This window comes from Oryzias latipes, chromosome 13 (assembly GCF_002234675.1).
Source record: "Oryzias latipes chromosome 13, ASM223467v1".
Taxonomy (NCBI): Eukaryota; Metazoa; Chordata; class Actinopteri; order Beloniformes; family Adrianichthyidae; genus Oryzias; species Oryzias latipes.
In genome coordinates, this window is record NC_019871.2 from 31,530,210 (window position 1) to 31,601,409 (window position 71,200).

At 44.8% G+C, this 71,200-nt stretch overlaps 3 protein-coding genes across 4 annotated transcripts; 1 reads left to right on the top strand and 2 right to left on the bottom strand.

Annotated features, from left to right (window-relative positions):
• Nucleotides 1-17,086: 17,086 nt before the first annotated feature.
• Nucleotides 17,087-29,096, bottom strand: arcn1 (archain 1). Its single transcript, XM_011483043.2, has 10 exons — nt 28,824-29,096; nt 24,402-24,665; nt 23,052-23,231; nt 22,761-22,966; nt 22,526-22,684; nt 20,451-20,616; nt 20,097-20,244; nt 18,679-18,787; nt 18,300-18,504; nt 17,087-17,751 (listed from the first exon to the last, which is right to left on the bottom strand). Exons 1-10 carry the CDS (start codon nt 28,824-28,826, stop codon nt 17,662-17,664), a joined length of 1,530 nt encoding a protein of 509 aa, XP_011481345.1. The 5' UTR covers nt 28,827-29,096; the 3' UTR covers nt 17,087-17,661.
• Nucleotides 29,097-33,883: 4,787 nt separating this feature from the next.
• On the top strand, nt 33,884-41,389 carry hmbs (hydroxymethylbilane synthase). 2 transcript variants are annotated; one of them, XM_023961910.1, is made up of 14 exons: nt 33,884-34,041; nt 36,227-36,280; nt 36,361-36,433; nt 37,442-37,491; nt 37,574-37,629; nt 38,746-38,823; nt 39,471-39,548; nt 39,620-39,695; nt 39,779-39,892; nt 39,970-40,008; nt 40,091-40,210; nt 40,282-40,335; nt 40,830-40,916; nt 40,991-41,389. In XM_023961910.1, the coding sequence occupies exons 1-14, from the start codon at nt 34,018-34,020 to the stop codon at nt 41,162-41,164; spliced, it is 1,077 nt and encodes a 358-aa protein (XP_023817678.1). In that variant the 5' UTR covers nt 33,884-34,017; the 3' UTR covers nt 41,165-41,389. The 2 variants fall into 2 exon arrangements, with proteins under 2 accessions (XP_023817678.1, XP_023817677.1); XM_023961909.1 differs by lacking the exon at nt 33,884-34,041 and adding an exon at nt 36,029-36,093.
• A 4,154-nt stretch (nt 41,390-45,543) lies between these two features.
• Nucleotides 45,544-60,757, bottom strand: LOC101164423 (ATP-binding cassette sub-family G member 4). The gene is made up of 15 exons (XM_023962004.1): nt 60,687-60,757; nt 57,165-57,410; nt 55,925-56,042; nt 55,716-55,848; nt 55,548-55,598; nt 54,450-54,595; nt 51,366-51,489; nt 50,364-50,478; nt 50,132-50,274; nt 49,037-49,135; nt 48,791-48,959; nt 48,575-48,675; nt 46,797-46,955; nt 46,601-46,719; nt 45,544-46,452 (listed from the first exon to the last, which is right to left on the bottom strand). The coding sequence occupies exons 2-15, from the start codon at nt 57,406-57,408 to the stop codon at nt 46,227-46,229; spliced, it is 1,947 nt and encodes a 648-aa protein (XP_023817772.1). The 5' UTR covers nt 57,409-57,410; nt 60,687-60,757; the 3' UTR covers nt 45,544-46,226.
• Between the last annotated feature and the right edge of the window lie 10,443 nt (nt 60,758-71,200).

The window sequence follows — 71,200 nt, forward strand, 5'->3', positions numbered from 1 at the left end:
CACAGATGTTCAATGGGATTCAGATCTGGGCTCATAGAAGGCCACTTCAGAATAGTCCAACGCTTTTCTCTGAGCCATTCTTGGGGGTTTTTGGCTGTGTGTTTTGGATGGTTGTCCTGTTGGAAGACCCATGACCTGTGACTGAGACCAAGCTTTCTGACACTAGGCAGCACATTTTATATCCAGAATGCCTTGATATTCTTGAGATTTCATTTTACCTTTAACTTCAAGACACCCTGTGCCAGATGCAGCAAAGCAGCCCCAAAACAGAACTGAGCCTCCTCCAAGTTTCACAGTAGGGACAGTGTTCTTTTGGTTGTATGCTTCATTTTTGTGTCTACCAACATAGAGCTGATGTGTCTTACCAAAATGCTCCAGTTTGGTCTCATCTGTCCAAAGGACATTTTCCCAGAAGCTTTGTGGCTTGTCAACATGCATTTTAGCAAATTCCTTTGTGATTTCCTTTCAACAGTGGTGTCCTCCTTGGTCGTCTCCCATGAAGTCCACTCTGGCTCAAACAACCATGAATGGTGTGATCTGACACTGATGTACCTTGATCTAGGAGTTCACCTTTAATGTCTTTGGAGGTTGTTCTGGGTTCTTTGGATACAGTTCCAACTGTCCGTCTCCTCAATTTGTCATTAATTTTCCTCTTCCTGCCACGTCCAGGGAGTTGGCTACTGTCCCGTGGATCGTAACCCTTGTGCTATCCTAGGCACTTTAACATTGGGAGTGGGGTCATCTAGACCCACTAGACAGTGCTCTGAACCTTTTTTCTTCAATGATTTGTGATCTTCACTGGTGTCCATGGATTACATGAAATCTTTCCACCTTTATCCACCTTTGTCATGGTAAGGAGAACACGTCAATGTGAGGGGGGGTCATCTAAGATAGCACAAGGGTTAAACTTCTGAATAATATGTGCAACTGTCGTTACAGGAACTTCAAGCTGCTTAGAGATGGTTTTATAGCCTTTACCTTTACCATGTTTGTCTATAATTGTGTTTCTAATGTCCTGGGACAATTCTCTCCTTGGCTTTCTGTTGTCCATGTTCAGTCTGGTTCACACCTTTTCACCAAACAGCAACGTGACTATTTGTCTCCCTTTAAATAGTCAGACTGACTGATTATGGGTTTGAAAACAGCTGTGATGTCAATTAAAGGACATACCTGAGTTCATCATGACCCCCTGGACAATTGGTTCTCAGTCTTTTATGGAGGTACCATCATTTTTGTCCAGTCCTATTTCCTTAGTTTGCTTATTTAAATAATTCTGTTAATCAACAACTCTAAAGTAATGGCTGATTTTGATTATTTCATTTTCAATAAATTTTAATTTATAGTTACTTTTGAACATTTCAAGTCATTTTAGTGAACATTGTGGACTTTCTTTCTTTAACTGAGGGGTACCAACAGTTTTGTCCACCACTGTATAGTGGGACCCTTTCACTCTGCTTCGACTGACTGTTGTTACGCCATCACACTGATAGATTACTACAGTAAGTGGCCTGGAGTAGCATTTCTCTCAATTGTGACTACTACAACTGTCACTTCGTTTTTGTCAGCTGTGTTCAGTCGTGAAGGAAACCCCGTCGAATTAGTGATCGATAACGGTTCTTGTTTTGTTTCTGCTGAGTCTGAGGACTTCTTAGCTGCTCACGACATTACGCACCGCCGCAGCTCCAACTACTACCCTCAGAGAAATAGTGAAATAGAGAGGTGGAACTTACAAACAGCTGACGTTCAAGGTCAGCCGTGGCTGCCCAATGTCACTGACTTTCTCCTTGCTTATCGGGCTACTCCTCATGCTATAACTTCTGTCTCCCCAGCCGAACTGCTGCATGGACGCCCTTTTCGCACCAAACTCAACATAAAAAACCTGGCTCCTCCACGTGCATCTTCTCAGATGAAATGTGGGACGTTCAGCAATATGGTTGCGCGACGCCAAGCTAAGATTAAGCAATACACAGATAAGCGCCATACTACACAAACCGCCAAGTTTCCGTGTGGTTCCTATGTTCGGATTAGGAAACCTGGTTTTGTGAAGAAAGGACGTTCCAAGTTCACACAGCCGCTTCAGGTTTTGGCACAAAAAGGACCTTCAACCTTCAAACTCTCAGATGGCAAGGTATGGAATGCCATTCATTTGTTCTCAGCATCACCTGCCATTGCTGAAGATGCTCATGGCAGTCCTGTACTGTGCCGGTGTGGTCGCAGGCACGTTCTGCCTCCTACCTGGTTCAGTGATTACGTCACTTAAGTTGTTTGTGTGATTTTCAGGGGGATGACAGGTTATTATAAACAGTTACAAATGTTAATGTTGTTCCTGACTGAGATTGTTAGTTGATAAAATTTGATGTTACCAAGGTCATACATTTAAGTTAAACAGTCTGGCCACAAGTTATCATTTAAAGTTACGTTTAATGGAGATTGAATATTATTGAATTTAATAATCAGAAGTTAACTCAAATTAACAATTCTATTTCTATTTCTACTTTTTGTTATTCATACTATTTGATAAATTGTGGAGTCAAATGTTTCCTTTTATTGATAATTCTGTACTGGTTTAAAAAAGGGGGGGGGGGGTATATGTGGTGTTGTTATGGAGTGTCATTACACCTTTTCCCCAGTAGGTGGACATAACCAATGATGTATTGGTAGTGTTTGAACAAACTGCAGAAGAACAATAAAGATGGATCTCGTTACAGTTTTTCTCAGACACTTTAGTACAATTCTCAGATCAGAATGAAATTCCCAAAACTATTTGTTCAATCTTCACATCATGATGTCACTTGTGCACATCATGTAAGCAGTTTCTCACTTCTTTGAACAAGTTCCAATTGCTTTGGTTCATCCATGCAAATGATTATGTACAATTCTCTGCTCTTTGCTACATTATCAATTGTTTATGTCATGTTGATCAAAATGTATTATATAGTTCACTGTGCAATAGTCTTACTCCTCAAAACACCTAGTCATTAGTTCATCGTATAAGTCATTAACTGCAAAATGGTTGACCAAGTTGTCATAATGTGACAAACATATTTCACTGCATTGAAAAAGAGGATATTCGCTGTGATGTGGATGAGAATTTGTGGCCTAACATACAGAAACGACAAGAGGTGTAGGAAAACCACACCAATTCCTACTGCACTGCCTGTACTGTTGTACAGGATATTGTCCTATCTTTTTTTCCCTTTGTGTTACTGTTTGCAGTGGTTTTTTCTATGTTGGTATGACATGGTCTGTCAACAAATTACAATATTAACAATAAAAGTGTAAATGTGAATCTTGTCCAGTCTCTTGCAATTAAACAAAAAAGGTGTAAGTTACATTTTACAATAATTGTCATCCAAACTTTAGCCATAGTTTCCATCAGAACCTCCCTCTAAAGTACACAGCTATATTGACAACATGACTAAGTCATTTGACTGTCTTGTTCGTAGACAATGACACAAGGACTTGACATTCTGATGGCACTGACATGTTCAATGACATAAAGACTTAGTTTTGAGAGATGAACTAAAGATTTTGAGCAAGTTACAGGCTTTTGCAAGAAATCCATAGTGTTTTGCTGTTTGTACAAATTGTTTTGAGAAATGCACAATGCACACACGTATTTGCAAACTTCAATTCTGATCTGAGAATTGTACTAAAGCGACTGAGAAAAACTGTAACTGAGCGGGTGTCTACGTCTCTTTTTTACAACTCGACCGACACAACACATGTGCTTAATATGACTTTGTAAAATAAATTTGGATTTGTTCAGAACAAAAAGGCTCTTGGCTACTTTATCTTTTCCATTAAATATATGAGATTTACATGTTAATTTGTCAATAACCCCTAAAAATTTAAATTCAGACACCTGGGGCCTGTTTCAGAAAGGAGGTTAAGTGTAAACTCTGAGTGCGTTAACCCTGAAATCAGGGAAACCCTGGGTTTTCCGTTTCAGAATGGGAGGTTTGTTAAACCAGAGAAAGCAGAGTAAGTCAAACCCATTTCTGAAAGAGAGGTAACTTATACTCGGAGTCAATGTCCATGGTTACTTATGCTGTGAACCTAACCTGGTCGGGAGCAGGTTTTATTCTCTAAACTCAAGGTTTCTGCCGGTCCCCTCCCCTTTTTAAAGACGAAGTGGTATTTTTCGCTTTAACCTTCATTGCCCAAATGTCCGTCACACAGAGACGGTCTAAGTGACAAGAATGGCTTGTTCTTTTTTGGAGGACCCAATAGACGAGGAGGCTGCATTAATTCATAGAGAATTATATTTACCTCGTACGAGGATTTTGAGACCTAGACTCGATTTTTTGTCATTTCCCCATACGTTTTTGTTTGAGCGTTACCGTTTTTCGTTGCAGTCAATTACATATATACAATGAAAACAACATTAGATATGTATTGCTATGTAGATGTTTCATATGTCAAATATTGTCAACAAAGCCTACATCCATGACATGCTCAAATTTGACCGGATTGAATTATGTTTTTATACTTCATTTTTAGCTGCTGCCATGTTCTTTTAATTCCTGCAGGATTGCATCTACATGAAAATGAAATCAGGGACATTGAATTAGATTAATGTAACAATTACTTTTTGGAAACACAATTTGCTAGCACTGCTTACTTTCTTAATCCCATATAAACCTATACCCCTTGATCAATACAAGGGTAGTGTTGCAGCGTGTGTGTGCTGAGCGGGGTGCGATCCACGAGAGAGAAGGGGGGGGGGGGAGTGCAGGTGCAGATGGGGGGGTGTGAGCACGGAGCGGAGGTGTGTGCGTGGTATATATTGTGTGTTCGGAGGACGGAGCACTTAGTTAAATAAAGAGAAGGTGTCATTCCCAGAATAACTGTTTTGGAGTCATTCTTAATCCGCTCTGGAGGTTGAGGGTTTCCAACGGGAAGTGAACCCCGAAGGAGAATTCCCTTCGGCCCTGAAGGAAATCTCCCCTGCGCTTCTGACCACGGTCGGTCGGAAAGACGAGAGAAAAGAAAGGAGAAGTCTACGCGCAGCGAAAGGTTCAACAGTAGACAAAAGTTCACTTTTAAAAACACAATTGCATGTATTAATATTAAACTGATCAACGTTTGCAAGAGGGGAAGGTTAACAAAAAAGTCCTCTAAACATTACCGACGTTAAATGCATTTTCCCCCCCAGATTGGTTCTGTACACTATGCAGCATTTCATGCATTTACACCAGGAATAACACTTCAAAAGTACACCTAAATATCGCCATTTTTTATTTCACTCCTTACGCTATTTAAAAAGTTATTACAGTCAATATTTTATAACAATGATTTAAATGCAAACTTAAGGCCCGTACACACCGGGACGAATATTCGTCAGGCGTTATTCGCCAGCGTTTTTCGCCACCTTTTTTGTGTTCACACCCAGGCGATTTTCGCTGACGATGAGCCGAGCGAACATGCAATTTCATTCCCTGACATTAGATGGCGCTTAATGTAAACAGAAATACTCCTGTACACAAGGTGGCGCTGCGCAACTTTAAGCTTCTTAAAGTCACTTTTCACTCAGAAGAAGAGAGCAAGTATTTACGCGCTTGTCAGAATCATACAAAGAAAACATGAATATTTCAAGCACCAGTAGCTCCAACTGGTGCTTGGTTCGGGGATATTTTAGAATGTCCGTCATTATTTCTTTGTGGCAGTGTAGACGCTACTTGGCGTCTATCTTCTTCGCTGGTATGTGTGCTCAGCAAGGCAGTTTTGTGTTTGAGCGCCCCCAAGTTGTGTTTTACTGTAATTTCAGAAGCTCCAGACACGTGTGCAAAAGCGGCATTCTCATTGGTCGAATAGATTTCGACGCGACGCGTCAAAAAAAAAAAACGAACACGAGGCGTTTTTTTTTTTTGACGCTTTGACGCGTGGCGTTTTTTCGCGTCGGTGTGCACACTCTCATTGGTGCCCTTTGTTTAGTCACGAGGCGTTAAACGTCGGCGAAAATCGCCGGCGAAATTCGTCCCGGTGTGAACGGGCCTTAACTGTCTCTGTTTTGCAGATGCAGCGGTGTTGCTTTTCTTCTGGAATATGTGCTCATATTCACTGTAACTCTGCAGCAGCACGTCAAGTTCAGCTGGCGAAAAATATGTAGACCTCTTTTTTTCACGGTTGCCATGGTGACTCGTGATATCTGCGCTCCATTGATAATGGCTTCTTATAGTCGTGGTGCGCACGCTTACCTCCGAATCAGTCCACTCAGAGTTGATTGACCTAATTCGGATCAGCTTCTCTGAAACAGAAAACTCAGAGTTGTTAATCTCCCGATTGACCAACTAGGAGTTCAACTTTAACCTCAGAGTTGGTTGAACCTCCTTTCTGAAACAGGCCCCTGTTCTATATTTCTGTTGTCAATGGACAAAGTCACTTGTTTTTCTTTATTACCAAACACCATAAACTTTGTTTTTGTTTGATTCAAAGATAATTTATTGTAATCGAACCACACTTTGAGTTCGATCATTTCCTTTTCAATACTTTCACCTAAGGTTTTCATTTTATCCCCAGAACAAAAAACGTTATTGTCATCGGCAAATAAAACAAACTGTAACAACTTGTAATATTCAGGAGATCAGACTTCTTACCTCCAAACTGTACATATTGTTGTCTGTTTTTTAAATAACTGGGGCCTGTTTCAGAAAGGAGGTTCGACCAACTCTGAGGTTGAACTTGAACTCTGAGTTGGTCAATCGGGAGATTAACAACTTTGAGTTTTCTGTTTCAGAGAAGCGGATCCGAGTTAGGTCAATCAACTCTGAGTGGACTGATTCAGAGTTAAGCGTGAGCACCGCGACTATAAGAAGCCATTATCAATGGAGCGCAGATATTACGAGTCACCATGGCAACCGTGAAAAAAGAGGTCTGCATATTTTTCGCCAGCTGAACTTGACATGCTGCTGCAGAGTTACAGTGAATATGAGCACATATTCCAGAAGAAAAGCAACACCGCTGCATCTGCAAAACAGAGACAGTTAGCGTGGGAAAACATAGCTGCTCAAGTTAATATGCAAGTTTGCATATAAATCATTGTTATAAAATATTGACTGTAATAATTTTTTAAATAAGCGACTCGTCGCATTTCGGGCAGACACTCGGCAGAATTGCAGGTTACTCCCCTAGGGCGGGTCTGTTAATTAACCCACCTGCTTAGCGTCCTATTTAAGTCAGGTGTACAATTGTTCATTCTCTCTTACCTTCAGCGCTCATTCTTTGCCGGTCTCCGAGCCCGCGGGTCTCCTTCTCTTTCGGCGTCTTGCCGTGTTCCCCCGTCCTTGGGAAGGATGATCCCCATCTTTCTGATGTGGGGTTTTGGTTTCGCCGCATCTGCTCTCCTTAATTTCTCCTCCGATCCGCGGGCGGCTGACGATCCGCGGGCGGCTGACGGCGCACAGCGCGTTCGTTTCGCCGCGGTAGCGTGCATCTGCAGGGGGTGTGCTTTCCGCAGTGTTCGGGATGTCCGTGCCCCCCGATCAGGTGTTGTCGGGTCTTCTCGTCTGCCGTGGTCGCCCCAATTATCCACGGTGAGCTTCATGCGGTACTTTTCCCGTGTAGTTTTCTATGGCTGCGTCTCACTTCCTGTTTACTTCGGTGACGTCACGCCCCTAAGGACCCTGGGAATTGTAGTTTTTCTCCGGGTCCTTTATGATGCGCTTCTGATTCTTTTTCTGCTGCGTTGTTCTGCGTCGTCCGGTTGTTTTATTTTTTTGCTGGGGTTGTGGGGTCCTTTCTGTGGTTGTGAAGGCTCGCAGACCTCGTTTGGACAGGTTTCTCATGCTGGCTGAATTTATCGTGGCTTTTAGCATTTGTTTTCTATTGCTGTTTTGTTCTTTGGGAGCTGTGTGTAAATCTTGATTGTCTTTGATTTGATGCTGGCTTTATTATTGTGGCGGTTCTTCTGTTTGTTTTCTTCGTTGTTGTAGCTGCTGGTTAGTTGGAATGTGAATCAGTGTCTCTTGGACCCGTCTCTGCTCTATGGACATTTTCCCTTATGATTGGTCTCTCTTATGCAGCGTCTTTGGCTCATTTTATTCACTCAGCGATCCTCATTCATTGCCCCCGCACATTCTGCATCTGGTTCTGCTCCGCCTGTTTTTTCCCTGCTCTGTGTACCCCAGTGGGTCCTGCCCTGTCCTCAGGGACTTGCGTCGGCCGCATTAGTGAGTGTGTCGGTCTCGTCGCGGCCTTGTTTTCTCGGCGGGGGGTAGTTCGATCCTGGGCCGCGTGTTCCTGTTCTGGATTTTCGTGTTTTGCGTTTGATCTTTCCCTCTCTATGCCTGGAGTGGTTTTGTGATGACTGTTGTGTCTTCAGGCTTCCTCCACTTTTTCTCCTGTGTCTGCGCCTTCTGGTTTGGGGGAAAAGGATTTAAGAAGAGTGGTTTGTGTTTGACCGGCCGCCAGAATCTACAGCTCTGATGGTTCTTAAGGGGTCGTCCGGTTATTTCATCCTTGGAGATTATATTAAGGCTGTTTCAATATTGAATGATAGTATTGTGTCATCGGTTGACTTGGTTAATTAACACTTTGAGCAACTTCTACCCTGACCATAGGAAATATATCACTTGCGCTCTCAAGCTTAGTTCAAGAGTTAAATCTTGTGTCCACAAGTCAGTCTTCGGTCTGCCTTTTCTAAGCAGATGGCACTCTGCTAGATGCATCCCCATTTGGAGGCTTGTTATACTCCGCCTCTGAATGCTTAAGGTTCAGTCTAGCAAAAATAATATCAAAACCTATGATCCCTCATGGCTCTCAAGTTCTCTCTTGCAGTATCCAGTCGCCCTTGGCTAAATAAAAAAATTTGAGAACCATTAATATCATATACAAGGCATCAAATCCAGCCGAGCTGTAATCCTCTGCTACGTGGGATGTTGACCTTCCTCATCTACAAATCTCCTTGGCTACTCTTCCCATCTACTACTCCTACTCCTCGATGGCCTCCTGAAGGTGCGTCCCTCTGAAACTGTCAAAGATTACTTTTATCATTGGAATATATAAAAAAAAAAAAAAAAAAAAAAATTGGTGTTAAGATTTCGTGCAGGTCATATATTTCACTATTGTTTCACTGTTGGAATTTGTAATTATGGTGGTTTCTAGGGTGCGATAAATCCACAATGGGTCTTTACCTTAACTATCTACTAATTTCACTTTCTCAGATTTGTTTTTTAAAAGCACTGTTATTTAATTTATCTCAATCATTCTGAAACTGATCAGTTTCTGGGTTATTTATGTATTCTTGTCAAGACTAATACTGCTTTGTTTTCTATCTCTGCATCGCATCCTGAGCCTGCGAACCCTCACGCCCCGATCAGCTTCTCCGTTTCCAGGAAATGATGTCACCCGTGCATTCCCTGATCTGGTGCTGCAACGATGCCTGCTCAACGTACCTATTGCTGCACTGAAAGTGAAGGGGTGGTGGACCTCCTCTGCGTTCCAAGGACACTTCTGGCTTGCATCAATCTATGTCAGCTGCAGAATGAGTGTGAACTTCTTGGATTATAAATGTTGAAAGAAAATTATTTGTCAGGTGGAAGCCTCAAAATTTAGGTTGCTCTAAGTTGTATCAATTCAATCATTTTAGTTGGTATGCCAAATGGGAGAAAACTTTGTGGCCGTTAAGCTCGTTGTGGTATTGTCGTTGGGGTTCGTAATAATGGAAGTTATTAAGCCTGCGTGAGTAGCATGCATAATGTGTATATAATGGCGTCGAGCCCGTCATAGTGTGATGGCAGCTTAGAATAATGGATTTTTCTAAGCTTGTGTGAATATTATGCCAGATGAAATGTTTATGGCCGTTAACCCGTCATAGTATGTGATGGAAGCTTCAAATATGGGGTTATTTCATTCATGGCATAGGATGTCATCGGGAGCATTGTATTGGATGTAAGTTTGTGTCATCCTAGGGTCGTCCATGGCGGCTAGAATTATAGTTCCGCACAGCGTTTTGCGGACGTGGGCTTTGCGTTCTAAGATCAGGTAGGAGTACTTCTTATGTCGGCTCCCATTTCATTTCTTTCCCTCTCTCTTTGAGGTAGTATGCTCCCCTGGTGAATGGGAGCGGCCCAACGGTCAATAGTGCCGGGGTAAACACATAGCAGATACACTAGATAGCATGTTCCCTTCGTAGAGTGGTTCTCGAACGGGAGCGGCCCAACGGTCAATGGTGCCGGGGTAAACACATAGCAGATACACTAGATAGCATGTTCCCTTCGTAGAGTGGTTCTCGAAGGGAGCGGCCAAAACGGTCAATGGTGCCGGGTAAACACATAGCAGGTACACTAGATAGCATGTTCCCTTCGTAGAGTGGTTCTCGAAGGGAGCGACCCAAACGGTCAATGGTGCCGGGTAAACACATAGCAGATACACTAGATAGCATGTTCCCTTCGTTGAGTGGTTCTCGAAGGGATCGGCCAAACGGTCAATGGTGCCGGGTAAACACATAGCAGATACACTAGATAGCATGTTCCCTTCGTAGAGTGGTTCTCGGAGGGAGCGGCCCAACGGTCAATGGTACCGGGTAAACACATAGCAGTCATACTGGAAAATGAAATGAAATGAAGTGAAAATGGAATGCAGCCAAAAAACACACCTCATCTTATTTACACACTGATTATACATTCACATTTTCTTCTTCTGGATGATCTTGGCGTTGGGGGTTTTTGTTACCCTAAAGCGTAAGGAAAATAATTATCTTAAGAGAAGTCCTCCCTCAAGTAGAAGCCGCGAATGATGAGTATAAAATGCATGGTGTTTAAATTGAATCAGGTTGTGTAATCTTGTTGGCTCCCCTCCAGTCTTCTTTTTCTCTCTCTCTCTTCAGATAGTATGCTCCCCTGGTGAACGGGAGCGGCCCAACGGTCAATGGTGCCGGGTAAACACATAGCAGATACACTAGATAGCATGTTCCCTTCGTAGAGTGGTTCTCGAAGGGAGCGGCCAAACGGTCAATGGTGCCGGGTAAACACATAGCAGATACACTAGATAGAATGTTCCCTTCGTAGAGTGGTTCTCGAAGGGAGCGGCCAAACGGTCAATGGTGCCGGGTAAACACATAGCAGATACACTAGATAGCATGTTCCCGTCGTAGAGTGGTTCTCGAACGGGAGCGGCCAAACGGTCAATGGTGCCGGGTAAACACATAGCAGATACACTAGATAGCATGTTCCCTTCGTAGAGTGGTTCTCGAAGGGAGCGGCCAAACGGTCAATGGTGCCGGGTAAACACATAGCAGATACACTAGATAGCATGTTCCCTTCGTAGAGTGGTTCTCGAAGGGAGCGGCCAAACGGTCAATGGTGCCGGGTAAACACATAGCAGTCATACTGGAAAATGAAATGAAATGAAATGGAATGCTGCCGAAAACACACCTCATCTTATTTACACACTGATTATACATTATACATTCACATTTTCTTCTTCTTCTGGATGATCTTGGTGTTGGGGGTTGTTACCCGAAAGTGTATGGAAAAATAATTGTCTCAAGGAATTGAACGGAGCCTTATGCCAAAACGAAGTTGTGAATCAAATTGTGAATGTCATCCTAAAGATGTTGTGAAAACCTAAAGATGTCGTGAAATAAATGTTCTTCTGCAAGCGTTGTCTGACTGAAATAAGCGACTCGTCGCATTTTGGGCAGACACTCGGCAGAATTGCAGGTTACTCCCCTAGGGCGGGTCTGTTAATTAACCCACCTGCTTAGCGTCCTATTTAAGTCAGGTGTACAATTGTTCATTCTCTCTTACCTTCAGCGCTCATTCTTTGCCCCTCCCTCCTCCCCGGCTTCCACCTGTGGGCTCCGTTACGGGGGTTGTTACCCGAAAGTGTATGGAAAAATAATTGTCTCAAGGAATTGAACGGAGCCTTATGCCAAAACGAAGTTGTGAATCAAATTGTGAATGTCATCCTAAAGATGTTGTGAAAACCTAAAGATGTCGTGAAATAAATGTTCTTCTGCAAGAGTTGTCTGACTGAAATAGCGTAAGGACTGAAATAAAAATGGGGATATCTAGGTGTACTTTTGAAGTGTTATTCCTGGTGTAAATGCATGAAATGCTGCATAGTGTACAGAACCAATCTGGGGGGGAAAATGCATTTAACGTCGGTAATGTTTAGAGGACTTTTTTGTTAACCTTCCCCTCTTGCAAACGTTGATCAGTTTAATATTAATACATGCAATTGTGTTTTTAAAAGTGAACTTTTGTCTACTGTTGAACCTTTCGCTGCGCGTAGACTTCTCCTTTCTTTTCTCTCGTCTTTCCGACCGACCGTGGTCAGAAGCGCAGGGGAGATTTCCTTCAGGGCCGAAGGGAATTCTCCTTCGGGGTTCACTTCCCGTTGGAAACCCTCAACCTCCAGAGCGGATTAAGAATGACTCCAAAACAGTTATTCTGGGAATGACACCTTCTCTTTATTTAACTAAGTGCTCCGTCCTCCGAACACACAATATATACCACGCACACACCTCCGCTCCGTGCTCACACCCCCCCATCTGCACCTGCACTCCCCCCCCCCTTCTCTCTCGTGGATCGCACCCCGCTCAGCACACACACGCTGCAACACTACCCTTGTATTGATCAAGGGGTATAGGTTTATATGGGATTAAGAAAGTAAGCAGTGCTAGCAAATTGTGTTTCCAAAAAGTAATTGTTACATTAATCTAATTCAATGTCCCTGATTTCATTTTCATGTAGATGCAATCCTGCAGGAATTAAAAGAACATGGCAGCAGCTAAAAATGAAGTATAAAAACATAATTCAATCAGGTCAAATGTGAGCATGTCATGGATGTAGGCTTTGTTGACAATATTTGACATATGAAACATCTACATAGCAATACATATCTAATGTTGTTTTCATTGTATATATGTAATTGACTGCAACGAAAAACGGTAACGCTCAAACAAAAACGTATGGGGAAATGACAAAAAATCGAGTCTAGGTCTCAAAATCCTCGTACGAGGTAAATATAATTCTCTATGAATTAATGCAGCCTCCTCGTCTATTGGGTCCTCCAAAAAAGAACAAGCCATTCTTGTCACTTAGACCGTCTCTGTGTGACGGACATTTGGGCAATGAAGGTTAAAGCGAAAAATACCACTTCGTCTTTAAAAAGGGGAGGGGACCGGCAGAAACCTTGAGTTTAGAGAATAAAACCTGCTCCCGACCAGGTTAGGTTCACAGCATAAGTAACCATGGACACTGACTCCGAGTATAAGTTACCTCTCTTTCAGAAATGGGTTTGACTTACTCTGCTTTCTCTGGTTTAACAAACCTCCCATTCTGAAACGGAAAACCCAGGGTTTCCCTGATTTCAGGGTTAACGCACTCAGAGTTTACACTTAACCTCCTTTCTGAAACAGGCCCCTGGTGAGCCAGTTCAGGGCCATTCCTTTAACCCCAGATGCAAATGATTTAGAAATCAGGATAGAATGATTTACGGTGTCAAAGCCTTCGTTAAGTCAATGAAAACTCCTATTGTGTATTTCTTTTTGTCAATTGCTGTCGAAATTTCTTCAACTATTTTTTCTTTAACCCTTGTGCTGTCTTAGATGACCCCCCCTTCCATTGACGTGTTCTCCCTACCCAACTCCCAATGATAAAGTGCCAAGGATAGCACAAGGGTTACATCATCAATGGCAGAAGTCATGCATTTCATTTTACCAATTTCCATTTTAAACCATTATCAATCCAAAGGGCAACTCGCCTTCCAATCCTATTTGTTCTGCTATTGAAAAACAAATCATAACCTTCAACTTTCAAACTATTTTCCTTTCCTTCATTTATCCATGTCTCTGATAGTGCAATTACTTTCAATTTTCATTTAACCCTTGTGCTATCCTAGGCACTTTAACGTTGGGAGTTGGGTCATCTAGACCAGTGTTTTTCAACCAGTGTGCCGCGGCACACAAGTGTGCCGTGGGAAATTGCCCTCATTAACTGCTCTAACAACATTTTCCATCTCCAGGAGATCAGCTCTTTGTTCATCCAAACAGGCATTGCGAAAACACTGAGTAATTAGGAATATAAAAGATCTTAAAATTACTTTTTCTTTGTGTTTATTTAATTCTATTAAAGACATTTTGATAAGAATGACGGTATCGCGATTACCCTCCAGCTATAGCAGTTTGCGGAAAAGTCCCGTCCCTTTAACTGTCTCCGCCAATCATTCTTGAAGGCTTAATCACATGTCATCAGTCTGACCAATCAGAAGTGGTTAAAGTCTTCACTTCCTTGTTCTTAATTCTGCTGAAAAGTCGCTCAGTTCTAACAAAAATACCAGCTAAAGCTCGTCTTTAGCGGTGTAGCTTTCCACAGAGTCCGTTGTCAGACCGTGGAACAAGTGAACAAAACAATGAAGCTCAGAGACGCGAGTCCTTCTGCCCTTTTTCGGCCGTTTTCACACTACATCTCCCATGATGCATTGGCTTAAAGGGACAGCGCCTAATGAGTCGACCTTGTGAAACGTCTTGAAACCACAACAAACAGTTTCTAAATTTTCTAATTTAACTTTTATTTCATCTCTTAGGAAAAACAGCAGCAACTTCCTGCTTTTTCTACCACAATTATCACAAAAATCCACGTGAGATTATGGCGGCGGGGGGGGGGGGGGGGGGGGGGGGCTGTCGATCAATACAGACCATGAATTTCTGCTTTTTTATTTTTTTTTTGGATGCTGGTGTGCCGCGGGATTTTTGTCAAGGTTAAAGTGTGCCGTGGCTCAAAAAAGGTTGAAAAACATGATCTAGACCCACTAGACAGTGCTCTGAACCTTTTTTCTTCAATAATTTGTGATCTTCACTGGTGTCCATGGATTACATGAAATCTTTCCACCTGTATCCACCTTTGTCATGGTAGGGAGAACACGTCAATGGAAGGGGGGGGGTCATCTAAGATATAACAAGGGATAAATAAATTCCAGTGCCTTTAAGTTTCTTTGCCTCCTTTAGGATTTCCACCTTGTGCTTCTGTTCACAAATCTTGATTGCAGACCTCTTCTTTTTTTATTCTTTCTTGGCAGAGTGTGGCATGCTGAGATGTGTCGACTATCCAGATATCCAAGATATCCAGTCTTTACTTCTCATACATTGGATCACTGGTTGCTCCAGGGTGTGCTGCTCCTCAGATGGTGCATCTTCACCTTCTTGATCACTTCTTGGGCCAGCAGCCCGGGCATAACTTAGATGTCCGATTTGATTTTTGATGGATGTCACCATATTTTAGTGATTTTTGATGGGTTTTATTAGGCCTTTCGGCTGAGAAATGCAGTGGCAGCCATCTGGAGACCAGTTGACCCTCATGACAAAGGTTCATCTAGCGCAATCTGGCGTTGCTGGGATGCTGCCCTCTTTTTAGAGCATTGCTCAGGTCGCTCTGATGGATGCAGCTTCTGAGCTTGTCTTCGTGACTACTACCATTGAGCTCATCCGGCCGGTTGGTTGGTCAACTTTGTGATTATAGCCATTTTGCTCCATTTCATGCAACTTTCTCACCATCTTAGCTCTGCGTGCAACAGGCTGTCGCTGCACAGGATGTACCACAGGTTTGGCAACTGGATCAATCTTTGTGTATTTACCTGGCAACGTTCCTGTAGTGTGGGTCAGTTCTCGAGTCTGACGGGTGAGTCTGGTGTTGTAGCTCCATTTTCAGCTGCACCTGCTTTGTTTGAAGCAGCGTCTTGTTGAGAGTGATGAAGCCTCATGATAAGGCCCAGTGCCTCTGCTTTTGTTCAACACATTTCCAATGTCCACTATTGTAAACTCCACTTTGGTTTGGTGCGCTTTGTATTTTAGTGAGAAGTCATCTGAAGCAACTGGCTTTGTTTTGGGGACTTTTAGACGTTTTCAGCTCACCTTTGCGGTTTAGGGATTGGTAAAACTTCAGATGACCCCCACTCCCAACGTTAGGGTGCCTCCTGCGTCCTCACCTGTGTTTGTGGTACTTCAGACTGTTGAGGGATTTCTATAGCTTTAACTACTGTCAGCTCCTCAGCCTTTACAGATACTTTCACTTGATCGGTTTTACTTTGTCAAACCTAATTTTTAGCAGTTGAAAATTGTGTCTGCATTTGGTTTAAACGGACTTTTGTGGCCTGCAGACGCCCGTTGTGTTCAGGATATGGAGCTTGGCGTTGGGCGCGCACGTTTTGTGCACTTTTACACACAAACTGAGAAATTTAATGTAGCTTTGCGCCAACAGCTCTATGGACTTGGTCTTTAGAATTGACCAGTTTCTCTCTGCTTACAGACTTTCTCTACAAAACTCTCATGTTCCCACCATGAACAGACCTTCACCCCTCACCCTGTGTGCACAGAGAACCGCACAACAGTGCAATCCAGTAATGTGAAACTTTCCACAATGTCCTGCAACGTCTGATTAAACAAATGTGAAACACATCCATGGTCTTTTTCATGAACAAACATGTGATTAATTACATGTTCCAAACTAATCAACCCCCCCATAATGTAAGAATTTTAGTTTAATTTTCTCAAATAGTTTTCAAAGGTTGAAATAACATTTTATGTTTTTAACCCTTGTGCAATCCTATGGGGTCCAGATGACCCTTCCACCATTACATTGAGGTGTTCTCCCTACCATGACAAAAGTGGATAAAGGTGGAAAGATTTCATGTAATCCATGGACACCAGTGAAGATCACAAATCATTGAAGAAAAAAGGTTCAGAGCACTGTCTAGTGGGTCTAGATGACCCAACTCCCAACGTTATAGTACCTAGGATAGCACAAGGGTTAAAATAGTTGAAACTGCTGGTTATTTGCACTTCAACAGCAGCTTTATACAACTTTGCCATAAAACAGGAAGTACTGAGCGCCACAAACGCCTAAGCGAACAAATCCCGTTTTTAGTCTTTACATTTGTGGTCAACAATGGATAATTGAAATATAACAATGACATGAATACGACCTCAACAATGTGAAAAGCTAGGCATTAAACTTGCACACCATCACACACTCATTTCCTGTATGCCTTCCCTGGAGGTCTGCATACGCCCCCCCACACACACACCATGACCTCCGACCTTCCTGTGCTGGAGGCTCACACAGCTCTGCAGCAGACAGCACCACTCTTTCCGATAACATTTTATTGATGAACGTTTTTACACTGGAATGTCAGAATTGCCCTTCAGCCGTCCATCCAGAACGAACTGAACAAAGAAAAGGAGGCGGAGCCTGGAGGCACAAACAGCCCACTCCCACAGGACCTACAGTCCAATTCTGCTTCAAACTCTTGTGTTCTGGGAAGAGGGGGGGGAATGCAGCGCTTTATCCCCCCCAACAAGCGTCAGAGTACAAAATCCAAGTTTGATTGGGAGAATACAAAATCATGGGTGAGAAAACTGCAGGAACAGAAACTCAACTCTACAGGATGAGGGTGCGGTCCTCTTCTGCCACCTGCTGGCCGGTCCAGGTCACTTCTGTTACAGTCCTGATCCATGATAAAGGGCTGGGGAGGGGGGTTCAATGGCTAATATATGTTTAAAGAAGATGATCCTGTCACACAGACATAAATACAGCGACTGTCACCTCAAGTGTCCCGCTCCCCCCTGAGAAGCAGGAGGGAACTTCCATCTCTCTATGAGCAGTTTTTATTTTTTGTTAATACATTTATTTCTTTAAGTCCCCCCCCCCCCTCAAACATTTATTCTATTATGTATTTATCAACAACGAAGGAGGTTTCTGTAGAGAACCGAACCGCACCGTCGCCATCCACCTGGCTGACTTTGGTAACCTGAGGAGACACAAAACCACAGCGTTAACGGCCGGCATTAAGGGCAAAGAAGCTCCGCCCCCTGAGCCTGACAGCTGCTATGGGTTTGGTAGCTCATCCTTCTTAGACCTCATCTATAACAGAAGGCTCTTCCACACAGACTACGACCAACTCCTGAATGCAGCCCAGCAGCATGGCAGAGGAAGTGTCATGATGTGGGATAATGGCGTCCGTGAGGGCGTGTGTGTGCATCCGTGAGGGCGTGTGTGTGCGTCCGTGAGGGCGTGTGTGTGCGTCCGTGAGGGCGTGTGTGTGCGTCCGTGAGGGCGTATGTGTGTGTCCGTGAGGATGTGTGTGTGTGTGTGTGTGTGTGTGTCTGTGAGGATGTGTGTGTGTGTGAGGATGTGTGTGTGTCTGTGAGGTTGTGTGAGACTGAAAATGCTTTTTTAATCTGCATCCATCCTGCTGGTGGGCGGGGCTTCAGGTCCACTGTCGGTCCTGAAGAGCAGCAGAATGCGCTCTGGGTTGGATAAAGCCGTCTGCGGCCTGCAGGCGGCGCCCTCACCCACCTGAATGTCACAGTAGCTGCGCTTGGACACAAAGGTGACGCTGATGGGGAAGAAGTCGTTGGGCTGTCCCGCCATGCTGAACTCCAGGCTGCCCGTCTTGTTGTTGGCGTCGATGACGGGGAGGCACCACTCCAGAACGTTCCTTCTGCTGTCGTGCTTGTATTCTCCGTCCAGGTCTCCAATCACTGGAGCGCCCACGCCAGAGCTGAGGGAGGGCGGACCCAAGAGAAGAGCTGACATGAACATCTCTGCAGGTGGAATTCTGATTATTGATCATGGTTTCTACAAACATCTTTTAGCCACAAAATGATCCGGTTTCCAGAAAACTAAAGCGACCAGCATGAGACTGCAGTCATGGCGCTGCTGCAGCTGGACTCACGGAACAGGGATGCTGATGACCACGTCGTTCAGCTCCAGACTCTCCTCCTGCAACTCGTACTCGATGTTCACGTCACAGCCAGAGCCGCTCTCCGAAGGCCAGCAGTTTACTGTCAAACACACACAGGACATGGAGTCTGGGTCAGAATCAGGCATTGAACGTCAGACTACCCAAAAGGCCCAGAACGCTTTACAGTCCCATTCGCACACTGATGGCAGCACCGCTGCCAAACACTGGCGCCAACCTGTGACCCCAAGGAGCAATGTGGGGGATCAGTGTCTTGCCAGAGGACACTTTGACACTAGGGCGGGCAAGGCGGGAACTGAACCTGCGGTTGTGCAATCAGAGGACAACCGCTCTACCCCTGTACCACTGCCTCCTGGGCCTCTCTTAACAGGAAACACCAACTCAGCTCTAAAACACGTCTTCGACCGCAGAGTCAGTCATGTGACCTGGAGACTAAACAGTAGGGATGGGAGAAGAAGCCCCATGAAGCTGTGCCGGAAAATAAAACAACCATTTGGGGCTTTGAAACCACACGAAGAACAGTGCAAGCAGACACGTTAGCCCAAGCGTCAACAATTCATCCGCCGATTGTGGCGTAACTCGCTCGGCGCTGCCTTCCATTCTTAGTAAAAGTGTGTCCGTCATCAAGCACTCCCACGCCATTCAAAACCATACCTAGAACGCCCTGTTCACACCAATGTCCAGTGGTTGGAGTTCCTTCGTCAAGCCTCCCAGAATGACAGCAAGCTCCGAGGTCATTTGCTTCACTTCTTGTTTCACAGCGGCTGTGAGATGGGTTGCTTGAGTCGGTCTTATAAACTCGGGCGTCATCTTGACTGTGGGAGTTTGTTTTCCAGCTTCCTCCACTTGTGAACCATGGATTCATTCATCTTGACTTCTCTGCAGCTGCTCCATCCCATGTTCCTCCATGTAGCTGATAGCTTCATCAGCATTTTCAGGGTTTCCAAAACGATGTGGTTCAGCATTATTCACACACTTTTGTACTATCCAGGGGGGGTCTTCCTTCACGTCCTCACTTCCCTCCTCACCGTTCTCATGCCGTCTTTTCCAACTACCTCTTTACCAAAGTCACACAACACATTAGGCGCACCGCACAGGAGGGCGCTACGTACATTCTGGAGAAAATTTCAGACTTTCAGGTGCGCCCTATGGTCGTGAAAATACGGTACTCAGAAACGCGTGAAAGGATCAAAATACCGGGTTTGGGATTTCTTTTCACGAAAGACTCAAAAAGTTCATTGGGTATAGGCCCTTTAAAACAAACATAAGAAATGTCAAGTTCCCCGTCAGAAGACAGACCCTGGATGTCCAGAGCAGACTGTCCTGAACAGGGACAGATGTGTTTAGGACAATCTGGCAGGTTCTGAAACAGAGGATGTCCCGTGACGTACTGGTCAGAGGGATGAGGGCCTCGTCTGTGGTCTGCAGCCTCCACTTCAGAACTCCCACGTCGTTGTTGAGAGGAAACGACTTCTCTGGGTTCTTCAGGCCGATCACAGAGTCAGAGGTGAAGAGCTTCTTGTCTACGTTGGGATGTGTCTGAGGACAAAAGACAAAAGTAACGTCACATGAGGTCTGCTCCTGTCAGGACTTCCGCTGCCGTTTTTGTAGACTCGGCTGTTTTTCTTTTGAACCCCCATCATTCAAAAGCAAAGGATGCGTGTCATAAATTCAGATGAGAGGGAGAAAGTGGGCAAAAGCTCCAGTCTGTCAGACCCAGGATTTGTAGGCATGGGGAGCTGTACCTGCAGCTGCAGTCCTTTGGTGTCGTTGTTGCTGACCAGCAGGCGGATGCGTCCGTTCTTGTCGTCAGAGACCCGCAGCGTGACCATGCCGATCACTTCCATGTTCTGGAGGCCGCCGTCACGCCCACAGCTCAGGGAGATCTTCTCCTCCACGCGCAGATGCACACTGAGCAGAAACAAACAGCAGCTGCCCCATCAGAGGGCGGGCCGGGCAGCACCCCTGAAATGACCACTAAAGGGTCAAAGTTCAGCAGCTGAACTGTGCGCCCATTTCCATAGATTCAGCCTTCTTCATGACAGATTTGGGTTTCACATGTGTCTAAACTGTCCGTGGAACGTGTGCGGAACCGTGGATAGTGATCCGCTGTACTCCTAACTTGAATGAAACGTAAAAATTAAATTGAATTCCATCTGTGATATTTTTAGAGCATGTCTAGCAGGCACTCTAAGTGGTCCTCACGGGCGACTGTGCGCCGAAGAGCAAACCTTTACAAAATGATCTATTTTCTGCCAGATATTTGAGCTCTTCAAGTTTTTAATTCACAAGAAAAAAAAAAGAAAAAAAACGACAGATTTTTAGAAATGCAGGGTGTAAGAAAAGTTCCTGAACCAAAAAACGTCCATAAATCATTTTAAATATCTAAAGGGGTAAAGCGTTACCAGTCAAAGAAGGGCTACATCCCAGAAACAATTCAGTTCGTTTCTCAGACAGGCATGAACATAATCACACTTTTCTCTCACGCTTTAACTCTCCAGGTTTAAACCTTTGTAGAAAAATAAGTGTTTTATAGAATGAAAGCAAAGATCTGCTCAGGATCCAAGATTCATGTAAATGTGGCAAACTGAACGCATTCAGGAGACACGGCAGAGAGGTGACTGGTCGACAAGGTCAACAGCAGAACACCGTTAAATAAGAAAACAAAGTATGCAAAACCGCACTTACAAACCCGTGAAACAGTGAATGATGAATTGTAATATAGCGAGGAATCTCTGTGCTTTCATTTTTATGGAAGAAAACATGAAGGCAGCTTTGCAGAAAACTGAAAGATCACTAAAGGATTAATTAAGTATTACTGGGATTACTTTCTACCTCCAGGTATTCCATCCTGTAAGGCGTATTGGGCAAAGACGTGTGAATTATCAGAAATTAACGCACGACATGGAAGCCTGTCGCTTCCTCGAAGTGCATTAATGTTGATGATGGACACTTCAAAGGCCATTAACTCGCTTATAACAAGATCACTTACAAAAGAAATACATATTCAACCAGTTTCAGTACTTTCATCTTGTTATTTTTTTGGTTTGGATAACTTTTTCACAAAAAACGGACTATTTGCTTCGTGGTCGACCTCTATGGAGAAATAAACTGCTGTTAGTCATTCTATTGGTCAGAAGAACCGTTCTGGATCTGAAACCTTTCTTAACATCTGATAATCTTATTTCTATTATTCAATATCTGTTCTGTAGTCAAATTATTCTATGTAGAAACTTGCCTGTCAGTTGGCTCAATAAAATAATGTGGTCTCACGTCTCACGTTTGAAACGTTTGACCGATTCTCCAGAGCGCACTTTCAACCGGCTGATTGGTGAGTGGTTGCCACAGACCGACTTGAACCAATCACGGTCTGGTTCCAACATGGCAGTGTTAGTAACGTTCAAAATGGCCACTGACTTCGTTTAGTTATTCGTTATTCTATGGATGACGTCACAGTCGGTCCAGTTCATGTGTAAATCAGCGCACCATGACTGTAGTGAAGTCCAGCGGTTCTCAGGAAATAAATGTTTGAACGAGCAGAAGAGCAAACACGAGAGCATAAGAATGCTGAAGCATGTCTTGAAGGAGTTGGAGAGCAGAGTGGGAGCTTTAGCATTCACCAAGTACACACCTCACCACCCCCACCCTGTTGTCAGTGGGACAATGCTGCAGAAGGTTAGGGTCACAGAAACGTGGATCTTTAGATTTAGGTCTTTTTACAAAGGTGTCAATAGTTTGAGTTTTTGTGGGAGGTATTCATCTGGGTGTTTCCAGGAACTAACATCAGAAACAAACTACCTAAAAAGAGCAGGTCATGTACCTCTCCACGTTGATAGGTGGGGGTAGAGCTTTGGACACGTCTGAGCCCCTCTTCCCCGTCGGCATGATGGTCTCGCCTTCAGATTTGAGCTGGTCCACAAAGTTGTCCACCTCCTTGCCTTTGGCGCCCAGCTTTAGAGCTCTGCTGGGTCCACTCGACCTGCACAGACAAAGGAAAAGCAATTGGCCACTGCCACGACAAGGAGCGCCAGGTGAACCCCGTGTTCTCTCATTACCGGAGTGGAGCCGGCGTCATCTTGGGCTTCTCGGGCTCCACGATGTTGTCTGTGATGATGGACCCTGAGGAAACGCTGCTCATGCCACCGCTGCCAAAGCCGCCAAAGCCAGGCGCTTTCTTCCCAGAGCGCTCAGCGTCCCTCCTGGCCTGCTGAAGTTCCTTGGCCTTCCTCCGCATTTCTGCCTTAGCCTCGCGCTCCTGTGTCTGTTATCAGCAAATCTGCATGTCAAGCACTGAACAGCATCAGCTCTTCATTCTTCAGTTGGCTGTCATCTGAGGAGCAGCTTACCTCTCTGACAGCACGGAAAACCTTCTCTTCATGAGAGTCCATCTCTGTGAAGGTGCGGATCTGGGCCAGGTTGACGTTCTCCCTGTAGCCGAGAGCCACAATCTCGTCGAAGGCGAAGATCAGGTCAAAGCAGTGCTCGGAGATCTCGCTCTCCTCCAACACGCGACAGTACTCTGGGATCTGCATGGACGACAGCGTTGTGAGCTTTTTCTGCACACGTGCAGAACCTCCTGCTGAAAGTTGCACCGACAACACTGCAGTGGACTGAAAACCCAAGCAAACTAGGAAAAAAGTACCAGCTATTTCTCATCTGATCCTGCCATGGACACTTACACAGTTGATAAATATTACAAAACATTGACTAAAGAGGGACCAATAATTTGACCAGAGTTCATTCATTTCGACTCCGTAACCCAGAAGAATCCAGACCCATTTTTCCTGAAAAATTCAATGATGTAGAATACAGCACAGACCAAGCGGACAAGCCACTCGACACATTTCTGATTTTTTTGTTTAGGTCTCCTCTTTGGCGAGTAAAAGTTGGAGTGTTAGTCACCAGATGTTGGTGTCAAATTAGTCATATTTATTAGCTCTCTCCTTTTGGTGATTTTGTTTTCTGTATTTTCCTCCTCTACTCCTTTACTATGTGCCAAATGGGAAATTGGGCTCATTGGCCATAAAAAACAAACACAACCTTTGCAATGCTAAAATTCGAGTTACATTTAAAAATAAATAATTGAAACAAAATATAAATAAATAAAACCCACTCCCAAAATTTGTCAAGTTAAAAAAAATGTAACATATCAAATACTGACAGGAAGTTGTGTTTGTACATAACTGGACTTCCTAACACGGTATTTGAATTAAATAATTTCTGTCAAAAACCACTGATCTGGGACTTTATTTTTGGTACTGGTTAAATTTAGGACAAGATAACTGGATCTTTTGTGTAGACTGAGAGAAAGCAGATGCAGAAGGAACTTCTTTGTGTCCAGATTATGGATGAGATGAGTGACCAGCTAACCCAGAAACAGCTGGTAAGCCTTTTCTCAAAACTGGTTGAACAGAAAGGAAACTAGTAGAAAAATGTCTGTGAAGACTCTCATTCATCCAGGTAGATTCCATCATAGAAGTAGGTTTAAAGGCTGTCATCTGGATAATATAATACAAAGAGGCTTTTCAAGAAAAAAAAAAGAGATTGTTACACTAAAGCAAATTTGATCCGTCCTTAGTTTGCAGAAATTGCAATTGTAGTAAAGATGATCAGTTTGTAAGGCTACTGCTGGAAAACCTATAATCATGATAGAATGATGCAGGCATCAGGAATTCAGCAGCATGTCAGCTTCTTACCACACGGGAGAAGAGCCTCAGGGTCTCCAGGTCCTCTAGAATGTTGCTGTTTTTGGTGGTGATCAGAACCATGTAGAGCTTCTCCAGAGGCTGGTAGACGTAGCGGACGCTGTCCGTCTCCACAAAGGTGTGCTGCTTGCCTGTGTTCATGAGCTTTGGGAAGGCAGCCAGGAGTCCCTCGATCCTGGTCCGAGTCATCTCCACAAACTGCCGCGATACGATGGCCTTTCCAGCCTTGGTGCACACCGCCGCTGCCAACAGCACCTGTGCAGGAAAGTAGGGATCATCAGGGTTTACTGTCTAACATTAGAAAGTTCTTGAGTGAGGCAGACTCTTTCACCTTCATCTGCTTTAAATGTCGACATCAATACTTTGAGTGCAGACACAGAGGCATGTCAGGCTTTTTTAAGAACACGAACCTGTTTGTGTATGACCACTCCCATCTGTACCTACCCTTAGAATCTTCTCTACCCAACTTGCTTGATCAAATCTCCTGAGTCTTGAAGTCGCAGTCCTTCTGCTTCCCACTTTAGCTTCACTTAATATCCACAGATGGTCCTCCCCAATTGTTTAAAAGGGAGGACTCAGTCACCAACAAAGACAGGAACTAGCATGATTTTTTTCTTCTTCATTTTGGCTGCTTCCTTTAGTGGTTGTCACAGTGCATCATCCACCTCCATCCTATCCTCTGCTCACACCAACCATCTTCATCACGTCGTCCTCTTCCTCTACTTCCAAAAACCTCCTTCTTTGTCTTCCTAAAGGCCTCCGTCCTAGTTGCTCAAACCTCAGTTTTCCTACCAACACAACAACTGTCACCCTTGTCAACGTCTCAATCTGCTTCCTTAAATTCATCTCCAAAACATCCCACATCAGCCGTTTCCTCTGATGGATTCACTCCTGATCCATCGTGGTCATTCCCAAAGGGAACTTCAACATCTCTACCTTCACCTCCAGCTCTGCGTCAGAGCAATGGTCTCTAAAACAACAACATGGTTGCTCTCACCTTTCATTTTTACAGACTCAACACAAGTCACATCTGACACTAGATTATTAGATTAATAGATGCATCAATTAGGACCCATAAATGATTTGGAATCATTCTGTGAATTTTAAATAATTAGGAATCGACAAATTTTTGTGATTTCTTGTAAAAGTACTTAAAGGCCCATATGATGCTATTCTTAATCCTTTTATAGTAAACTATGTCCATGCATATGATATCATATTACATTTGCCACACAAAAGAGCTATTTTTTTAAAGAAATATTAGTTATTTTTGCAGCTCATTTTCCAACCATGAAGTAAGACGGCTCGATCTCTGAGGCTCCGCCTTTCTCTCCTTTTGGGTGCCGCCCATTTCATGATATCAACCTAGAGCCGGCCTCTGCAGTGTGTCTGCGTTTTTCCCACGAAAACAGACAACATCCAAACTTTTGCAAAGAAGGATGGGTATATTGTGCATATAAATAAATTGACTGACTTTCTTTGGACACTTTACAGTAGTGAAGTATTTACACAATCAGTGGATTCTGTCACAGACAAAGTGGTCTCATTCAGCCGCCAGTACAAAGCAGATATGAAAAGACGCTTTCCTCTGCTTTGGTATCAGCTGATTCCCATTTATCCCATGAAAAGTCGAGTCGTTATAGATGTATAGATGTCGTCGGCGGGTTGTGGATCATACCTTCTTTGTTCTGCTTTCTGCACACACCATTAGAAATAAGCTTCAACTCTGCTCCCAGTTAATAAAACGTCCTGCATTTTCATCTGGTCTGTCAAACACACAGTACATCCATGTTTTTTCTAACGTATTGGCCAACTGTATTTTCCCTGTTAAAGTCTCTATAATCAAAGGTTCTTCTCCTAAACTGCCACACTTCATTTGCTCTTTTTGCCAAAGAGAGAAAAAGCAAGGTACCAGTTTTGCCACACCTCCTTCCTCTCCTCCTTTGACCAGCATTAGTGCACATGAACCCTCTAGGTCACATGTGTCAAACTCAAGGCCCGGGGGCCAAATGTGGCCCGCCATATTTTATGTGGCCTGCCACAGCATAAACGTTTTTAATCTCTTATAATATTTTTTTTAGTTGATTACATATTATTAATGTGTAGCTGCAGTTGTCATTATTCAATGTTTGCAGGTCTTATGTGTGTATGCAGACAAATTGTTGTCATCAAACCATCAGTTGGATGCACGGCTGTGTGCAGCCTTTTATTGTAAAATGTTACACGTGTCATACGTGTTCTTTCTAGCTCAGTTTGATGTTATTTATTCACGTGGACAGTTTGATCGTGGGTTTTAATAAGAGGACAACATTTCAAAGGATTTATGCTAGAGTAACAAGCAAACATGTTTTCTATGCAACTGTAATGGTCACTTCAAAAAGTTAAAACAAATAAATAAATGAGTTATTTAACATCAAGGAGCAGTTACGTTTATTTTTAGTTACATGTATAAGTTTTATCTGGCCCTTTGAGGACAGCCTCTATACTGATGAGGCCCTCGGTGAAAATGAGTTTGACACCCCCGCTTTAGGTCAACAGTACCAGTAACAAGTCATTAACACCAGAGATGTCTCCAGTGACGTCTAAACAATTCTCTCTTTTTGATGGTAAATCTTTGATGTTTGGCGATCAGTTAATCAGCTGATTCTGAAGCAGAGAAGACCAGCTTTGCATCAATCTGGGTGCAAAGCTGCTTTACTGCATGACAGAAGTGTTGATTGGGTGACTTGTTGATTGGGCAAGCATATCACTACTGTAAGTGTTGGATGTCAAGATAAAGATGCTTTTCTCCGCTGCAGAATCCACTGGAATTACGTTAATTGCATCAACTGTTGAAGAGTTACCGTAGTCGAAAGAATGTCAACACTAAAGCTAAAGCTCCAGTGTTAAAGAGTTAATTAAACCACACAAAAGGAAAATTTGATTGAGATTCTCATATTTGATTTTGCTTTGGTTTTATGCCAGATGCCCTTCCTGACACACCTTTGACAGGCACATGAAAGCACTGGACTGTGCCTTCTTGTGGTTGCATTTGTTTGGTAGAGAAAAAAAGAAAATGTTTTTAATTCGACGGCATCCAGCCCTTCAGTTTGGATCCAGATCCCAGGTGGATGCATCAGACTGGACTGGAGCAGGGAGCCTGTGGCCTAATGATTGTAGTTTGTATGTAACACATCATCACACCCCCCCCCCCCCCCCCATTCTGATTCACAACGATTTGAATAAAGAATTACTCAGAAATGAAATTTTCAGCTTAGTTTTCTTGATACATGTCCTTCATTATAAGTGCTACAAGAACAAGTTAATGACACCACAAATACAATTTCCATTGGAGTGGGTCTTTGAAAATAATGGGGTTGGAATGAATGAACATGTAGTTTCATTCATTTGTGAATGACTCCCTTCCATCGGAGAGACATTTAGTTTGGCAACATCCTCATTTTTAGTCTGTCATATTTTCACTTCAGCTTAGGCAGACAAGGGACATTCGGGGAAACAAGTTAACAGGCCTAATGGTCACCACGGCGACCACAAGGTGATCACCAGGTGCCAGTTGACAGAACCTCTAGGTGAAACCGAGCTGTACACTTCTGATAGACAGAGTGCATGTTGTTTTTCTCATGCTCATTATGAAGTATTTAGTCTTGTTTACTGCTGTGTTCTGAGTCGTTTATATTTACAAATAAATTCAACTTAAATTGTTTATGCGGTATTATTGACGTTTATGAAAAAAATATTGACGTTTTACCTCAAATAAATAAATGAACGTACCCAGAGTGCACTCCAGTTCATGCGATTCATTTACCCACAAACCTTAGCGTCTGGAATGCTTCCCAGATGAATTGGGGCATATTTTGGGTGAATCACAGAAAACTCCAGATCTTCAAACCTCAGAACTCTGACCTGATGACAGGAGCCATTAGTTCCCCACTGGACCCTTCGGAACCTCGAACATGGACGGTGTGCCAAATCATGACACTGTTGTGTGTCTTTGGCAGCTGCCACACAGAGCAGGACCGAACTGTTCTTGTTCTTCTAAAATCTTATACGAACTCTGGTACTGACAAACAGCAGCTAGGGTCACACTAACAGAACTTTAATGACATTCACAGCCAACACAGAACAGAATTACTCCCGGGCCGAACACGACCCGTCATCAACCAAGTTCGGTCGGTCCAGTCCGGCTTGACAACACTAGCCTCGCTATCTGTACTAGCTAATTAAATGGACAACGTGTCCAACTGCACTATTAGTCTGTGCTGGACCCAAACTTAACCAAACCAGAGGACAGTTGCGTCTCCTGACTTTAGTTCCGTTCCGAAGCGCAGCAGCTAGCTGCTAGCCAATGTTATGCTAGTTGCAGGCCCGACGCGTACTGGAGCAGGGGGGGTCCGGTTCTGGACAGACACCTACCATTGTGGTCTGTCTTCGGGATTCCGCTGGAGTCCGTTTCTCGTGGTTCCGGTTCTGAGTTTGGTCCAGGGACTGTAGTCTCTGACAACGCGCGCGGCTTCCACGGACTGCTAGCGTCAATATGGCCGCCGCAGAGCCACGTCTCCACCGGAAGGAGCGCGCGGCCCTGATCAGCTTGCGTGGAAAACAGTGACGTGTCACGCGGACACCAAAACCTGGAGCTGTCGAGTGGAAACGCTCGAGCGCCCAGTTTCTCCATAGATTGATCCGGTTTTAGACGCGTGCCGCGAGCGTTTTGCGTCGCACCCACTACTCACTAAGAAGTGAGAGGGAACAACGGCACGAGCCCCATCAGGAACCTCCGACCAGTGCTGTGAATTTACATCCAAACTGTTCTACTTTACAAATTACATACACATGACAATTTTCAGAATTGAAATGTGTAACATGAGCCCCGTTTCATCATTAAGGTACTTTCTTTATGATACCTGCAGAAGTAGACCACAATAATAATATTTTCTCATTACAAAAGAGGTGATTTGGTTCAATCATTGGCTCTTTTTGTTACTATTCTTCTTTCTCTTTCGGCTTTTCCCATCAGGGGTCGCCACAGCGAATCATCCTTTTCCACCTCACTCTATCATGAACATCTTCTACCCTAACGTTAGCCAACTTCATGTCCTCTGTTAAGACATCCATATATCTCCTCTTTGGCCGTCCTCTTGCCCTCCGGCCAGGCAGCTCCATCTCCAACATCCTTCTACCAATATATCCACTATCCCTCCTCTGAACATGTCCAAACCATCTCAGTCTGGCTTCTCTGACTTTGTCGCTAACACAGGCAACATGAGCCGTCCCTCTGATGTACTCGTTCCTTATCCTGTCTAACCTGGTCACTCCTAAGGAGAACCTCAACATCTTCATCTCTGCTACCTCCATCTCAGCCTCTTGTCTCTGTCTCACTGCTACCGTCTCTAACCCATAGAGCAGAGCTGGTCTCACCACTGTCTTGTACACCTTTCCTTTGAGTCTTGCTGGCACTCTTCTGTCACACAACACTCCTGACACTTTCCTCCAACCGCTCCAACCTGCCTGCACTCGCCTCTTCACCTCTTTTCCACAATCCCCATCACACTGAACTGTTGACCCCAAGTACTTAAACTCCTGCACCTTCTTCACCTCAGTCCCCTGTAACCTAACGCTTCTACCTTGATCCCTCTCGTTCAGACACATGTATTCTGTCTTACTACGACTGACCTTCATACCTCTTCTTTCCAGAGCAAACCTCCACCTCTCTAGCTGTTCCTCCACCTGCTCTCTACTCTCACTGCAAATTACAATGTCATCCGCAAACATCATTGTCCAGGGAGATTCCTGTCTTACCTCGTCTGTCAGCCTGTCCATCAGCATAGCAAACAAAAAAGGACTCAAAGCTGATCCTTGGTGTAGTCCCACCTCCACCTTGAACTCCTCTGTCTGACCTACAGCACATCTCACCACCGTCATACTTCTCTCATACATGTCCTGAACTACTCTGACATACTTCTCTGCCACTCCAGACGACCTCATACAGTACCACAGCTCCTCCCTCGGCACCCTGTCATACGCCTTCTCTAAATCTACGAACACACAATGCAGCTCCTTCTGACCTTCTCTGTACTTTTCCATCAACATTCTCAAAGCAAAAATGGCATCAGTGGTGCTCTTACGGGGCATGAAACCATACTGCTGCTCACAAATCTCCACCTTCTTCCTAAGCCTGGCTTCCACTACTCTTTCCCACAGCTTCATTGTGTGGCTCATCAACTTTATTCCTCTATAGTTGCTGCAGTTCTGCATGTCACCCTTGTTTTTAAAGATCGGAACCAGAACGCTTCTCCTCCATTCCTCAGGCATCTTCTCACTCTCTAAAATCCTATTGAACAACCTCGTTAGAAATTCCACTGCTGTCTCTCCTAGGCACTTCCATACCTCCACAGGTACGTCATCAGGACCAACGGCCTTTCCGCTCTTCATCCTTTTCAGAGCCTTCCTAACCTCATCCTTTCCAATCTCTGCTACTTCCTGCTCCACAACAACCACATCTTCCTCCCTTCTTTCCCTGTCATTTTCCTCGTTCATCAGCTCCTCAAAATACTCCTTCCATCTTTTCTGTACACTCTCTTGGGTTGTTAGCACCTTTCCATCTCTGTCCTTAATCACCCTTATCTGTTGCACGTCCTTCCCATCTCTGTCTCTCTGTCTGGCTAGCCTGTACAAGTCCTTCTCTCCTTCCTTTGTGTCTAACCTGTCATATAGCTCATCGTAAGCTTTCTGTTTGGCCTTTGCCACCTCTCTCTTCACTCTACGCTGCGCTTCCTTGTACTCCTGTCTACCTTCCTCAGTCCTTTCTACATCCCACTTCCTTTTAGCCAACCTCTTCCTCTGGACGCATTCCTGTACTTCCTCATTCCACCACCAAGTCTCTTTACCGTCTTTCCTCTTTCCAGATGACACACCTAGCACCTTCCTACCTGTTTCCCTGATAATCTCTGCTGTAGTTTCCCAGTCATCTGGAAGTTCATCCTGACCACCCAGGACCTGCCTCAACTTCTGCCTAAATTCCTCACAAGTTTCTTCATTCTGTAGCTTCCACCACTTGGTCTTCTTTTCTGTTTTCCCTCTCTTCTTCTTCCTGACCTCCAGAGTCATCTTACACACCACCATGCGGTGCTGTCTGGCTACACTCTCTCCTACCACCCCTTTGCAGTCATTAACCTCTCTCAAATGACCTCGTCTACATAGGATGTAGTCCACCTGAGTACTCCTACCTCCACTTCTGTATGTCACTCTATGTTCCTCTCTCTTCTGGAAGTAAGTGTTGACTACAGCCATTTCCATCCTCTTCGCAAAGTCCACCACCATCTGTCCCTCCAGATTCCTTTCCTTCACACCAAACCTGCCCATCACCTCCTCATCACCTCTGTTGCCCTCACCAACATGCCCATTAAAGTCTGCTCCAATAACAACTCTCTCTCCTCTGGGAAAACTCTCTATGACCTCATCCAACTCACTCCAGAATCTCTCCTTCACTTCTAACTCACAGCCAACCTGTGGCGCATACCCACTGACTACATTCACCATCACCCCTTCAATTTCTAACTTTAGGCTCATCATCCTGTCTGAGACTCTTTTCACCTCTAGAACACTGTTTACAAACTCCCCCTTCAGAATCACTCCTACCCCGTTTCTCTTCCTATCAACACCATGATAGAAAAGTTTGTATCCTCCTCCAATACTACGTGCCTTGCTGCCCTTCCACCTTGTCTCCTGCACACACAGTACATCTACCTTCCTTCTCTCCATCATGTCTGCCAGCTCTCTGCCTTTCCCTGTCATTGTGCCAACGTTAAGAGTCCCTATTCTCAAACCTATGTTCCTGCCTTTTCCCTTCTCTCTCTGGCAACGGACCCTTCTGCCTCCCCTCTTTCTTCGACCAACAGTAGTCAAATTTCCACCGACACCCTGTAGGTTAACAGCATCGGTGGCGGTCGTTGTTAACCCGGGCCTCGACCGATCCGGTATGTCTAAAGTGTTGTGGATGATTCGCATGGTTATTTTGGCAATTTTTACGCCGGATGCCCTTCCTGACGCAACCCTCTCTATTTATCCGGGCTTGGGACCGGCACAGAAGTTACTGGCTTGCAACCCCTGTGGCTAGATTGGCTCTTTTTGTTACTATTAAAGCACTGAAAACACAACTTGGGAAGCAACTCTTAGCTTTGTTTGGTTTAGTCCATAATGTTTGAATATAAGTTGTTTTTTTTTTTTAAAGAGGACAACAAAAACCAGAAAACCAGGACCTGTGACACACACATGCACAAAAAAAAAACAAAGAAAGACAGAAAAAGTACCTAAAGTTAGTTAAATGACTGCATGTCAACAAATCCGAGAGTTCTGCAGGAAAAAAACGGACTAAACACATTTGTACAAAAAAACTAAATGACCTCAAAGTATTTATGAAGGATGGCAGGAAATTTATTTCAGTAATTAAAATCCAATTACATTTTAAAACCTTAGGAACCGATAACAAGCTAAAAATAGATTTTATTCACTTTTTTTTATTCCTCAAGTCCCTCATCATCTTGGCTCTGGACAACAACATTTTGGGCAGTAAGTCTGTTGTATTACACAAGTTAATGGACATGTAATGAAAATTGGGGTGCACCCTTATCAGGTCACAATTCAGTTGCAGGACCAAACAATCACCCAAACTCACACTCAGACCTAGGGGCAATTTTAGAGACACCAATTAACCTGAGCAGCATGTTTTTGGACTGTGGGAGGAAGCCAGAGTGCTTGGACAAACCCTCAAACCACAGCCTTCTCACTGTGAGACGAGAACCACTATGTCACTGTGCAGCCCAGGGAAACCATTGCTAAAAACTTTAATAGTAATGACTTGGCTGACAATATGGTTGGGGCTATCCGGGGGGGTGTCAGCCTGCAATGCACCTTGGGGGAGGGGCTACTTGGCAGTGGTCCCCCTCCCATGGTTGCCGCATGGACACGAGACCCTCCCCTCTTGGTTTTAATTCCCCCTTGGACATGTAGGACCCTTGGTAGGAAGGGTGTTTGGACATCACTGCCAGCAAGCAGGAGGTGTCCCCTCAGTGTCCTACCCGCCAATTTTAACTGCAACTTTTAGTGCACACACCCTTTAACCCCCAAACAATGTACACTCCAACACACACATGCTCACAAACACACACTCTGATCTTCCGTCCCCTACTGTAGTTTTAATCTTAATGTTTTTCACATATGCCCCCCCTTTGGAAAAATGCTAAAGGATGTGTTAAAACACCAAAATACATTTTATTGGAGATAAAGGACTTCAAGATGTTTCAAGGATGTTTGATTTCAAGAGGAAATCAAACATCCTATTCTGGTCGTTCTTCCACAGTTCCCACCTTAAAATATTGGCACGCTTTTTCGGATATAATTTGTCAATTCATCCTGTTATTACTGCATAAGTAATTGTTCATTCATTGAAAAGCCGGAAGTGACCTTTCTACGATGCCGTGACATCACCGGAAGCACAATCACTGGCACGAGGAAGCGGGTAAGGAGTTTGCCCTCGTACCGCCGGACTTCGTGGTACTCTCTGGGTCTTTTGTTCCGGCAACAGTGCCCCACACCACAGAGGAGCTACGTTATGTCGGAGGGGTCCGGTTCTGCGGTGAGTCCAGCCCAGTAACTCCTGAGACACGCACGCAAAGCGCCTAATCGGTCGACCCGTCGCCGCGCGCGGTAGATCGCTCTGATTGGCCAGTGGAGGTGTCCGTCTCGAGACGCGGCCTCCTATTGGCTGAGAAGAAGCAGGGGGCGGTGCGTCAGTTGACTTTACTTTAATGTTTTTAAAATCTGCTATTCTCCGTTTTTACCCCAGCTTTCGTTGGCAAACGCCATAGATCGATAGGAGAGAGGAGAGGTTTCAACACGCGGTTATAATTAACGAACAGATCTGACAAATCTCTCTAGGTTTTCTGAGTTAACGTTGATTCTCTCATTTTTAAACCAAACCATCCTGAAGTGTCTCTTATTAATTTTATTGTGTTGAACATTTGCTGAATACAATACAAAATACAACATTTATAACAATACAATTAAGAAAAAAAACAGTGCTGAATACGAAACAACATGGTTTTGACCTTTACAAAATCTAAACTAATAAAATTGTAAGTAAAATACATTTTTTAAACTGTTTTTCAATAATAACCAAATAAAGCAAGGAAAATAAGAAGAAGGAAATAATACATAACTAAAAATAGAAAACAAAAGAATAAACATAAATAAATAATTAAGATTGAAATGCGAATGTTAATTTAAGTCAGTAATCCAAAAGATTTACAAATGTTAATCTTTTTTTTTGGCCTTTTTGTAATTTTGAAGCAGAAATTCATTTCATGACATGTCAACCCCCCCTCCCCCCCAGCAGAGCCACAGTCCAAACCAGTCCTCAGACTTCCTGCTCTTCGTCAGAGTGGTGCCTCGGCTCAACACCTGTGGCTGTGCTGCAGCGGACAGCCGCCCGCCTGCACAGCCGTGCTGCTGTCTGTTATCTGGGTGTAGCCTGACTCAGATCGCGCTGAGTCAGATGTGCAACCGCTCCACCACAGGTTCCTATTATCCACACAGACATGCATGAGAGAGGAAAAGGTTCTCACGCTAAGCATGTTTTCATCTATTTAAGGCTTTCTCAGTGGTCTTTTAATGAGGAATAGGCTGTTTTTAGCAAAACAAAAACAAACTCGGACATAGTTTCTGTAGAGCAGCAATAGTTCATTTGAAATTCACCTCTGAATTGAGGCCAGGGCTGTTGGCATGAAGCCCCCCCCCCTTCCCATCTTATTACTGAGAGCTCTCTGTCTACACCTCTCCTGCAAGGTTACAGCGCCACCCCCTGAACATAAATATCATCGGTCCAGTTGTGATCCAGATTCCAGCTCAGACCAGGAAAACAGAGACGTTCATGGATCCATGTGTCTGACAGAGGATGATCAGAAAGGGGAGGAGCTGAGAGACTGTTGCTCCGCCCAGCATCGTTTCTACGTCACGGTTATGATCGTTTTCTAACGTCTGCTCCTAATTCACAACAATTTGAATAAAGAAAATTCAGAAATGCAGTTTTAGTCTTAATCTTCTTCATGTATGTCGTCCATCGTTGGAAACATTCTACAACTTGTTAGAACACAGAAGCACCATTTTCATGGGGGGGGGGGTCTTTTAATCTGAAGTAAGAGTCAGTGACCAAAGCTCTCAGCGGTGCCTCTTGGAAGATAGTTGCGGTTGAGTGTTCTGCTGAACCGGACAGCACCAGAACTTCTGCTGACGGCTCCACTCCCCAGAGACGCCTCAGACACTTCAAACCACCAGAACCGGGCCTTGGTTGTCGACCCGTCCATGTCTGCCGGGCAGGATAAAGTCCAAATAAACCCGATCCAGCAGTCTAAGCTGTTTGAGCCCCTCCTAAGGAAATAACGGCGAATCCTAAAAAGCCCATCATGCATTAATCTCACCAGGAGAACCTGGGACCACACCTTGGGGCTGCACCCTTCCGTTTGTAACGGAATAGCTGAACTGCACTCTTATCTTGAGGAAGCAGGGCTGTGTGGGGTGGAGGTGGGGGCAGCGGGTCATAAAGACTGTGACTGTGTGACCGCCAGCTCAGTGTGTCGGGGGGCTGCCGCGGGAACCCGCCATGGAGGAAGGACCTTACAAGTTTGTGAGGGTGAGGAGGGCTGCCGAGCGGCCCACGCCGACGGCCCACGCCGACGGCCCACGCCGACGGCCCACGCCGACGGCCCACGCCGAGCCCCCTGTCTGTCTGCGACCGTCTCTGAACTTCTGTTTGTTTCTGCCAGGATGGGACCGGCAAGGTCAGTCGAGTCATCCGGATCGGAACGCGCAAGAGTCAGGTGGGCTGGTTTTTGCTGCTCTGCAGTCGGGTCCGTTCTGGTCCGGGCTCGACCGCCTAACCTGGTCTCTCCTGCTGCAGCTGGCTCGCATCCAGACGGACAGCGTGGCGGCAAAGCTGCAGGAGCTGTACCCCGACGTCCGCCTGGAGATAGGTGAGACGTTCAGACTCGGCTTCTGTCAGACCACACTGAGCACGTGCAACAAAAGGTACTTAAGTCTCTTCTCGCCATGAGGAACTGGACCTCATGCAGACAAAGTGAGTCCAGGTCTCCTCTCTCTCTGTAGCCGTAACCACACCTTTACAGTTCAGCACCTGTATCTATACTATATGAGCCGTTGGTGCTCTGAGGTGGAGCAGCTACACCCTGATGGTTCTGGACCTTTTAAGAGTCTGCAGAGACCAGAACCTGCAGCTCAAAGGCTCCTGCATGAAGTTTGTGTTAGCAGTCAGACCGGTAGGAGCTGCTGCTATCGACCTGAGACAAGAACCCAGATAACAAGTGATCCAGTCCTGACCCGGGTGGACTTGAGTGCTTTGGTGTTCAAGCGACCCTTCATATGGAAAAAGTCTATGTAAACGCGTTTTAGGCTCCTGTTTTTTCGCGCTCATGCGTAGCTACGACAGTTTCTACGACCGTTTTCGTCTGCGTACTAAACGTCCACTGAACGCACATCGAAAGTTAAACCAGGACCAACCTTGACCAATCAGGGACCTGGATTTGGTAGTGTGGGTGGCGTCCCTTTTAATTCGAGGAAGTGCCAACCGTTTAAAATGTGATGATGGAGGAGAAATGAATAATTGCGGTTTGTTCCCGACTGGAATTCTGTGACTCCAAGTCTTTCGTGTGTCGAGACAGCCGTGGAAGAAAACGTCTGGAGCAGGACTCACCAGACTCACATCGCTTCAGCATTTCACACCAAGCCTCTTCCAGCTGCAGGTGGTGGACGCGCTAGTGAACGGCAGGAGCTCCTCCTGCTCTGTCCATATGTAGCACATCTAGATATGGACAGCATGGGCTCGATGTGTGCTTTAGGAAAGCGCTCAGCACGGTGTTGAACGCGCGTCACACGGCCGGCGTGTCCACAGCTTCAGAGAAACCTCCGCAGGCTTCTGCTGTGGAGGGGCTTCCTGTGTCACTGATCCTCTTCCTCCCTTCCAGTTGCCATGTCAACCATAGGAGATAAGATCCTCGACACGGCCCTGTCCAAGGTGAGCCTGAGGTTGGAGTCCAGATCTGTGGTGGAGACGCATCGGCAGCATCTGACCGACTGACCGTTTTGTGTTCCTGCAGATCGGAGAAAAGAGTCTGTTCACCAAGGAGCTGGAGAACGCTCTGGAGAGGAACGAGTGAGTCCCGTCCCCGGCCTCAGCGGGTCACAGGCCCCCTTCCACCTAAGGGAACTGCTCCCAGCTCCGTTTGGCTCAGGCCTCTGTGGTGTTGTCCTCCATTGGTCTTTGTGCTGCTGGACTGGTGGAGAGAGGAGCATCTGTCAGTGAGAGGATGAACCGATTTTCTGTCCCTCCCCTCCACAGATGGATGATCCTTTGTTCATCTCTGTCTGTGTCATGAAGACATGTTAGTTTATTTCACTGTTGTTATTCACACCTACTTATGCACAAGAACTGATGGAAACGCACAAGAACGTGTTAAAACACCACTTTCAGAGTCCGTGACCAAAGCTTTCAGCGGTGCCTTCTGGAAGGTCATTTGGGTTGAGTGCTCTGTTGGATAAGACGGCACCAGAACCTCTGCTGACGGCTCCACACCCCAGAGACAGATACCGTCATTTTGTCTTAGTTTTTAATAATACTTCTGATATCTTATTGAGAAAACATTGATGTAGTCACAGGATCAAGAATGGACCCAAGTATTCCCTCTAAAGTCAGTTTTATTCCTGTAGCACCTTTGCCAGATAAAATCACAAACGCTGAACAATAAAACAATACAGTACAATAAAAACATAGAAACAATCAACATAATGTAAAACAAAGTAAATAGAAGAAAATGAACATAGAATAGAAATATGGCTCCACTTGAATGCATATGAAGGTTATTATTTTAAATAACAATGAAACCAGTCAGCTGTTTAAAAGTTGACTATTAAAAGAATTGACATGAAGTGACGGGGGGGGGGGATTCCAGAGTCTGGGGGCTATTGTCTGGTTGGGTATCTTTCCACTGCTTCTCATTCTTGTGGCATAATCCTTCACGCCTCACTTCTGGAGGCAGGTTTCTGGTTGTGAGAGGTTCAAGTACCTCCTGATTTTCCCGTCCTCTGCCACATAGCTGATGTTCTGCTATAAGCTGAGCATCCGTTTCCATTCCAGCTTTGGGATTTCCGTGACGGCAGAGCATCACCGGGGGGTTTCTTCACTAAGGAAGGGGTCCCTTTTTTTCCGATTTCCTGTTCCTGCTTTTTTCTGTTTGTTTCCGTCTGTCTGATGTTGTTGTTTGACTGGCAGGGTGGACCTGGTGGTGCACTCCCTCAAGGACCTCCCCACCAGCCTGCCTGCAGGCTTCACCATTGGCGCCGTGCTGAGGTGAGCTCTGACAGCACGCCGGCGAGCCGGCAGCCTGCCTGACAACACCGCCCATCAAATGAATCTTTTTACTCCACTTTACCCGAACGCTTGATACTGCACGTGCACGTGCACACTCACGTCACTGGCTGCTTACTTTGTGTTTTCTTTTGTTTTCAGCTAAAACTTCAGAACTTAAGGGAAGTTTGCTTCCCTTAAGTTCTGGAGCTCCAAACTGTTTTGGATCTCAGTGAATCAGAAATCCCTCATGAACCTGAGTTCCTGTCACTCCTTCCAAACTGTCCTGTGCTTATGCACTGCAGGAACTTTCTTTATATTGCTAAGAAAACAAGTCAAGAATTCCCATAAAAACAGAAACGTTTATTTTTGCCTTCAGCACTTAAAAAATACGCTGATGTGACACTTAGAAAAAAGATTATTTTCATTTTTCTGCTTTTTCTTTTGGTTTAGAAGTTATATTCCACCTCATGACTCCACCATTTTTGAAAGTCGTGTAGAACTTTTGCCTTCAAACTGTATTCATACACTTTCTGGATCCTGGGGGGGGGCAGTGGTTAGAGAGTGATCACGGTGTGTCGTCAGTGATGCATTCAGGGTAACTCTGTTATTTTCAGCTGTAAACCTTATAAAGCACTTTTATGTTGTAGGAGGGAGAACCCCCATGATGCCGTGGTCCTCCACCCCAAGAACGCCGGGAAAACCTTGGCCAGCCTGCCCAAGAACAGGTGAGCAGCGGTCGGGCGGCTCTGTGGCGTCGGGCCTGAACCCACATGACCTCTTGTTGTGCTTGTGGCAGTGTGGTCGGCACCAGCTCCCTGCGTCGCGCCGCTCAGCTGAAGAGGAGGTTCCCCCACCTGGAATTCAAGGACATTGTATCCTGCTGCTCCTGCATGGAAGGCCCGTTGGAGGGAAAGCTGCTGGAATCTAGATTCTTTTTCCTTCACCGTCCCCACAGCGCGGGAACCTGAACACCCGGCTGAAGAAGCTGGACGACAAGGAGGACTTCGCTGCCATCATCCTGGCTGCAGCCGGGCTGAAGAGGATGGGCTGGGAGGACCGGATCAGCGCGGTACGGGACAGGCTACGGATCAGCTTCGGTTCTTCTGACTGTCCTTCCTCACCGCTCTGCTGCTTCTCTGCCCACAGGTGCTGCAGCCTGAGGACTGCATGTACGCCGTAGGACAGGTCAGAGCAAAGACCCGAGCAGAGCCTGGACTCTGGAAGCGGTGTGTATGTGTGCTCATGTGTGCGTGTTTGTGTGTCTTAGGGGGCTTTGGCTGTGGAGGTTCGGGCCAAAGACACGGACATCCTGGACATGGTGTCGGTTCTCCACGACCCGGACACGGTGCTGCGCTGCATCGCAGAGAGAGCCTTCCTTAAACGCCTGGTACACTCGTGCACACACTCATGCACACACACACACACCCTGAATGTGTATTCACTGTCTCTCTGTCGCAGGAAGGGGGCTGCAGCGTTCCCGTGGCAGTGCACACCTACATCAAAGACTCCCAGGTGAGGAAACGGCCCCTGAAGGCACCATGTGTGCAGATGAGCCCAGCTGCTGTGAACAGAAGGTCTGAGGAAACCAGGCTGTAGATGTGAGCTGCAGGCCTGGAGGCTTGTTTTCCAGCCAACCTGCTGCTGTAGCTTCAGTTTGGTAAAACACACCTGATCCAGGTAATCAGCTGCAGGTAGAGCGCGTCTGACAGCAGCAGAATGGTGAATGAAGGATGCCTTCTTCAGGAACACCTTTGTTATTATTTGTCCACCAGGCGGCGCTGCTTCTCCTGTCAGACCCTGAAACCACGTTTCATAATCTGCTCAGGTTTTTGCTGCTTCATGATAAAACAGGAGTCTTTGGCTGTTTACAAAAAGTAATGGATTACTCCTAGCAATGAATTTAAAGTTACTTTCTTTGGGGCGAGAAAGCTGTCAGGGAGCTCAGATCTGTCGTCAAACGTCTGGATTTCCCGATGAACCTAAAGGCATCGTCTCTGTCTGTGCAGCTCTACCTGACCGGAGCCGTCTACAGTCTGGACGGATCTGAGAGTCTGAAGGAGACCATGCAGACCAGCATCTGTTCGGGGGGGTCGGTGAGTGGCTGCAGACCTGAGACGTGCAGAGCAGAGACCCTCAGCAGCTCATGTGTGTGTGTGTGTGTGTGCAGTGCTCAGAGGAGGTGGATGAGCGCCTGCAGAGGGTGGGGGTCACGGCCACCAAGATCCCTGCAGACCTCCAGGATGGGGCCGAGCGTCTGGGTGTGGACCTGGCAGACCTGCTGCTGACCAAAGGCGCCAAGGAGATCCTGACGGTGGCGCGGCAGCTGAACGATGCCAGATAGAGGTCCCACAAAGATTCTGGGAACGTCTTGAACTTAAGCTGAGAGGCTTTTGGGGGGGGCAGGTCTGCAGAGGCCCCTCGGATCCTGGTCCATCAGGACCTGCAGTGTGGACCTGAGTGCAGGCTCGGTTCTGAAGCCCCCCCTTCTGTCTGAGTTCACCTCTGACCTTTTACCCAAAGCAGTGTCGACCCCCCCCCCCCCCCCCCCCCCGAAATCCCTGTTTAGATTTTAAAATTGTTGCATGTCTGTGTGTGTATGTGTGTGTGGGGGGTGGGGGGTCTGTCTTTGATCTGAGTGTTTTTATTTCAGATTTAAAGAAAATGCTTGGGGGTTCTTTCATTGGAGGGGGGGGGGGTGCAGCTCTGAATAAAATAATGAAATCCACTACTGCCTGGTTTTTGAAGCGTGTTTAAATGGGGGGGGGGGGGGGGGGGGGGGGGCTCAGCTGCTCCTTCAGGGTTTCTGGAGGGGAGGGGGGGGACCTGGTCAGGTGAAGGTTCTGGAGTGGCCGCCTCCATCTGACCTTCATGTTTCTGAGTCGCTCTGCGGGGATCTCCAACGGGCCGTTCCACCAAGATAGCCCAAGGATCAGCCTGCTTTACTGTTGGAAAACATGGAGAACCGGATCCACAACCACCACCAGAGACTTCAAGCTGTTATTGATGCAAAGGAGGCAACACAAGCCATTAGGAACTGCTATGTCAGCTTTAGAACAGGGTCATTTGGGAAGTTTCTGTTGTCGTTAGGATTTATAAAGAGTAAACTGATTTTTCTGATGATGAATGACAAAGAAATCCTCTCTTCTAGGGTCTGTAAACGTATGAGCACACTGCAAGTGTGTGAGCATGTCTGGATCTTGCTCCTCAGCTGCTCCACTGCTGTTTGGGGTTCCACAGGGCTCTATTTTAGGACCACTTGTACCTCCTTCCTCTGGGCTCCATCCTAAGACAACAGTGTCCTTTCATTGCTACGGTACACTGATGATAGATCTATTTTCCGTAAAGAAAGGTTGCTCCGTTACACCACTACTGTCCTTTACAAGACATCAAAGAGACTTTGGCCCTGAGCGTTTTGAGTCTTAGTGATAAAAACCTGAAGTGATTTGTCCTAGCAGCTCCTGTGACGCCTCCACTGTGGAGTTGGGTCCTGGCTCAACTCCACAGGAGCATTCCTTTAACCCTTGTGCTATCCTAGGCATTTTGACGTTGGGAGTTGGGTCATCTAGACCCACTAGACAGTGCTCTGAACCATTTTTCTTCAATGATTTGTGATCTTCACTGGTGTCCATGGATTACATGAAATCTTTCCACTTTTATCCACCTTTGTCATGGTAGGGAGAACACGTCAATGTAAGGGTGGGGCATCTAAGATAGCACAAGGGTTAAGTGTGCAAAACACAATGAAATGTCCAAGAATCTTTTCCTGGTTTCTGCCTGAATTTTGTGGCAACACCTGACTTCTTCCTGATCTTTAATGGGACGCCATCAGTGACCAGACTGACATCACATGACCAGTTCACTCCAACATCGTGTGGCGCTGTAACAAGAGAGCTGACTATGTCATCAGCTGTTGTGTCCATCAACTCAAGAAACTCTGCTGTGACTGTATCTATATCACCTCTAAGAAATATGCACAGTTGTGCAATATCTCTATCTGTGCTTTCATCAATAGTGACCAAAAATGTAGTCAATGACTGGATTCCTTCATTTTGGCACCCAAGTCTCCTCAGAGATGTTGTATCTGCAATCGTAATCCTTGACTAATGCAGAAGTCTTGTGCCCCAAAAAGCAGTCGACCTTTGCTAGCATGATTATGATTACGTGATTAGATTACATGCAGCCTTCAGCAGTTTTCAATAAGTTCACCATACGAAAATGGTTTGGATGTTTGCTCCAACTTGTTTGCAATAAGGTAGCTAGGTGTCACTGCTCCATCACTGACGTCACGGCTTTGGTAAAGGTAGACGGTTATTTTGTCAGTCCAGCTAATAGTTGTTAATCTTCTCTTTTCTTAACTGCAAAAGGTGAAACTTTTCTTTGTGGTGAGTCTCATAGTGGTGCTGAATGTTGTATTCTTTGAGCACTGCGACCTGTTAATGACATACCAAGAATGCAGGTTTTGCATTCAGCTCCATGAACAAATAAAATTCTGTCCATTTTCCTGGAAAGCCCAGCACTCCACTTCAACCTTTTTTCTTTGTAACAACATTTTGCTCATTAGTGGGTCACTATGATCATTCTTATAGCAACATAGCAGCGATGAGGCTTGCGCGGAACCAAACTACATCTTACTCAGACACAAAGCTGTTAGGTTTCACTTTTGGCAGGTGCAGAGATATGCTTTTTCACCTGTTTTGCTTTTCCTTTACTCCCCCTAGTGGCGGAATTGCGCATTTCAGTTATTTCTTTAAAAAATCATAACTCTCCACAGGAATGGACTAGAAACGTGCTTTCTTTTTTAAACATCCTTATAATTTTTATTCTTTATTACTGTGCCAGATTGAACCATCTGGCGGGCCGTATGTTTGACACCCCTGGTTTAACCTCTTAGTTGTTGTTCCTAATGTTTTTGAGCTTTCACTGTCCGGCGCCTTGTTTGACTCGGGTCACCTTCAGGGACCATCAAGTTAACTGAGCTTGAACCGGTGGTGCTGTTTCTTCTGCATCTGAAATGAGGAGTTTTAACCTCCAAACCAGAAGAGGTGCAACTGCAAATAACGATCTGTCACTAGAAGCGCAAATATTTTAATCTTCACCCTGAGTAAACATGTAGGTCTAAGGTGGGAATCTCAGTGGAAATGTAGAGAGCTCTTCCTCTGGACCACGGGGCCCTTCTCTGGACCACGGGGCCCTCCTATGGACGGCGGGGCCCTCCTCCGGACCATAGGGCCCTCGCTGACCTCATGATTCTTTTCTCTCAGATATGAGGATCATCCCTGCTACAACTTTCAAAACAGAATGACAACAATTAAAACATTTGCACTATGGTTTAATAATCTTGGCTTTTTTATTTCAAGTGCTTCATTTTTTGTTGCTCAGTGTTCTAAAAGCGTGCAGGTCAAACATAACTGTCCTTATAGGACCTTCTCAGAACATCCAACAGGACCCAAACGTGACATACACCTGTGCACGGGTTACTAAGAGGGATCAAGCAGACATGCAGATGATCCAAGAGTGAGGAGGTTCAGAGTGACAATGATTTGGGAGAAAAGTGCATTATTTAAGTGCTTAGATCATTTCAAAACTTCAGAACAGGTATTGGATTATCTTAATAGAAACAAGACAAAGTGTTTTGTTGCAAAAAGTAGATGAGTGTGGACTCCACAGAAACACAGACAGGAAAAGCCCCCTCCTGTCAGCTCTGTGTCCACTTTGCCTCCATCCCTGCTGAGGCAGGGTTTTGTTTCCTGAGCTCCGAGTCCACCCAGTCACATCCTCCGGTGAAACTGCAGTAGCTCCTGGTGACATGTCAGAGGACTGTGAGCCCCCCCTCCTGAGTGACAGGCTGAACTTATGTCCAAAACTGAAGAGGACAACCCAGAGACATTAGACTGGACGTAGCAATCAACTGAACCTTCTTCCGTCTTCATTTTCCCGAATCAAATGTGGGAAGTTGTGGCGGAATGGGGGGAGGGGTTTAAGGGGCGTACCCCTTCATGCCTTAGTGCCAACTGCCCTCACAGGTGTATGTGTGCTGTCTGCAGGGGAAAATGGGCCAACTTTTGTAGGGCATGCAGGTGGCCTGAAGGGAATTTTACAGTTGTAGATCCATCTGTGAGTTAGTTGAGCCAAAATGTTTGTGTACATTTTTTTCTATGGGGCTGCTGGAAGTGACAGGTCTTAGCAAAGACGTAAACAACTCATAAGCAAAGGGGAAGTAGGTGAGACACGTCATACGGATTTCTCCTTTTTTCACCCCCGCATGAGGGGCTGGTAAATGCTGTTCCCGCGGCTTCATACTGGCAGCCTGAGTGTCAGAATGTAGGACAGCGTGGTCTGTGTGGACATCCTATGGGCGTCTTACAGACACTTGCGTATCACGTGCACACCCTGTGGGTGCAGCATTTGTGTTGGGTCAATAAGGAGCCAGTATTGACCCTGTACTAACGACTAGCATGTGGCGTAAGAACACGGCACAACAGAATAACCCGTTTAGGATGCACATACCACACGCACGACAATGGTACGTTCCATTTTCACAACATCCCTTAGGATGGGCGCACACGCCACAAGGCTGCTTTAAAACCCTTGTGTTATCCTAGGCACTTTAGCATTGGGAGTTGGGTCATCTAGACCCACTAGACAGTGCTCTGAACCTTTTTTCTTCAATGATTTGTGATCTTCACTGGTGTCCATGGATTACATGAAATCTTTCCACCTTTATCCACCTTTGTCATGGTAGGAAGAACACGTCAATGGAAGGGGGGGGTCATCTAAGATAGCACAAGGGTTACGGAGCAGCCGCTGTCTCTAAGACCCTCTACAGACAAGGACAACCCAAAACAGGTGCTGTGGGTTTTTGAGGGGGTGGGTTTTGATGTTTTTTTCGAATCTGGGTTTTCCTGAAGAAAATCTATTTAGTTGTGATCCACTAGTGTGTGAGTTTGATGTTTGATTTTAACTTATTGACTTTACTTTTGCTTTTCCCCTCATATTTAGGAAAAGATTGATTTTACATTGAATTCTGTATCTGAATCCTGACTTTGTTGAAGCTCGATGTCCTGGTTCACTTCAGGTTTTGAGCTAATCGTCCAGGTTGCAGTTTACAGCGGAGAGCATGCTGCTATTTCATGTCTTATCATGTTTGTCTGAAGGGAAAAACAGTTCTGGAGACCAAAGCAGTGGAGCTTCAGTCAAACTAATAACTTTTGATGAGTGTTGCTGTCTCGTTTCATGGCTGCATTTAGATGAGGTAAAGTTGTGTATGTTGACTCCAATTACTCCCACAGTAACTGGCTAATGAACACAGGAAATGCTGAGGTCAGTCCATGTGGCAGCAAAATGAGAGGAGGTGGACTCCCACATGAGCTCCTGCAGTCTGTGCACAGAGAACAGAGGAGCAGCTATCTCTCAGACTTGACCCTGTAGCGCAGGACGAGGTAAGTGGCCAGGCGCAGGACGACAAAGAACACACCAAGGACAATGAAGTCTTGGTGAAGCTTTGCTTCCTTCACGTCTAGGAGCTCCAGGACCTCTTCAGGTTGCTGGAACTTGCAGGTCTTCCCCGGACACTGGAGGTCTGAGCGGTTCATGCTATAGATTGACAGGATCACTCCTTCAAAGCCGTACCTGTGCAGACATACAGACCTAATCAAATGGAGCAAACCTGACAATAAACTGAAAGGGTGATTGTGCGATCCACCCAGTCGGAACAGCAACAGCTGATCACGGACGGCCTTCTATAGAGCAACAGAGGTGAAAGACGCGATCCACAGACCTCACGTAGGACCCGTGGGAGATCCACTGAAGATACTTGGGGATTGTGTCAAAGTTGACAAAGAATCCAGAGAACAGTAACACAGGGACGGCAGTGACCGGACCCACAAATGTCGCTACCTGCATGGAAGCCAAAGGACAGGGTGGGGTTTCAAATGAGTACCTGGAGCAAGGGATTCTGTCCTGAGCACACAAACCTGCAGTGATGTGGAGGCGGCGCCCACAAGCAAACCCAGCGACTGGGCCACCAGGGCGATGCAGACCGACAGAGCTATGAAGAGGAGGTAGCGCACAGCCTCAGGGGGCTGCTCTGTCATCCAGTACACGATGGTGCAGTACATGATGGGGCAGATCACCTGAAATTTCAACCCCGTTATCACATGGAGACCCCCTCAGACTGCTTTAGTACCACTCCGATCATCTTTAGGTCTGTGTTCAAAGCCTTCCCAGTGCTGTTTAATCATGATTTTGCTGTTTTCAGACGAAATAAAAAACCTGTGTCATCTTCTAGGACATAGTTACTGCAGAGCAGCAGAAATTCATTAGAATTCACCTCTGAATTAAGTGACTGTTGCCGCCGAGCAAACCCGCCCCCTTTCCGTCACCCATAACTGAGGGCTCTCTATTGACATGCTCACTCGCTACCTTACAGCCTCTCACAGCCCCAACCTAGCTTTACCAGTGCAACAAAAATCGTGATCAATACCAGATCTATCCATCCGTCCAGTTCTGATCCAGATTCCAGCTCAGACCAGGAAAACAAAGACGTTCATGGATCTATTTGTCTGACCGTGGCCTTACCAGCATATTTTCTACATTTCCATTTTCAGATGGCATTCTTTTATCTGCTTCTGATTCACAACAACTACAGTAAAGAAAAACTCAGAAATGCAATTTTAATATTAATTTTCTTCAAATGTGTCCTCCATCGCCAGAAAAATGCAACAAGAACATGTTAAAAACACCAAAAACACCATTTTCATTGGAGTAGAGCTTTAGAAATGATGAAGACAAACAGGCTGCATCACCTGTGGAACCAGATGTTTTACATTTACTCAAGTGAACATTTTGAAAGTGAAACTGACTTCTCGTGTCAATGCCAACATTTTTACAGCAAAGATAGTAGGCAACAAGAACACAGCAGGACATTTGACATGCACCAGAAACAACAGGAGGATGTGAAACAGGAATACGCAGGCTTTGTTTGTGTCAGTGTGTCTCTCTAAAACCTTATGGGAGAATTTCACATTCCAGTTTGCAACAGCAAAATGTTGGAATCTGGTCAAATACAGCGATGATCACAAAGCATGTTGAGATGTGTTGCAGCCAATGGGACTTTTCACAGTGAAACATGGAGCTCAGTGCTGGAAACAACAGATAGTTCACTGTTTTAGGAGAAAAGCGCTCACTCTTCCTTGATCAATGAAATTAGTCCCTCCAGGTTGTCATGAAGGTCAGAAAAGAACTGAGCACTTAAGAATAAAGACTTTGTGTCTTTCAACTGAAAAATGTAAATCAAAGTTTTCACGAGCAAAACTGGGTGAACTCCAGAGGATTTGTCCGTTTTGGGAATCATCTGTCAGTGCTCAAAGGTACGCAACACCTCCAACTGACCTGTTTCCTGGACTAATGAGCAGCTCTGGGGTGCGGGGGCATAGTGTGTCCACCCTGAGACTGGGAGATGGTGGGCTCAGATCCCACCACTAAGCAGGGATTGAACGGTGATCCCCCTGTCACCCCCTTCCCTTAATGGTCATCTACAAATGTTGTGATTCTGGTTAAGCAGTCCTCACTGTCATTCAGCAGAGTCTCCCAGTGGCTGAATTAGTCAGGTTTCTCCCCATCCTGCCTTGCCTGTGTGGTATCCTCACAGTGAAATGTAGGGTTGTGTAGTTGTATTGATTAGCTTTGACAGATTAGGAAGTTTGTCGGCACTCTGGCTCTCAGCTCAGTCTTTCTGAAGCCAGCGACTCACCTGGAAAGGGATGTCAGCCATGGTTTTGGCCAGGTAGTAGGCTTTCAGACTGTACCAGTAGTTAAGATGCTCCCTCAGGAACACTGTTGTCTCCAAAGGAACTGCCAGATGGAGCATTGCATCTTTAAACACTGGACACAACTCAGACAGTGCGCTGGAAGACGACCTTGTTGACAGCAGAGATCTAAAAGCACTGATCGTGAAACTGATACTCACAGGTTAACACAGTTGGCATGAGAGCTCCAAACATGAGGAAGAGCATGGAGAAGAAGAGAAATCCAGTGTTGTTAAACACTCTGCTGGCATCATTGCCAATGTTTAGATACAGCAAACCTATTAACACACCTATGCAGATGTGGGACAGCAGTCTGAGGTGGGTTAACACCTGAAAGCAGGAACACCAGTCGGTCAGTCTCTGACTCCCTGACTGCTTCAGTTTCTCCGCTGTGGGGGGTGACCTACCTGATCCCGACAAATGGTGATGAGAGTTCTTTTAAAGAGGATCCAGAACTGTGTGAGGGTACCTGTGGCAAAGGTGTGCTTCTGCGGGTGCCCAGTGTCCTGAGGGAGAGCATCATCACGGTGATCATTGATGTTACTGCAGCAGCTTCGACCACACTTCATTCAAACACGTCTATGCACCCATGCTGGATCTGCATAGAATACGTGAGGGTTAATGGCCGTCCAAGTGTGCATTGTCAGAATGAATGCACTTCACAGAAGCAAACATCCTCCAATGCACACTGTGAAGGCCATGAACCCGCTTATATCATGGTCACTTACAAAAGAAATAAAATATTCAATCAGTTTTTAGTCATTATTGTTATTTTTTCGGTTTAGATCGTTTTCTTCACAAAAAGCGGACTACTTGTTAGCTGTCACGTTACTATGACAACAAACCGCACCACCGCAAAGGAAAGTGATATCCATGCTGATGATCACGATGTGTTAAATAAAGCATCAGTTCAGAGAGAAGGTTCACCTCTTGCCGCTTGTTTTTGTCCAGAGGATGCAGATAAAGTTTGTTTTAAAGAAGCCAGCGCAGTGATACAGAAAATTTAAGCTATGTGACCGGAACTCCTTTATTAAGTGTGCATTATCACCTTTTAATGCACACCCAGCAGCCAATCAGAATCGAGTATTCACCCTGACCATGGTATAAGTTGTGTTCCGTGTGTTTTTCACTCATGCTTTCACATGGAATCTCTTTTGAAATGAACAGAACAAATCCTGCCTAACCTGATTATTGTTTCATTTAATTTTGTAACCCTTGTGCTATCTTAGATGACCCCACCCTTCCATTGACGTGTTCTCCCTACCATGACAAAGGTGGATAAAGGTGGAAAGATTTCATGTAATCCATGGACACCAGTGAAGATCACAAATCATTGAAGAAAAAAGGTTCAGCGCACTGTCTAGTGGGTCTAGATGACCCAACTACCAACGTTAAATGGCCTATGATAGCACAAGGGTTAAAGGAGCATTCCCAGCACTGCTGGTTGCATGAGTTAAAGGCTCATGAAACTTGCACAGATAACGAACATGAACTACTTGTACCATGCAGCACTTGATTGTACAAATGGATGTGCTGTTGCAGTCACAGTGGGCCTCCTTCTCCTCCAGTGCACACATGCCATCCTGAACCGCCTCAAACAGCATAGAGTTCAGGTCTCCGTGTTCTCCTGATGCCACCTCTATGACTGACAAAAGGCATGAAAGGAAATGTGGACTGTAGTATGCTGCAGACATCAGCTCAAAAGAAAAGAGAGCAAATGTGAAGGGAACCTACTGAAGTCAGCTGGGTTGTGGTAGGTGGGACAGTGCAGGCCGAGAGTCTTGAGGTAGGGAATGAGATACGGTACTGTCCCTTTGTAGATGCACTGACCCTGACTGAGGATGTACAGCTGTGGAGAAGGAAAAAGTCCCAGAAATGTCACAAGAAACAGGTTTTTCTGAAAACATTGTGACTGCATCTGAAACGCAGGCATCCATTCAGTCATTCTGCAGTCCTTCCATCCACTAGCAGCTTCCAGCTGCTGAAGAGGAACATCAGTTTTCACTGGATTTTACTGGCAATCCCAGCTGAGCTAGTCTGTAGTTAGCATGACGATGGAATGACCCAAATCAATAAACAGACTTAAAAAAATTATAGAAAACGACTTTAACAACCTGTTGAGGCACAGAAGACATTCTGGAGAAATGGAGACAGCAGGTAAGCTCTGTACCCCTTAAGGTGAAATCCTCTGGAGCCATTCACATCACATTCCACAATCATTTAGGTTAAAAATGGAACAACAATCTTCTTTTTCACTTGCTGATTAGGAGCACAGCTTTAACTTTCTGCTGAAAATTTAAAGTTTGCAATAGAATCTGATCTCTGAGCTGCGGTGTGACCAGCAGACTCTCAGAATAGAAAAGAGAATTTTAAGAGATCCCTCCTTCGTGTTCATTGGTTTCCCTGAAGACAGAGACGTTGCTGTACAGCTTGTAGGACACTGAGGTGCAGAACAACCTACTTACAAATCCAGCTCCTTGATGCTCGTCATTCTGCCTAAACCCGTTCTTCAACAAACTTTGCCTTGTTTTCTTGTAAATTTTTGAGATCATTTAAGTTTGTATTTTTATTCATTCATTATTAACTAATTGATGTGGGTAAGTTTCAACTCTTTCTTTTGTGTAAAGTGTCCCCACATCATTCATTCTTGGTAACAATAAAGTTATTGGAATTTAATTTTACCAGATAACACTAAATTAAAAAACAATAGATCACATTTGATTTCTGCATACACACCTTGTCAAACATCTCAAACAGCTTGGCACTGGGTTGGTGAATGGTACAGATGATTGTCCGTCCCCCCAGAGCCAGAGAGCGCATTAAGGACACCACCTGGTAGCAGGACACGCTGTCCAAACCGCTGAGAACAGAGACAACCTCATTGAGCAGCTGTGGCATCAGAGCAAGAGAAGGCACCACATGGCAGCTGCTGACGGCAATAGATATGGGGGAAAAAGAGTCTGTAGAACCATGGATTACAGATTACAGTGAAGAACAAAAGCTGTTGTTATGTTTCAGGCATGAAACATGGGTCAATGTGGAGACGGGTTCTCTAAGCAAGAAGCAAAAACCCTCCTGAGTGACTGACCTGAGTCTCCCTGACAAACACAACATGCAACCTCAGATGAACTAAAATTATACAAGAATTATTTTTTGTTGTTGCCGGGGGGTGGGGGGTGGATACAGATATATGAACACTTCTGCCACCTGCTCTACACTCACCGCCCATTTTGTTAGGCACACCTGTTCAACTGCTCGTTCTAATCAGCCAATCACATGGCAGGAACTCAATGCCTTTAGGCATGTAGGCAGGTCAAACCAGCATCAGAATGAGGAAGAAAGGTGATTGAAGTGATTTTGAACGTGGCATGGTTGCTGGTGCCAGATGGGCTGGTCTGAGGATTCCAGGAACTGATTATCTAATGGGATTTTCACCCACAACCATCTCTAGAGTTTACAGAGAACAGTCTGAAAAAGAGAAAATATCCAGAGAGCAGCAGTTCTGTGGGCAGAAATGCCTTGTTGATTCCAGAAATCAGAAGAGAATGACCAGACTGGTTCCAGCTGATAGAAAGACAACAGGAACCCAAAGAACCACTGGTTCCAACCGAGGTCTGCAGAAGATCATCTCTGAATGCAGAACACGTCCAACCTGGAGGCAGATGGACTACAGCAGCAGAAGACCACACCGGGTACCACTGCTGTCAGTTAAGAACAGGAAACTGAGGCTACAATTCAATTCAGTTCAGTTCAATACAATTTTATTTGAATAGCCCAAATTCACACCAACAGTCGTCTCGATGAGCTATGTAACAGTAATTGAAAAAGTTAAACATTAAATCAAAAGGAACATGCATGCATAGAATTCAATCGGAAAATACTAAATTGAGCTAACTAAACAGACTAAACTAAACTGGCATCCTGCCCTTAGACCCCCCTTGATGGTAAGGAAAAACACCTAAAAAAAGGGGAAGAGAAAAGAGGACAAAACCCCAGTGCACCATAGTTACCCCAGCTTCAACTTCTAGAAGCCTACCAACAACTAATTCTTATTGTTATTAAGTTTAATTTAAACATATTAACACTAAATCAAGTAATCTCAGCATACTAACTAGCCTAACAATAAGCTTGTCCAAAGAGGAATGTTTTCAGTTTCAGTTTCAGTTTCAATTCACTTAGACCTGGAGTGGGCAATTATTTTAACTCGGGGGCCACATAGGGTTTTAAAATTGGATAGAAGGGCCGGACCAGGAGCAGATGAGTGGAGTGAGAAAGAAATAACATGGAATCTGGATGAAAACATTTGGATGGAAAATTATATTCTAAAACAGAATATTTTAGAGTTTTTAGTTTAAAACTTTTGTTCCCATTTTAGATCTCTTTTTTTGTGAAGCTCTTTGGTACCTTCAAGGAGTTGTAAAGTGCTACATGAATAAAGTTTCATTCATTCATGATCCTTTTAATAAAATAAATAACATTATTTATGAAAAAAAACAATGACCAAATAACACTCTATGATTTTCACAGACAAAAATTCAGGAAAAATATACTGATACATTAAAAAAATAATAATAATAAATAGTCGATCCTTTCCCGTCATAATCCTAATAAAGACTTTGAGGGCTGCAGCTCATCACTCGTCTAATAGTTTGTACTAAAACTGAGCAGCTGTGTCCTGCACGTCTGTTGCTCATCCAGTAATAATGAAAAAGCACCTTTCTCTGTCTCCTGCTGCAGCTACGCATATATCTGTTACCTTTTCACCAGTACAGAGTTCCCTCGTGTATTGCAGGAGTTTCATTCTCAGAAAGAATGAGCTGAACCAGGAAAGATGAACTGCGACATGGAAAGGAAAGACTGTCTTCTGGTCTGTTTGACAGAGATTTTAGAGGGTTTCAGGTTGGAGCACAGACTGCAGAAGGAGGGAATACAATGTCACGTCTTGATCATGTGGCCAGATAAAAAAAATAAATAAACATGTGTCTCTGATATTGTTCAGTGGGCCGGACCAAACATGGAGACGGATCCAGCCCGCGGGCCGTAGTTTGCCCACCCCTGACTTAGACTCACCAGAACTGGAGCACAGAAGATGGAAAAACTTTGTCTGGTCTGATGAGTCTCCATTTCTGCTGCGACATTCATATGGTAGGGTCAGAACTTGGCCATAACAACATGAAAGCATGGATCCATCCTGCCTTATATCAACGGCTCAGGCTGGTGGTGGTGGTATTATGGTGTGGGGGCTATTTTCTTGGCACACTTTGGTCCCCTTAGTACCAATTGAGCATGGTTCCAACACCACAGCCTACATGAGTATTGATGCTGACCATGTCCATCCCTTTCTGACCACAGTGGACCACCTTCTGATGCTACTTCCAGCAGGATAAGGCTCCATGTTATAAAGCTGGAATCATATCAGACTGGTTCTAGAACATGACAATGAGTTCTCTGGACTCAAACGGCCTCCACAATCACTGGATCTCAACCCAATAGAGAACCTTTGGGATGTGGTGGAACAGGAGACCGGCATCATGTTTTCAGCAGACAACTCTGCACCAACTGTGTGATGCTGTCATGTCAACATGGACCAAAGTCTCTGAGGAATGTTTCCAGAACCTTGTTGAGTCTATCCCACCAGGGATTAAGGTGGTTCTGAAGGCAAAAGGGGAGCCAACCTAGCAAGGTACTAGCAAGGTAATAAAGTGGCCGTTGAGTGTGAAATCTATCATTCTGACTCGGTCTACCACTGATTCCCCTGAGATTTGACTCATGTCAGGAGCTCATATCCTACTTCTGACTCGTCTCCAGAATTCGTCTCACCTGGTGGGCTCATCAAAGAACATGACCGGGGGGTTATTGACCAGCTCCAGAGCAATAGCCAGACGTTTGCACTGACCACCGGACAGCGAGCTGGTGCGAGTGTGAGCACAGTCCAGGAGTCCCAGAGCAGTCAGGATTTCTTGGACCTGAGCAGGAACAGAGCTCTTAGTGCACTCTAAACAGCAGAAACATCCTGTAAGCTGCCTCAGGGCTGCAGACTCAAAATGAATCAGAATGAGGCCTGTGGCTGGAGATCTGATGTGTTGTTGCCGTGTTGCTTTCACTGCCCTCAAACCCGCAACATCAGTTAGCCAGAGATCATAAATTGTTTTTTTTTAACATGTTCTCGTGGCATTTTTCTGATTATAGAGGACATTGGAACGAAATAAAAACTCAAAATAGAATTTCTGAGTGTTTCTTTAGTCAAATAGCTGACAATCAGGAGCAGATATAAAAATGTTGTATGAGAAAGATTGTATCTGTTACATAAAAAATACACTAGGTGGGCCACAAGGTCCCTGATCCAAGCCCTCAGCAACTGGGAGGGGAAGAGGGCAGGGTTGCTAATCAAGTTGTGAATTTCTGATGAAATTTTCAACCTCATCAGGATGAAATGAAACAACGTCCTAGAAAACGGTACACCAGTGGGAACGCTTTTACAACAGATGATCAGAGTGGAAATTTAAGACTTCAGACCTTCATGTCTGATAAATCTGATCGTTCAAGTTAGCCTAAAGCTTAAACTCAACTCAGGTTAGTCTGGGTAATCCTGAGCCACGCTTTCTGTTTTAGACTGTTTTTAGACTTCAACTGTTTTAACCCTTGTGCTATCATAGACGACCCCACCCTTCCATTGACGTGTTCTTCCTACCATGACAAAGGTGGATAAAGGTGGAAAGATTTCATGTAATCCATGGACACCAGTGAAGATCACAAATCATTGAAGAAAAAAGGTTCAGAGCACTGTCTAGTGGGTCTAGATGACCCAACTCCCAATGTTAAAGTGCCTAGGATAGCACAAGGGTTAAGGTGGAGAAGCAACAAAGAAAAACTCAGAAATGGCACACACATCTGACAGCGTGGACCTTTTCTGCTCACCAGTTCCATCTTCACATCCATGCTGTCGTCCAGCTTCAGGTTGGCTGACACCTGCAGCAGAGGTGCAATGCTTGATCAGAGCCAAACTGACGTCAGAACAGCCAGCATTCCAAACTATCATGAAACTGGATTTGGTTTGGACAGATCTCTGGCTCGGTGAGAGCTCACCATCATGGCCTCTGCAGCTGTCAGGTGAGGCAGCAGTATGTCCTCCTGCATGATGTAGCAGGACATTTTCCTGAAGGTCCTCAGATCTCGTGGTTTCCCGTTGACCAGAATCTGACCCTTCATTCCAGTTTCCCTGAGCGACAGCAGAAGCCACATTTCAACGAGCACGTCAGCGTCTAGGACTAAAGGAACAGGTGGCATTTTCTCACCTGTACCCAGCAAGAAGATGCATTAGAGTGGACTTGCCGGCTCCAGATGGTCCCATGATACCTATCAGCTCTCCGCTGCAGAACCTTCCAGAGAGACATTTTAGTAAGGCTCTGAAACCTGGAGAAAAGAGAGGAGTGGGCAGTAAAGATTTCATATTAAAAGCTGACTATAATACACAATACGCTCCTGGAGCTCCTCACTGAATTTACCCAGAAGACATGGTTCAAGTTCTTCATGATTACTGATTACAGATTCATGCTTTGTTTTTTTTTTGTCTGAGTGTACATCATTTCCTCCCTTTTGATTCTCTTTCTTACTTCGATCTGAATAAAGTGCTTCTGCATTCACACCATTGACTGCATAGAGAACAGGACGTCACCAAATCAAGTCAATCCAGTCGCCATTTTTGGCGAAATGGATGCTGTCATGTTAGGGCCAGACGACGTCAGTAAGCAGTGATTGGTCAGACTCAGTCTGAGTCAATGTCTCTATTGCAACCACTACCGCCAATCAAGACTGAGCTTGTTGGAAATCCACACATCTCCCACTGAAAGCAGCAGAATCTGTCAATCAAACATTTTGACTGTTCGACGTGAGACCAAATATTTTTGAGGCCTCTGATTGGTCAATTTATACCTTGAATAACTTGCACTACAGAAAAAATATAATGGAAAAAATTAGGAAGATGCTGTAAAAAGGTGTCGGGGCAAGAATGGTCATTCTGACCAACGCACTGACTGAGTAAAAGCTGTTTATTCCTCAACTGAAATCAATGGGAATTTGGCTTCCTGCAACCAGGAGGTACTTCCTGTTTGGGACACGAGGGGGGAGGGGTCACTCAGTCCACTTCTCTGTATACAGTCAATGATTCCCACCAAAGTGAATCAGACAAGAGTTCATCTGCCTGTGAGAGAAGACCCCATTTCTCTAAAAAAAAATGTGGTTCTACTTCAGAGAATCAGATTTAGCTTGTTTCTAGTAAAAGGTAGTTATCAAGGTGAGCTGAGAAACCAGCTTTGGATCAAACCCATTAATTTGTCAGTGCCTCGACTGATCCCTGACTAACAAGTGCATCTTGTTTCCATCCAGAGTCCTTAAAGGTTCTGTCTTAGGCCCACTCATGGTCCTCCACCCTCAGAGTTTAGGCTCACTGTAGAAGTGACTTCAGTGGCTTTACTCTGAGTCAGTCCAACAGTAGACATGTTCCAGCTAAACTTGTGTTTGCAAATGCGTCTCTACCTGTCCTCCTCCACCACGAGCCCTCCTGGATGCTGTAGGAGACGTTGAGGAACTCCAGGTCCACGGACGAGCGCTGAGGTAGGTGAGAGAAGTTGGGCGGAGCTCCAGACTGCTTCTGCAGCGTCTTCAGGTTTAGCCCCATCAAAGGCTCTGGCTGTGGCCGAGGATGGCTCCTCCCATTACAGGGGAGGTCCCCCTCCATGGGCACATGGGTTGAATCCGGTTCCAACGCCTTATTATCCATATCTGTAAGTGTGGAACAGCGGCATCAGAACTCATCTGTCAGATTTGGTCAAACTGAGGAATGTGTTGGTGAGGAAAATTATTTCCTTCATTCAGATGAAAATACTGTCCTTTATAGACTAGTGCTGCTTCACTTTCCTTTTTAAATGAAAACATTAATGGATACTTTTTTCCCCCCACATGAATATAGTTGTGAATGAAGAAGAAAAGAAGGAGCAGCTGTGGAGCCCTGAAAACTGACAAAGATTGCACCTTTTGAATCATGTTTTAAACTAACAGTCCACATGCACATGATGTCATATTGGCTGAAAGACGTACAGAGACTTGAATGAAACTCTGAGAGAAATAATTCCATCTAAGCTGCTGGAAATCATACCGATAATAAGAAAATGTTGCAGATTTCACTGCATAGCTGCTTAACTCGCGTTTCCATAAACGGTTCATGGGAAGTGTCCTCTTGGATTTGCGTTGCCGAGGGTGAACATAGCCCATGGCCTTTACTGATCACACTGATCAAAGTTGGTCCATTAAGGGGAGCAGACTCAGGTCCAGATGTTCAGACTCCGCCCAGAACAGATCATGCAGCCTGTTCTTCCTTGTCTGTGTCTGGTCTGTGCTTCTGTTCTCTAAGGATGGATTCCCTCTCAAAACCTCCAATCATCTCCATTTTTCCCATTCCAGATGAGGTACCGTGTGTGACGGCTGCTGCCGCTGCAGTTGTGGGTTCTGGTGTTGGATGGAGCCCCTCTGTGTTGGAGGACCCCCCGTGGTCTCAGTGGGCTTCCTTCACTATTAGCAGCAGAAGAATGTGGCTGTGATGGGGGTGGACATTGGAACAGCCTTAATCCATCCCTTTATCACATTCATTTGATCACTCCTGAGGGTCTTAATCCGCTCGGGGATTAAAACTAACGCTTTTTTCCCCCTTGATCTGCGGAGTAATAATGGGAAAGAATCTGTACACTCAGGTAAAGCGCCAAGCACGAAGGCAGTGTGGGAACCGAACCTTCGACCTCAGTCACACCTCTGTGAAGATGACCTCACTGACACAGAGCCCCCGGTGTCAGAGGAAAGGATAAAACATGAATTCATGAATGCTTGCAGATCACAGGTTGGGCTGGAGGGAACTGTCAGAGGTGGGGGGTTAGAGAGAAGAACCCGGTGACCCAGTCTTGTTCTGCCTTGGATTATGTGCTGAAAGACTTCTAACGCTAAGACCTGCCACGGCGCCGTGATCAAACAGGTACAGGTTCACATCACAGGCGTGCCTGTGGGTGAACCCCCCACCCACAGAAACCTGGAACATCTCAGACACTCCTGGAGACCCGGTCCGTTTTCTGCTGAGGTCATTTCTTCATAGCCCCCCACCCCCTCTGAGGGATGTACAGCTGTCTCTGCTCCCAGCAGCTAACCAGCTCTCCATTTTCACAGCCCCCCCCCCCCCAAAAAAAAAAATACACTTTCCCAGGAACTGGGGGCTGGTGGACAGAGATAAGCCTAATTTTCCCCGAGGGTAAAAGCCCTGAACCAAAATCCTAAAGTTGAACAAACCAACCGTCTGTCAGACGTGCTGCAGAGTTTACAGTGCACAATTTTAACAGTAAAAACAAGTTTCTGTTTCTGAGGATGACCCCCCCCCCCCCTTTTGCACAGACTGTCACCTTGGTTTCTGTTTGCACATTCACCCTTCTGGAAAAAGTGACGGCAAGACGTCATTAACTATTTAGACTGATTCCATCTTTGCTGGAATCACAGCAGAGGGTGGAGCTACAAAGCATTAATGAAGGGGGCTAAATACTTTTGCACGCCCAATATTTCAGTTTGTTATGTGTTAAAAAAGTTTGCAAAATCCAATAAATGTGGTTCTACTTCATGATTGTGTTCCACTGGTTGTGGGTTCTTCATGAAAAATTACAGTTTTATATCTTTATGTTTTCAGCCTGAAATGTGGCAAAAGGTTGAAAAGTTCAAGGAGGCCGAATACTTTCACAAGGTACTGTATCCAAAGTATTAGCTACATTACTCTTACTCAGTGACAATGGGCTGTATCAGTTTAGGAATTCTAGAACAGTTTGTTCTAGAGATGAAAGACAAAACCTGTGTCTGCAGACAAAACGGAAACAATCAGCATAAAGCGGTGAATAAACATTTCTGCTAATAAATCTTCAGTCCTGTTCACTTCTAATTGCAGAACGATCAGCCTCAGACATCCACATGTGAGGAATGTGGTTCTGTTCTTTTCAAAGCTTACGGGTGGTGTTATTTAGAACAACTGAAATGAATTGGCTAAATAAAAGAGGTGAGACTTATTGGTATATCCTTTACAAAGCCTGTAATAGGTTAAAATATTGTATATTTCTAATCAGTTTCAAGGACTCGTGTGTTTGAAAACTTTAGCATGTTGATTATTGACAGAAGTTCAGCATCCCACAACATTTGTTCTGCAAATCAGTGAAAATACTTCAGGCCTCAAGGCCCCCCATCCTGGATGCTTAAACACACACCTGCCTCTGCAGAGCTTGAGAAAGAGCTGAATCAGGCGTGTTTGATCCACATTATGGTTGCCCAACACCATCCTGCATGTTTTTCCTGTTGCCATTAAAGGCAGGTGTGTTGGTTAACAACGGCCAGGATAACTCAGATGGAGGATGCTCATCTTCCGTCACTGAGCATGAGTGACATTTGGACTGACAGGCGGTTCTTTTGGTAGCCGACTCTTCCGGCTTTTCCTGCTCCTAAACACACCTTCATTCAGTTCCATTTGAAGTCTCGCCCTCCAGGTCCAAAAAACCCCACAGAATCAGAACTCTGCCTCCACCAGCTTAGTGGATGTTTTGCCCAGTGAAAGGGTTCGTTAGAAATGGATCTAGACCCTAAAGGACCAGCAAAAGAAGTTCCTCTGTCCAACGGTTTTACCACCAGAGAACCTCCACACAATACAAGTTTTAAGCTCCTCCTCCAGTGGGCGGAGCTGGTTGCTGGGGGTCATTTTTTCACTAAGACATTCATTCTTCTTAACAGCTCTGTGGCACGAACGCCAGACTGTTAATGAGAACAAGGTTCTGCAGTGAGCATCAGAACTCTGAAGGAGAACCTGAACAGAGGGAGGAAAGAAACTAAAGTTGACTCACACTTGATAAAATGTCTCCCCAAACGGGACATGAAGTTTTTCTGTCACCCTCAGGCAAAAGTTTACATCCAAACATTCCTGTGAAGCTGAACCCTAAAAGAGTCAGAGATGAGAGGAGGAGGAGGAGGAGGCAGAGAGAGGAAGCTTACCTGGCTGTCCCTGATGAAGAACCTTGTTCTTCTGTCAGGAGCTGCCGCCTTCACACTGCAGCATCTCTGGGAGGAGGGAGGAGAGGAGGCCCTGCCCATGGGGGAGGGGGCTGAAGCCCCCACATCAAAGTATTACAATGCAACAAAAGAAATCCTGTTACACTGCAAAGCTCAATCTAATATTAGTTTTATTAACTTTAAAGTGATTCGTGAAACTGTTAAAAAAATCATTTCAAATGAGGAGACAACAAAAGACGATCAGCAGGATTTCATGCTGGGGGGTTTGTGTGGGTTTACCATCATATGTAACCCTTGTGCTATTGTGCTTTGGAGGCACTTTACCATTGGGAGTTGGGTCATCTAGACCCACTAGACAGTGCTCTGAACCTTTTTTCTTCAATGATTTGTGATCTTCACTGGTGTCCATGGATTACATGAAATCTTTCCACCTTTATCCACCTTTGTCATGGTAGGGAGAACACGTCAATGTAAGGGGGGGGGTCATCTAAGATAGCACAAGGGATACAAAAATAAAAAACCAACAGTGAGTATGAAGAACATTCAGTTGGGAAGCATTTAAGCAGAGAAAACTGGTTCCACCGTTGAATTCTGGACCTCAGCCCCTTCAGAGAAAAGCTGGTCAGCTGATCTGGGGCTCCTGAGAAGGGGGGGATCTGAGTCATACGGGGGGGGCTTTTATTTCACTATTTAATGCATTTGATCACTGAAAATGAACTAATCCACCAGGGATAAGGGACAGGAACATTGGATTGCTGAAACGTTAAGGAATTGTGAGTCAAAAATGGAAAGTTTGATGATTTACTCGCCTTTGTCAGCTGGAGCTTTTTCTGTGCCGATTACAAATATATATAATTTGTGTGTGTGATAGTGACCAGGTCAGAGAGTAAAAAGCACCCTTCTGTGGATTTCTAGGTACTTTGGTTTACTTCTTGGGATCAGATTTTTATTAAATAAAAGGTTGTAATTTGTTGTGTTTTGTAACCAGATGTGTGTGTGTGTGGGGGGGGGGGGGGGGGGGGGGGGTCAAGGTGGACTGGTTCTGTTGCTCACATGAACCCAGCCACATCCTTTCTGAGAAGCCAGCTTTGCTTTGAAGGCTGTGCAGTAGGGGGGGTCACCAAAAATGGATACAAAGATTAGTTTTAGTTTTAGTTTGAAGGAAATTTCAAACAAAGTGAACATACAACACATGACATGATGATGCTTTCAAAGTTCAATAATTGCTTAAATGTTGACTCTTGCATTATTTTGAGGCACAATAGAATCTATACCTCGAAGATTCTCCCATAGCCTCTTTGCCTTTGCGGACCCCTTTAGGGGTAACAACAGTAAACAATGCACCTCCATCTTAGCCTGTCCTCTGCTTTGCCTTCTCTACATCAATGAGTCTCCTCTCTGGTCTTCTTCTAGGTTCCTGGAAGCTCCAACCTCAGGTTCAGAATCACTGTCCCTCCTTTCAACGTGTCCAAACGTCTGCATCTGCTCCCCTGCATGGTGAAGGTCCACCATGATCTGGTCCTGTGACGGATCTATTCCTGATCCTGCTCCCAAAGAGAGCCATGGTGTCTTCATCTCTGCTACGTCCAGCTCTTCCTCCTGTCTCTGCATCAGTCTCTGGCGTCTCTCACCACAGTCCTCTACGCCTTTCCTTTCATTCTTGATGACTCTCTTGTCCAACGTCACACCTAAAACCTTCCTCCACCTGTTCCAGCTTACAGACGCCTTCACACCTTTTACCCGCATCTGTTGCTCCTATCGGTTGACCCTATTGAGAATTCTGCACTTTTGTGTTCTTTCTTCAGTTTCTGTCATGTTCTGTTTTCCTTGTCAGTTTAGGTTGGCAATCATCCACAGGTCAATTGGTTGTGTTAATGACCCCCAGCGTATTTAAGTGTCTGCTTTATAGGTCGTCACTGTCAGGTCTTCAGCTTTCGGCAAATCCCTTCAGGGGTCGCCACAGCTCATCGGCATTCGTGGGTTTTGCTGTGTTAAAAATTGATGTTTCTGCCCCCCAGCCTGGTCTCCTGCATTTTGGTTCCTGCCCCACCAGTTCCAGACACGTACGGTACTTCATTTGAGTTACTTTGAGTTATCATTGACTTTCTCGAGCTTCACAAAAGAGGAGTTCAGATGTTTCTATGCAAACAGGAACAGAAAACCTGCTCCTCTGTCATTTCAAGCTATTTGTAATGTGAAAACAAAGTAGATTAAAAACGTCTGAAAATGACCAAAAGCTCAGTTTGCATTTAAAACCCAAGAAACACAACCTTAAATCATTTTCCCAAACATTTATATGTTTTTTAAATAAAAATGTTCAAAATCAGACATCTTGCAATATCTTTCATTTCCTGTCCTGTTTTAAAGAGAAGCAGAGATTCTTGTCTTTAGACCTCCACCGCATGAAGACATGGACTGTGATGCTGCTGTTTGCTGAGGTTCTCGTCCGTGTTGCATCATGCCAACAGTCGGTAGCAAAATGATGAGGACCTTTTTATATACAGTATCTGTACTTGAAAGCATCATCCATACGGTCTGTGTGTCTGGTTAGTCTGTTCAAAACAAAACAGCATTGGTAACATGGTGAAAACAGCTATGAAGGTCATAGGTACACGGGAAATTCCATCTTTACAGCAAATGTACGAGTCTTCTGTAACCCGTCTAGCTCAATATATCGTCAGAGATCGTATTCTGTTTTCTGACTATGAATTACGGACGATGTTTCAGAGCAGGAAATACAAAACCAGCAGGTGTAAGAACTGGTTCGTTCCATCAGCCACAACACCGCTGAACAAACACCCACAAAAGTAACCATTTTGGTGGGTGTTGTTATTTTAGTGGGTGTTGTCTTATTGTGTATGTTTATTCTGTTGTGTTCTTTGTGTTGTAGCTGTGGGCTCCTCAAGACAAATTTCCCTCATGGGACAGTAAAGTATTTATTGATTGATTGAACAGTAAAAAAAATTTAAACATCAAGAGACCCCACCTTTATCCAACAGTAGCTGGGATAGGCTCCAGCAACCCCGACCCCAAAAGGGACTCAGCAGGTTCTGAAAATGGATGAATGGATGGATTCTGCTCTTAAGAACTTTCCTCAATAAGAGGATTTATATCCTGAAAATAATGACTGATTACACTGGTTACCCTGCTTTTTAGGGTCTTCAGTCTTCCTGGAGGTGGTGAGTTACTTTGTCGACTCTACAGGATGGTGTTTTCTAAGAATCGCAGATCTTGTGAGCACAAACAGGACTCAGAGAAGACTCAAACCTTTGAGTTTTTTCGCCTCTGGAGCAGAAAAGGAGTTCAGGCAGAGAAAACTGCAGCAGCAGCTGCTCAAACAGTTTTGGGATGAATGAACTCACAACTGGAGTCTTTCTTATAGCCATGCAGCAGATTTTTTAAAAATCTTTTTTTTGCTTGATTTTTTTATTGCTCTTATTTAGACTTTACTTTTCTGAAGATCTATTGACAGGATTTCTTGGAAGACGAAAATGTTGGGGAGAAGAAGAAAAAGTTCTGCTATTAGATATTCAGTCAACACAAGAAAACACGCTGATTCATTTCTTCTGAGTCATGCTAACATCCAGCCTCAAGTGACAGATGGTTTCCAACCAGCAGCTTAAATGAACAGAAACTCAAACAAATTCCCCAAAAGGCTCATGGGAAACCCTCAGAGTTTGGCCACCTGTTTGGTGAGCAAACAGAGGTGACAGAATAAAGAGCTCCATCTGTGGGTGGCGGCCGGATGACGAGGTGAACCATGAAAGAGCCAGCTCTGATCGCTGCAGCCCTGCTGCTGCTGCTTCCTGCTGCTCTGACTCAAAGTAAGCTCAAGCTGATGACTGTCAGTGAAGAAGTTCTGTCTTCTTTCACGTCTGTCTCCCGCCAGACTTTGATCCAGCTCCCATTCAGATTGTGGTAAAGAACAGCTTCCTGGAAGAGGAGCCGCTGGCCTTTAATTCCCATGTGGCGCACAGAGGGATCCTGCTGGGCGCCATGAGGACGCTCATGGACTCTGACACCAACTTCAAGTAAGACCATCTTAATTGCTCATCTGAGTTTTAGACTGAGTGGTCAAGCACATTTCAGCCACGTGTGAATGGCACGGGTGCTGACACATGTGGTGTTGGGTGACAAAAGTGTGATGGGATGGCGTTTTCTTCAAGGGTTTGAGCTAATCCTTTAACTTTTACTAAAAAATGGTCCTACAGCTTTAGGAGATATTGTAGACCAGGGGTCGGGAACCTTTTTGGCCAAGAGAGCCATAAACGCCACATATTTTAAATGTAATTTCGAAAGAGCCATACAATAATGTGGTATCTCTTTTCCACACTGAGGCACGGAGACTCAACCTCTTTTAGGGTTCTTTATTCTGGTTACTGTAGACCGCAACAAACGCCGTACAATTAATTCAGCAACTCCTAAATCTCTCCCGCCGAGACGAGAGCGCTTCTCCCAACTTTATATTCCTTCACTGCCGCCTCAGCCCTCCCATTTCCCTTATTCGGCCCATGGCTGAACCCCATTGGTCCAAACTACCTAACAACAGGCTGAGCGACAGAACTGAGAGCCAATCAGATCTTTGCTTCAATGAACTCCAGAACTTATAACGCGGCCCAACAGCCACCCAGTCCAACTCCGTCCGCGACAATATGTTTAAAACTAAATATACAAATGAATGTGTTTATTTGATGTAATTTCAACATTTTTAAAGTACAATAAGTCTGTGGATTCTTTTTAATAACATTGTTATTCTGTTGCTGATAAATGATGTGTATTTCTCGTGGTAGTTTTGCTGATGGTCTAGTCTGGTTTATAGGTGGTGAGTTTCTGCTTCATGCAGGCGTTGAGACTTTAAACGTGATCGTAGGTCTGAATGTTTTGTAGATGTGAGACAGACTGATCACATGCACACCTGGAGCCAAACACACACTCACACGCTGCAGTGAGTGACGGGCAGCGGGTTTTACGTTTTTATAATCCCTGCGCGATTCACCTGCTGCCGGTCCCCGCAACCCCCCCACCCTCTTCTTTCTTCCTCACACATCCCGTCCCCGCAACTGCGCGCTCTTTGTCAGAGACGGGAGCAAGCAGTTTTAGGCACGGCAATTCACAGGTTTCCGGGTGGTACAAACTCTGTGAAATAATAGACAATTGTGAACTTATAGTGCTGGCACAGATTTTTCTCTCCAAGCACCGCTACTACTGCGCGCCTCTGGCATCGCATCGCGCCCGAGAAGGACTGGTCTAATGAAAAAAAAAAAGAAAGTATAATTAAAGATTTGTCTGCGAGCCACATGTGACCATCAAAAGAGCCATATATGGCTCGCGAGCCATAGGTTCCCGACCCCTGTTGTAGACGATGCTTTCTGTCCCCTTTTCTAGGGTGACTCTAGTTGATTTCATGTCCTGCAGAACGACTGTGTTGCACAAAGCAAGACACTACCCAAATCTGTGGTCTATACCATGGAATCAATATCATTATCTGAGAATTATTTGTGGAATGGAACTGCCTGCTTTAACTACAACACCATGTTCACAACTTTTCTCTAGGGCCTCGGCAACGTGTATTCAAGCGGCCACTGTCAATGAAAAGTTTATGTGACTGGGTTCAAATGCCTATTTCAGATTCAGCGTTCAAAACTCTCGCATTCAAACGCTGTGCAAGTTTCTACAACCATTTTCGTGCTACAGTTCAAGATACAGAGCCATTGAATGCACGTTGAAAGTTAAACCAGGTCAAACTTCGACGAATAAGGGATTTGGTAGTGACGTATGAGTGACGCCCCTTTAATTCACCAAAGTGCCAAACGTTTGAAAATTAACCATTGAGGAGAAATTCCTAATTCCGGTTTGAGTCCGGCTGGAATTCTATGACTCCAAGTCTTTCTTACATCGGAATAGAGCAGTGACAGAAAAAGCCTGGAGCGAGATTCACCAGATTTGCACCGCGGTGACATTTCACACCAAGTCTCCTCCAACTGTGGGTGGCAAACATGTGATAGTAAACTGTAGAAGAAGAAAAAGAAGAAGAAGCCCCTCCCTTTTCATCCAGTGTGAACACCATGGGCCACACACACATCACATGTCTAGTGTGTCCAATGAAGAATCTACTTGGTGTTAATAATGTTTGGATCTAGGTTCACCTACAGAGAGGATCCAAACTATGGTCCACACCTGGAGAGTATCAATGGTCTGGCTGGAAAGGATGCAGACCAGACTTACTGGGAGCTGCTGGTCATGAAACCAGATGGTGCCATCACAAGACCCGATGTTGGTGAGCAAAAATCAACATTAGTTCCAAACATCCTGAGCTGATGCTGAAGATAAGTCTATCTCTGTTATTTTAGGTATTGGATGCTACATTCCCAGTGCCAATGAAAAAATCATTTTTAACTTTACAAAGTGGACAAAATCCGAGACAATGCCATGAGGATCAGCAGGACACTGAGCTTTGTGCAAGGATCAAAATAAAATGAATAAATGAATAAAATGAATTCAGAATGGTCTACAAATGTGTCTGCAACTTCATTATTTATCCTCCCTCCATCAGTTTATAAGATTTTACAATCAGTTCCCTTAAGAAACAATAATATATTTCTAAAGACATTGGGCAACAATGTATTGAGAGATGTATTCCATATATGGAAGTCATGCATTTTTCAGTTTAAAAAAAACCCAGCAATTATTCATGTTTTCATATATAGTAATATACTATGTGATATATAGTGATTTACAATAAAATGTCCTGCAATATATTGACTGATATACGTAAGGGTTAATGGCCGACGAAGTGTGCGTTATCACTTTTTAATGCACTCCATGGAAACCTGAAAAACAAAGTGCGTTAAAAAGTGATAATGCACACTTCGAAGGCCATTAACCCGCTTATACCATGGTCACTTACAAAAGAAATAAATAGTAACCAGGTTATAGTCATTATTTCTTGTTTTTTTCCAATTTGGATCACTTTTCTCACAAAAAGCGGACTATTTGTTTCGTGGTGCGGCCACGGCCAGGATAACGCCGGAACTTCTTTTTTCACCGTGCGGTTATCCTGTGGTATATCACTTTTATACCAAGGTCTGGGTGAATACTCGATTCTGACTGGCTGCTGGGTGTGCATGAAAAAGTGATATACCACATTTACACGACTGGCGCGACTGGCAGCGGAGCCGCCATCAGTGTTTGAATGTGTGTGTTCATGGGTGAATGGGACTGGGACTGTAAAGCGCTTTGGGCCTTCGAAAGAGGGTAGAAAGCGCTTTATGAGTATATGCCATTCATTCATTCATCATCATTCATTCATTTTCTTAACCACTTTTTCCCTTTTGGGGTCACGGAGCCTATCCCGGCCACTTGTGGGCAAAGGCAGGGGACAACCTGGACATGTCGCCAGTCTGTCGCAGGGTAGAATGTCCTCAAACACACACCCATTCACTCTCACACTCACACCCAGGGACAATTTAGAGTTGCCAATTAAGCTATGAAGCATGTTTTTGGACGGTGGGAGGAAGCTGGAGACCCTGGAGAGAACCCACGCATGCACAGGGAGAACATGCAAACTCCACACAGAAAGGTCCCCCGTTGATGTAGTTTCTCACGTCCCCCAGCCGGGACTTGAACCGGAGGCCTTCTTGCTGTGAGGCAAGAGCGCTAACCACTGCGCCACTGTGCATTTACCAAAAATATTAAGAAGTATTACCATTTAATTTTTTTTAGAAACAATTGTCTACACCCACTTCATCCTTTTAAAGGTTGTAAGATTGCTGGAACCGGTCCTAGGCCTGTCTTTGGGTGAGAGGGTGGCATACCTATGCTGACCTGCAACCCACTGCAGGACCGCATACAGCCTCTCTTCTGTGGCACTGAGTCACCAAACTACAAGAAAGTCCCCCACACCTCCAAAGACAACAGGCTAAATCAACACAGGAAGGAGCTGGCGGGGATTTGAACCAAAGATTTTTAGAATGAGGCGACACAACTGTCCAGCCCCAGTTTAACCTTTGTGCTATCTTAGATGACCCCCCCTTACATTGACGTGTTCTTCCTACCATGACAAAGGTGGATAAAGGTGGAAAGATTTCATGTAATCCATGGACACCAGTGAAGATCACAAATCATTGAAGAAAAAAGGTTCAGCGCACTGTCTAGTGGGTCTAGATGACCCAACTCCCAATGTTAAAGTACCTAGGATAGCACATGGGTTAAAGTAATCATAAACATTCTGTGAAATGAAAAGGAAAAAAGTTGTATTTGTAAAATATGAGTGAAGGTGATGGTGAAAACGCCAGGCTGAAAGCAGAGTGACAGCTTCTTAAAGAAATAAAAAGAAATAAACTGAAGCATGACTAGCATGACTTGAAACTGAGCGGAAACATTCTGCTCTGTTTTAGAGGAATTTTGAAAAAATGAAATGACGTTTTGCCCAAACAATATGGTATGGTAGATATGGTTAGGAAGGACTAAAATAAAGTTTAGCTGTGTTCATTTAGGTTTGATGAAAATGTGGTAGCCTTTTTTTTGCATCAACACAAGTGATGTCTATTACGGTTTTTGGCTGGGTTTTATGTTTCTGTAATAAATTGTATGTTTCTTTAAAAAAAAGTCATTGTAGAAAATGTCAGAAAATGTGTTTAGAGGTTAAGCTGCTTTACGGCTCTTGAACCTTTTTTTGGGAAACCTAACTTACCCTCTAACTTACCCAGACACCTTACATAACCTGCTTTCTGGAAAAATACATAAAATTCATGTACCAAAACAGTTTTTCTCTATCTCTTTTTTCAAAATTCTATTTTATTCTATTTACCAAGACTATGTCCCACCAAGGTGGGGTAGCCTAGACAGGGCACACAATTTTAACTCCCTCCGTCTCTTCCCCAAACCCTCCTCCTTCGGTGTGTGAGTGCGTGTGCGTGTGTGTGTGTGTGTGTGTGTGAGTGTGTGACTGGTCTAAGGCCTGGTCTGAGCCAGATAATAAAAATAAAAGAAGAAAACACACAAAGCTATCAATAAGCTTTAGGATCTAAAATAATCTTACCTTCAATGAACAACTTGACCCTCATGTGCTGTTGTCAGTCAAATTGACCAAACATTTGATCTTGAGAATCATAGATTGAATAGCATTAGCCTATAGAGTGAGTGTTGATTTTACCCAGAATAAAATGAACACACACACACAAGGGCTGCACGGTGGCGCAGTGGTTAGCGCTCTTGCCTCACAGCAAGAAGGCCCCCGGTTCAAGTCCCGGCTGGGGGACATGAAAAACAGAACATCAATGGGGGACCTTTCTGTGTGGAGTTTGCATGTTCTCCCCGTGCATGCGTGGGTTCTCTCCGGGGTCTCCGGCTTCCTCCCACCATCCAAAAACATGCTTCATAGGTTAATTGGCAACTCTAAATTGACCATAGGTGTGAGTGCGGGAGTGAATGAGTGTGTGAGTGAGGACATTCTACCCTGCAACAAACTGGCGACTTGTTCAGGGTGTCCCCCCTGCCTTCGCCCACAAGTGGCCGGGATAGGCTCCGGCAGCCCCGTGACCCCGAAAGGGATAAAACGGTTAAGAAAATGAATGAATGAATAAAATGAACACAATTTTTGGAATGATTAATTGAAATTACCCACAGTTCTTCATCTTTCAGTTCTTAATTTAGCAATTAATCTGGAAGTTTCAGCATCTTTTTTAGTTTTTCTAAGTTCTTTTTAAGCTTTTGTAAACTTTGAGAATACACCCAACATTTTAGATTTGGTATGAACCTTCAGCTATTTCACTATTAGGATAATTGCCGAAGTGTTTTATCCAAATATCTTTAGCAATGTATGACATATTTTTGTTTAAGTAAACCTCTTGAACTGTTGTAGCATTGACCTCATCGCTTCAGCAGTTTCAGTTAACAGCTTCAGGGTCTTCAGATGCATCATTCAGCTCAAGCTGGTCGCGTCTTAGATAAATCCAAAGCCTTTCCACACATTGGACTGGAATGATGGATTGATCCGCTTTTGCTGCATCACATGTGTGTTGTCCGGTGAAGTACTTGGTCGTTTTTACATTATAGTCAAATAAACCACTGTACCTCAATCCAAATGGTATTTTCCAATATCGATCATAAACAAATTATTTGGTTGAATGCTATAAATCCTTCAACCATTGTTTTCCTCTTTTTCTTTCTTTATCCTAGTATCTTCCTCCATCCACCGATTCAAATGTTCAGCTCTTTCAGCTTTTTTCAGCTATGATGTTTGGTCCTTTAAATCCTTGAACTTTTCCAGATATTCCAGGATTATATGGATCATATGTCCTGTACCTGGTTAGTGGTTTAATAGCATGGCGCATGAGTTGTGGTGCACAACTTTGCTGGTTTGACACCTGAGGCCTGCATTTTTTCAAAAACATGTCTTTTTTATAATTGTGCTTTTACACTTTAGTTATAGTCAACTTTGATAATTCTTTCTTTTTGCCAATTATTACCCTTAAAGTTTCATTTTCATTTCATTC

Coding starts and splice junctions, on each gene's coding strand:
- arcn1 (XM_011483043.2), bottom strand. Junction 22,685..22,760: donor ATGACGCCGGCTCCACTCCG/GTAATGAGAGAA, acceptor TTGTCTGTGCAG/GTCGAGTGGACCCAGCAGAG. Junction 20,245..20,450: donor CCAAAGGACTGCAGCTGCAG/GTACAGCTCCCC, acceptor TTTTGTCCTCAG/ACACATCCCAACGTAGACAA.
- hmbs (XM_023961909.1), top strand. CDS start 36,064: ATGGAGGAAGGACCTTACAAGTTTGTGAGG. Junction 37,630..38,745: donor AACGCTCTGGAGAGGAACGA/GTGAGTCCCGTC, acceptor TTTGACTGGCAG/GGTGGACCTGGTGGTGCACT. Junction 40,009..40,090: donor GCATGTACGCCGTAGGACAG/GTCAGAGCAAAG, acceptor TGTGTGTCTTAG/GGGGCTTTGGCTGTGGAGGT.
- LOC101164423 (XM_023962004.1), bottom strand. CDS start 57,408: ATGGATAATAAGGCGTTGGAACCGGATTCAACCCATGTGCCCATGGAG. Junction 51,490..54,449: donor TTCTTTGATGAGCCCACCAG/GTGAGACGAATT, acceptor CTCTGTTCTCAG/CGGTTTGGACAGCGTGTCCT. Junction 46,956..48,574: donor TGGCTGACATCCCTTTCCAG/GTGAGTCGCTGG, acceptor TTGAAATTTCAG/GTGATCTGCCCCATCATGTA.